We start from the raw sequence: 72,089 nt of genomic DNA, 5'->3' as shown, positions 1-72,089 counted from the left end.
CCCTCCTGCTTACAGTAAAAATAACTGTTGTGGGGATTTTTCTCACAAAAAACGGAAGCTTTTTACATTAAAGTAAAGTTTTCTTGTACATTTCTGATTCCGACTAAAGTAAGCATTAAATTAAAAATTAAAAAAGACGACATTTCTGAAAATCCCCCCAAAATTCTCAACATCAAAAAAGAAAACTCAGAAAATCTAAGAATTCTGACTTTTTTCCCTAAAGTCTTACTAATGGTACAACTGTCACAAATCCTAATTCCCCCCTGGGGTAACTCAAGTATTTTCATTCTGATTTGACTTAAAATCCAAACACTTTAATTATCTGACGGGAAATTTGCAATTCGTAACCACTTTAGAATAAACTAAATAAATATTTATATAAACATACGAAGCTGTAAGTAAACATGTGTTATAAAATCAGCCTATTTAAATGTCTTACCCATTACCTCTTTAAATTCCCCTCAGTTCTCTTTCTTAATCCCCCCCCCCCCCCTGCCTCCCCCCAACACAGAGACGCTGATTGTTTTTTAGACACAAATAACTGTAAATCATCCGCCCGGTAGAAATGGCCTCTGAAGGGGTTTATAACCCCGCGGCATTATGGGAACAGACTTCGAAAAAGACAATGATGGAATTGACAATGGGGCACACAAAAGGGCCACCCTTGGGAGAGCCTGCGTGTCCCTCGGCATGCTGGGAGAAAGAGAGTAACAGGAACAGATGTTGTTGAGTAACAGATGCCTTCTGGCCAGAGTTCAGCTGCGACCAGCCAGACCTTCAAAGGCCCCCGAAAGATCATCTATGAACCTTCAAGAAACGACAGCTTTTACACTGTGTTCATGATACATGTACTGGGAGTTTGATGGCAGGGATAACAGGAACGACTAAGAGGACTTTTGTTTTGTTGACAGGTGAGTTAAGATAAAGAAACTACAGTAAGGCTGCAGGAACTCAGACAGCGTTGAAGCAACAATTGGGGAATAAAAGAAGATATTTTTCTGATATACACCTGAGGATCAGCAGGAGAGGACTCTTTAAAGTAGAGACACTACATACTGATATACACCTGAACATCAGCAGGAGAGGACTCTTTAAAGTAGAGGCACTACATACTGATATACACCTGAACATCAGCAGGAGAGGACTCTTTAAAGTAGAGACACTACATACTGTACTGATATACACCTGAACATCAGCAGGAGAGGACTCTTTAAAGTAGAGACACTACATACTGATATACACCTGAACATCAGCAGGAGAGGACTCTTTAAAGTAGAGACACTACATACTGATATACACCTGAACATCAGCAGGAGAGGACTCTTTAAAGTAGAGGCACTACATACTGATATACACCTGAAGATCAGCAGGAGAGGACTCTTTAAAGTAGAGGCACTACATACTGATATACACCTGAACATCAGCAGGAGAGGACTCTTTAAAGTAGAGACACTACATACTGTACTGATATACACCTGAACATCAGCAGGAGAGGACTCTTTAAAGTAGAGGCACTACATACTGATATACACCTGAACATCAGCAGGAGAGGACTCTTTAAAGTAGAGACAGACTGATATACACCTGAACATCAGCAGGAGAGGACTCTTTAAAGTAGAGACACTACATACTGATATACACCTGAACATCAGCAGGAGAGGACTCTTTAAAGTAGAGGCACTACATACTGATATACACCTGAACATCAGCAGGAGAGGACTCTTTAAAGTAGAGACAGACTGATATACACCTGAACATCAGCAGGAGAGGACTCTTTAAAGTAGAGACACTACATACTGATATACACCTGAACATCAGCAGGAGAGGACTCTTTAAAGTAGAGACACTACATACTGATATACACCTGAACATCAGCAGGAGAGGACTCTTTAAAGTAGAGACACTACATACTGATATACACCTGAACATCAGCAGGAGAGGACTCTTTAAAGTAGAGACACTACATACTGATATACACCTGAACATCAGCAGGAGAGGACTCTTTAAAGTAGAGACACTACATACTGATATACACCTGAGGATCAGCAGGAGAGGACTCTTTAAAGTAGAGACACTACATACTGATATACACCTGAACATCAGCAGGAGAGGACTCTTTAAACTAGAGACACTACATACTGATATACACCTGAACATCAGCAGGAGAGGACTCTTTAAAGTAGAGACACAACATACTGATATACACCTGAACATCAGCAGGAGAGGACTCTTTAAAGTAGAGACACTACATACTGATATACACCTGAACATCAGCAGGAGAGGACTCTTTAAAGTAGAGACACTACATACTGATATACACCTGAACATCAGCAGGAGAGGACTCTTTAAAGTAGAGATACTACATACTGATATACACCTGAACATCAGCAGGAGAGGACTCTTTAAAGTAGAGACACTACGTACTGATATACACCTGAACATCAGCAGGAGAGGACTCTTTAAAGTAGAGACACTACATACTGATATACACCTGAACATCAGCAGGAGAGGACTCTTTAAAGTAGAGACACTACATACTGATATACACCTGAACATCAGCAGGAGAGGACTCTTTAAAGTAGAGACAGACTGATATACACCTGAACATCAGCAGGAGAGGACTCTTTAAAGTAGAGACACTACATACTGATATACACCTGAACATCAGCAGGAGAGGACTCTTTAAAGTAGAGACACTACATACTGATATACACCTGAACATCAGCAGGAGAGGACTCTTTAAAGTAGAGACACTACGTACTGATATACACCTGAACATCAGCAGGAGAGGACTCTTTAAAGTAGAGACACTACATACTGATATACACCTGAACATCAGCAGGAGAGGACTCTTTAAAGTAGAGACACTACATACTGATATACACCTGAGGATCAGCAGGAGAGGACTCTTTAAAGTAGAGACACTACATACTGATATACACCTGAACATCAGCAGGAGAGGACTCTTTAAAGTAGAGACACTACATACTGATATACACCTGAACATCAGCAGGAGAGGACTCTTTAAAGAAGAGACAGACTGATATACACCTGAACATCAGCAGGAGAGGACTCTTTAAAGTAGAGACACTACATACTGATATACACCTGAACATCAGCAGGAGAGGACTCTTTAAAGTAGAGACACTACATACTGATATACACCTGAACATCAGCAGGAGAGGACTCTTTAAAGTAGAGACACTACATACTGATATACACCTGAACATCAGCAGGAGAGGACTCTTTAAAGTAGAGACACTACATACTGATATACACCTGAACATCAGCAGGAGAGGACTCTTTAAAGTAGAGACACTACATACTGATATACACCTGAACATCAGCAGGAGAGGACTCTTTAAAGTAGAGACACTACATACTGATATACACCTGAACATCAGCAGGAGAGGACTCTTTAAAGTAGAGACACTACATACTGATATACACCTGAACATCAGCAGGAGAGGACTCTTTAAAGTAGAGACACTATATACTGGTATACACCTGAAAATGAGCTTATTAGAGCCCCTTTAACAATTAATAGTGATGTTCTTAAACTCTTTAAATGTATATAACTCTGACCGGCCATTCTGTCGCATAACGAGGACTTTTCAGTACAGTTTTTCAGCTTTACCATTAATACATCTGGATTCCTTTTCCACCGAAGCTTAACACAAACAACCACAAGTATAATATAATAAGCATATTGAATTAAAGCTGATCAAATTAGTAAACAAGACACACAAATGAAGCAAACTTGCAGTACACTATATTGATGATTTGAGGCATTTACTCACCTGACCTAGTCACACACACACACACACACACACACACACACACACACACACACACACACACACACACACACACACACACACACACACACACACACACCACACACACACACACACACACACACACACACACACACACACACACACACACACACACACACACACACACACACACACACACACACACACACACACACACACACACACACACACACACACACACGGAAAACAATGTACTCTGACGCGCAGCTGGCCTTGAGCCATAGAAGACTTTTTATTTGGAGAAAGAAATCTTTGAAATCACTCATTTTTAAAATTCAATTAATTCATTGAGTACGACATCTAAGTTCTCAGAAAAAGTTAAAATCATGCCTTTTAGTCTTTTTATACATAAAAGATGTGGTTTTACGATAAGTGATTTTTTTTTTTTTATAAAATGACAGTTTCTTCTTCTTCTTCTTCTTCTTCTGACATATTTAACCTCTGTTAAAGAAATATTAATGTAGAAAAACAATTATCAACCTCCCTCCCAATAAAACAGAAAAAAGGCATAACACCGTACGTTACAATGCGCTGACATGGCTTCAAAGCACACATATTACAGTACTGTTCAAGGGTCCGCCTCAGACGAGATGCACCGAAACCTCTGAAACAGGTCAACACTGCTTATTCACCAAACAGACCACAGCATGGACACTGGCAAATGAGGTAAATATTTCCTAAAAAAGCACCAAAGGTTTGGCGTAAAATGTTACATATAGCTTATAGCCAACAGAGAGTTGGAGGAGTTTCAGTCCAGCTTCTTTTAATTATATATAGAGTGGTGCAGGAATGAGTCCTAATACCCGGAAATAAGTCAGCATTTTATGGTTCTGGCTCCCTCGTCTTGAACATTTTTTATGACCGTTTTTTGGTGGTGAGATGCCTGAAATAAGGTCTGTGGTTGACACTAGTTTACGAGATTTTCCTGTTTGTTCTAGCAAGTTCTCCTAGTGGCCAAACGGTGGTACTACACTATCTGTGTCAGTCCGTGACGTCATTGGGCCCAAAAATACTTTGTCCCATTGACTTACATTGGAAAACAGATGTCTGTAGATCAGCGGATATTATATTTTTAAGTTAAACTACTAAGAACGTATACTTTAATAGCCCTCATTTAAATGTTACCTCGTCCGGTTTAGTTTTTAACGTTTTTGTGGTAAGAGGCCTGAAATAAGGTCTGTGATTAACGCTAGCCAAGTAGATTTTAACGTTCAGTTATGACATAAAATCTCTCACTAAATAGCGCACTGGTGATTGTTAAGGCCCCAGGAAGTGCGCCGCACGTCGAAGCAAATTCCCATAGTGGCCAAACAGCGGTACTTCAACTCCGTGATTTAATTGGGCCCAAAACGTTTTTCCCCATTGACTAACATTGGGAAAGAAACGTCCATTAATCAGCTGATTTTTTTTAACTAAATCAACTACCCAGCACAAACACTTGTATAGCCCTTATTTAAATAATTAGGGTTTAAAGTTGTAAAATGTGCTAAATGAGACGACTAAACGTAATCGAGTTGAACATTAGCCGCCTTTAGCTTAGCGGTGGTGACATGAAGTCATGTGTAGTTCCTTTATAGCCTACAGTTAGCTTTTTTTACGTAAAAATCAAAAGAAGTGTTAAAATGTGTTGAGATTATCCTGCTGAACAAAACATGTAAGTATCATAAACGTGGGTTTGCCACAGAGCTTGAATTCATCAATATGCCGAAATCCAATGGAAAAATCCCATTGTTTTTGTCGAAGGAGCCAGGGAGATGCTATCGTCGTAATACGTCATCACTGCACCACTCTATTATCACCCGCATTGCTGGCGAAACAAATTAACTTGCAGCATTCAGACGCCAATGAACACATGCTGAAAGGCCTGCTCCACGTAAATAAGCAAATGTTTTTTTAAACCACATTTAAAATGGGACATTACATGTCAATATTTATAGTGAAGTCCAGACACAAAGAATTTGAATCAAAGCCTTTGCTGGATTCACTCTTTTTAAAATGAAAATGAAAGTGATATTGTAGTCAAATGATCTCATCACTCGCAAAGCTCACGATGGGGAGGTCCACGTAAGAAATCATTTTAATTAGAAGGCTCTTACAAAGCTTAAGTAAACTACTGAATATCATATAATGCTCCGACTGACAAACATGAAGGGAAATTAGCAAAAAGCAGGGACACTTAAGGTCTTGTTAAGATCAAGCTGTAAAGAAAAGGGAAAAAACAATCTTAAGCCAAATACTTGGGGGGACGACAACATCTAGGTCTAAGTCATATGATGTGCAAACTTAATTGTGCATAGAGATCAAATTGTAATAAATATTAAAGTGATAATTAACATTATCACAAGTTTGACTTTGTCTAAACTTTGTAGGGGTGATTGTACATTTTCATGATTAATTTAGTTTTACTAAAACTTTTAAAAAGGTTGTTTTTTTTTATAGCGCTGCGAGAAAAGCTTTTATAGGTTTTTTTAAGCAACAAACACTTCCCATTCATTATTATTATTATTAACCAGAGCCCAAGAAGACAAACACAACCAAACACTTAATAAAAATCCTGATAAAAATCATTGATTTGTCATAGTCACTTCCTCTGAATGGCTCGTTCACTTTAAACATGTTTTTTATCTTTTTTTGCCCTATTTCTGCCTCAAAGAATCACATGAGCAACAAAGAACAAACTGAGCGTCATAGCGATGTGTACAGGAACTTTACATAGAAGTACTTTAGTACGTCTTTTGAAAAAGTAAACGGATCTGTCGTAGCTTTTCGTTTTCACTGTTTCTTCGTCTGATGTAGCTTAAAAGATGTGAAGCACAATGCCTGTCTTTGGACCACCGAGGTAATTGTAGGTGTGTGTGTGTGTGTGTGTGTAAAACATGCTGAAATGTTTCCCAAACATTTCAAAAGAGATAATAGTGTCCCGTCCTGTTTTTTTTTTCGAGGTATATGATCCTGGGCCGACCAGTGGCGCCTGTGGAAAATGTTACAAAGCTGTCTGATGGATGATGGTGAAATTCATTCACACTGCTGTGCATCACGCCTGCTCTTCCTCCTTCTCCTCTTCCTCCCTGCTGTAGTCTCCCTCTGACTACTCTCCATTGAATCATTCATCACCTCCTTTGTCACCCTGCGTTGAATAGCTCCGGGCTTCATTCACTTTCAATTCAGTTAATTCAGGAATTTCTTTCTCTAATGTATAAAAAAAAAAGGGAACATTTTAAATTAATAAGGCTTTTAAGGTGTTTTTCTATTTGTGTAATGTCTGTGTTTTAGCCACAAACAGACAATAAGTCACTCATTCAACCACAGACGGGTGTGAGCGAGACACAAACCTGTTTTTGTTTCATACTTTTAACTCCTGGAGGAGTGAAACCGTTGTAAAAACATTTTCAAATTCTAGCAAATGCAGGTCTTTGCTTATATTTTCCAGCGTAACCTATAACAACCATATTTATAAGTTCCCTTTTAAACAATTCTTCTAGTTTAACTAAATATATAACCATTTCAAATGTAATATTTAAAAAAGGCGTGTGTGTGTGAGGATTGTAAAAAGTACCAGAAGGAAGCCTCGTCTTTCGGTTTACATGTATGATAATACTGGCTAACAAAAGTAGCAAAAACTAGTGTTAAAAAATATACGACACCTTTTCTAAAAGAAAATCTCTTAAATATAAAAGAGAAATTATGATTTCTTGTGCAAAAAATGTCTTGAATTAAGTTTTTGGGTTGTTTTCCTCAGCCTCTCCTGAGATGTCGGGATAAACAAAGTGCTTCATAACATCAACTCAGTTATATAATCTACGTTTGATTTGATGTAGGGCTGTGCAATTAATCGTATTTTAATCGCAATTACGATTTTGGCCTGCCACAATTACGAAAACAACATAATCGAAAAAAACGATTATTTTGCTTTGCTAGGTTGTGACCGTGCAACATATTTGATCTAATTAATTTGTATTTATCATATTTATATATGTTTAGTAGCTTGTTGAAGTGCGCTCCAAAATATTTGTTGATCTTGTTTATTGGTATTTATTATTTTGATATTATTTATGTATCATTTATTTTAGTATTGGTTTTTTAGTTGAATTATACGTTCAGGGTAATCAACAGATAAAAAGATACTGTTCAAATTATTATTTGTATTTAAAAGTTCAATAAATGGATGTTTTCAAAGTCAATGAATAATCGTATTTAATAATCGTGATATCAATTATTGACCCAAATAATTGTGATTATGATTTTTGCCATAATCGCACAGCCCTAATTTGATGCACTTTACACTGAACTTTACTCCTGAATTAAATGAATTGAGGGTGAATAAATCCCTGCACCCCCCTCCCTAATAACCCTTCCTTACCCTAACTTGCTTCTCTTTGTAAACCCATCCCTCCCATCCCTTACCTCCAAACCCTCTCTGTATTCCTAACCTTTGGTGACTCTCTGGTGTCTTTGAAACAGGGTTCCTACACATTTAAAAAAACATTTTGGCTGGATTTTGGATGGCTGTTCATCAAGGTGTGTGATTGTTAGCGGTGTCGCTCTTTAGCGTATGATAACAGCAACAAATGTCACAACACGAGGGAAGGACTACAAACAACTATTAAAAGACGGGTTCCTGGGGAAGGAACAACATTTATTTTTTTTACAAATGTTTCCAGGATTATGTGCAATTCACCTCAGACATTTTCATTACTTTCCAGCCGTGTGTAAGAACCCTGTTTGAAAGTGTCGTTAAGTTTAAAAGACGGGAACCTGTAAGTGCTTTTCCGACCAGAACTAGGACCCTAAAAATGGTCGGTTTGAGGAATGGGCTCCCTATCTCCCCCTTATTCTCCCCCTATAGTCTATCTGGCAGCTCAGTTTGATTGTGAACCCGTTAAAATGTTGAATACCCCAAAGGTTTATGATAGAAATGTATAGTAAGGGTCCCCAGCACTAAGAAACTATCGGATGCTAACTTGCATTTGTTAGGCGATTTTGCACAATTAGCATATTAAGTAGTGTTAATTAGCAGATGCAGACAATATTAAAAAAAGGGTTAGGGTTAAAGTCTCCATCTATGTACACTCGGTGAACTGATTTTAAGAAGTTTGGGGATTACAGGACTCAAAACTGTCATTTTTTTTACCTAAAAATGTCAGTAGAGATTCAACATCCTCAATATACCACACCAAAATTGTCCAAATCAGCCAATCCATTTTTTAGCTATTGTCTGCGTATGCTAATCAACGCAACTTATGCCAATCATGCCACCATGGCCTTTGACCCCTAACCCATCACAGTTAATTTTTACTTTATTATGCACCCCTTTTGTTTGTTTGTTTGTAAAGCGGCCTTGGGTCCCTTGAAAGGCGCTATAGAAATGTAATCAATTATTATGAATAATCGTGCAAATCGCCCAACATATGAACCTTAGCAACCAGCAGTTTCTACGTCCTGGGGACCCCGTACTAAACATTTCTCATATCAAACTTTCGGGAACTCCTCCACATCTCCGTGTTCCCACTAGCTGCCCACTAGACCTTTAGGTAGATGAGGCTCCGTGGCTGGGCATGTTGGCCATGTTTCCCACCATCCCAGCGGCCGTAGCCATACCTGAGGACCCCCCCAGCGGCGGGGGGCTGTGCTTGGGGGGCGAGGTCATGTCGGCCCCTCTCCCCTGGGGGGGGTGTGGGTGGGCGTGCTGCAGGGCGTGGCGCTCCAGCAGCGTGCGGTGGGTGAAGGCCCGCTGGCACACGTTGCACTGGAAGGTGCGCTCGGCTCGGTGCGTGCGCATGTGCACGTTCAGCGAGCTCTTCTGGGTGAAGCGTTTTCCACACATGGAGCACTGGAAGGCCCGCACGCCTGTGTGCACCACCATGTGTTTCAGGAGGTAGTCGCGCAGAGAGAAGGAGCGCCAGCAGATGGAGCACTGGTGAGGTTTCTGACCTGCAGGACACACACACACATACACACAGAAGAAGTGCCGTCAGAACTTTTGGAATTGATTTGAAGGTTCTGGTTATTACATATAGAGCCCTGCGTGGAAATGCACCGGAATATATATGTGACCTTCTCCATCCTTACATCGCCAGTAGGTCACTTAGGTCTTCAGACCAGGAACTACTGGCTGTCCCACGGTCTCGTTTAAAAACTAAAGGTGACCGTGCCTTTCAGGTGGAGCTCCAACACGGTGGAACTCTCTTCCTATAGACAGTCTCTGTAGAAGCTTTTAAAAAAACTACTGAAGACCCATCTGTTCACATTGGCTTTTGTCTTTACTTGAGATGTGTGTGTTCTGTTCTTATGTTTGTTCCTTTCAGGACTCCACGTGGTCTGTCTTTTGTTTTTATGTTAACCTTAAATGTCTGCCTCATGTGGTTATTGTATTCATGTTTCTGTGGTCTTCATTGTAACTTTTGTTCTTACTTGTGAATTCTATTTCTGTGAAAGGTGCTATACTAAATAAACGTATTATTATAACTTCAGATTAGTTTCTGTTTGAACTCTATAGAAGGGGTAAATGTAATCCCGGTTAAATCATTAAAAAAATATATTTTAATAAAGTTTCTATTCTGATTTAATCACTAAACTGGCCCACTGTTTCTCACACACGACCTTTTATCTGTTGCCTGTCACAGTGCCACTGGATCACAGATTCTTACCGGATTATGTCTTGATCAATTTGATACATTTGATACATAATCGTCTCAACATTAGCCATTTACCATAGCCATATTGCTAAGATAAAGAGCGAAGTAGAACCCTTTTAATAAATCCTATATCTACACATTTCACACAAGTAGTCAATGTTTCAGCTACATGAAAGCACATCGCTTTGAGACCATCAAATGTCTTTAGATCGAGGGTCTCCAACACGTCGGCAGCTTTTGAGTAGCTCGCCGCTCGCGGTTCTCAGACTGTGTAGAAAAAATCCGACGACAATAAATGCACCTGAATCAGTCCGTGTCGCTGCGGCTTTGACACACATGGATTTATGTTTTATAAATACTCGCGTTAGCACCATGTCAGGTTTTTGGTGGATTTAAGCAAGTCTTGGATTGCAGAGTATGAACGTCCTCTTGCTATGTTCAGTTGATAAATACTTGTGTAAAGTTTGTGAAGGCAGGAGGAAAGCTTCCGCGATCACCGTCTCCTCTCCGTTCCTCCAAACCCCGCCCTGAAAATAATGAGTGACAGGCTGATAGTGACCCGATAGAAACTTTATTATTCACTTAATCACTGATTGAGATATGAAGCTAACTTAATCTCATACATTCATGGGATTTATGTAACAGTAAGACAGAGAAGGTAAGTGTGCACCCACATGCACTATTTTTGTTTTTATAATGCTGTTGTAAATACTCCTGTTGTCTGCTGTGTTCAGACTTAAGTCCTGTGTGTGATGATGTGTGTGGGTGATTCAAGACATTCAGTGTCTTTTCTTTAGCTGAAGACCGTTGCTAGAAGCTGCAGCTAGACTGCAGAAGCATTGTTTTTGAGGATGGAACAATTTCACACACAGATATAGGGAGGCTAGACCTATACTATTGATTTATTATGGTTTATAATTTCATGTCAAGACGAAGAAGAAGAAGAAAAAGATGGCTGAACTGTTCAGTGTCAATCCTGTGGAGATGGAGGTGGAGGTTATACATCTTCAAAATAATGTTCAGCTTAAGTCTCAGCAAAACTCACAACATTTCTGGAGCCTTGTAGACCCAGAAAACTATAAGAACATTCACCAAGCAGCACTGAAAATGTCTGCTTTATTTGGCTCTACATACCTTCCTGACATGAATGTCATGAAATCTAAATACAGAACAAGACCGACTGATGACCATTTACATGACTCTATTTGAGTGAACCTAAGTGGGTCCACTTAAGTGGAACCTAAGTGGGTCCACTTAGGTTCCACTTAAGTGGACCCACTTAGGAGTCCAGCAGTCCTCTGGTGGACTCCATGCAGTGCCAGTCTCTCACTAACTGTACAAAAGAGTGAATGCACTTATTTTACACATGTGCCATAAGATGCTTGTGGTGATGAAGGCGATGTATTCTCTATGTGGGCCATAATAAGAAGTGAAAACATTGTCTTTTTCTCTTGGACATGTATGTGAATGTTCAGCTACTATGAGGGCCATAATAATATGTGAGAAATTGTCGTTTTCTTGGACCTTGATGTGAAGTAAAGATTTTTGATAAGCTTTGGGTATTGCAATTTCACACGTGTACAAAAGTAGCTTAATTCAACTGATGAGGGCTATGTGAATAAATGTAAGCGATGTGATGCAAGTAGCTCTTGGCCACTTTCATTTTTTCAAAGTAGCTCTCAGATGAAGAAAGGTTGGAGACCCCTGCTTTAGATAATTCAAAGTACATTTGTTAGCATTGGAGTTACTAGAAAAAAAGATCAGATGTTATAAGAAGTGTTTCACAGGTTTAGGGTTGGTTCTTTCTATACAGTATATGCTGTGAAGCTCGACTTTCAGAGGATCCTCCATGTTATCAATAATGAATGCCACTGTATGGTGCAATATATATATCTGTACAGCATCCAGAGATCTTTGCCTCTGCCTCTTCAGAAGCTCAAGGTTTATCGTCTAGAGAGGAAGTACGAATTCAAGCTGCAGGATTTTCTTTCTTCAACAAGCTGGCAGACGCACAGCCTTGATAAATGCTTTTATAATGAACTTGTTCACGTATTCAAACATCCAGCATTCACAGAGCTTTGTCAATATACATTTAAAATCCACCTGATGAATGTACTCTTATATTAACTCTCCTTTTAGCCTATTTTTGGTCATTTGAGAAAAATATTGCGCTTACGTAGCTAAATGTTCCACTTTCCTCAGCAGAAAACTGTGTCTATGCCGTTTGCATTAGGTCTGTGCATATGTAACAATGTCACGATACAATATGTATGATGATACATGGGTTAAGATTTAATATATCCCAATATATCGTACCACTGTTGGCAGGGCAATATTTTGCGATTTTAGAAAATGTAAGAAACATGACCCAGTATAACGAACACACCCTTATATGCATCAAATTGAGGTAAAAATCACTTTTTTGTGCAAAGAGAACAGTGGATCCTCATTTGCATTTATCACATTCCCTGTTAACATTAAAGCATATTTTATAGCATATTTTGTATGCAATGAAAGGGGGAGAGACGAGGCAGACAAAAACTGGTATGTAAAAATAACGTCCGTTAGTTATTTGGAAGTATTTGCGTTTCAATAAAGATTAAGTTCTACAAACACGGGTTCGATGCAAGTCTTGCCAACCGCCAGAGGTATCATTTACTCAGCTGATAAGTGATATCGTTATCGCAATATTAAACAGTGTTATCGCATGTTTTTCTGATATCGTGCAACCCTTTCTCAAACTCCTAGTTTACTGTACATCCGCGATGAGAACAGCTCGATTACAAGTTTGACAGAAAACAACAGAGAGTAAATGTGTCGTTAAACCAAATTATCGGAGATGTTGACACGACAAACAACCCTTTACACATGGCATCACGTCAATTGATTGATCGTTTATATAAAAGATACTATTATAAATCAAACACAAAGCCAGGTGTAGGATGAGGCGTGCAGAGATGGCAAAGGTACACACATCCTTTACTCAAGTAGAAGTACAGATACTTGTGTTTAAAAATACTCTGGTCAAAGTAGAAGTACTGACTAAACTTCGTTACTCAAGTAAAAGTAAAGAACTTTGAAATGTACTTCAGTAAAAAGTACCCATAACTAGCAGCTGTTTTAAAGAGTACCTGACCTCCCTTTATATTAATAGAACAATAATGTCATTGTTAGCTAATGAATGTTTCCATGCTGAACAACGGCAACATGACAACGTTTTCATTGGTCCCTCTTCTTTAGAGAAGACCAGGAAATGATGGATACACGGATCGTGTTCAAATCAATAGGCACGCAATGACTCTAAATAATAATGATCACGCCACCAAACTAGGGATGCCAGAAACTGACCATGACCAAAATCGAAGTTTGGACAGCCCTGGCGAATATTAATCGATTAATCACCACCCCCCCCCCCCCCCCCTCCCGGGAGGAGGAAAAAAAAAACACTGACAAATGGTATTCCGTTGTTTTCTTTTACTGGAACGTGTACATGGTACAAAAGGGCTCTTCAGGTAGAACAGTATTAATAATAGCATCATTTAAATAAATAGCCTACTTTATGTGTATGTATGTATGGGTGTAGGCGAGAGCGCAGCCGGTTAAGGATTAGTCCTGCCGCCGAAAAAACCCTTTCCGAGGGCACAGAGCACTGCGGAGCCCCTCAGCTAAATTAACCGCACTCTTCATCTCCCATTCACTATCGATATAATGGCAGGTTATGGTAAGATAGGATTCAGTTGTAAGTGCCGTCCACCCGTCGGTGGTTATCGACACCTTTGAGACAGTTGATAAGAGTACGGCCCGGGACCCTGTAATCTGGTTCCACGCTTGCCATAAACTCAAGGAAACCGCCTCCTTCCATGACGGAGGGGGCGGGGCGGGGTCGGCGTGTACCAGGCTGCAGCAGCAGTCTGCACTCTGCGCTGCTGGCTTCCTCCAAGTTTACAGTAAAACAAACTGGTGGTGTGATCAATGGTCATTTACAATTATTAATACTATTACTATTATTAGCATTAGTCTATATTTTGGTTGAAACCAAACCAGGAAAAAAAAGAAAAACATAAATATTAATAAAAAAATATATTAATAAAATCGATTTTTAAAAATAATATTCGATTATGGAGACTGTAACGAATAATCGAATAATCGCTGGCATCCCTACACCAAACACACATTCAAACTAAAGGAACCAGCCTGTTTGGAAAAGCTCAGAAGTAGAAAGTTCAGGTATTTGTGTTCAAAATGTAAGAAGTCAAAGTAAAAAGTCGTCAGAAAAATGAGTAGTGGAGTAAAGTACTGAAAAATGTACTTAAGTACAGTAACAAAGTATCTGTACTCCACTACTTCCCTCCTCTGGAGTCTTACCGGAGTGGATGAACATGTGCTTGCTGTAGTTCTTCCTGGAACGTAAAGATTTGCCACAGTGCGTGCAGTCGAACGAGGTCTCAGATCCCTGGGAGGAAGGGGAGGGGCCTGCCGAGGAGGTGGGAGGGGGCGGGGCCGGGGTCATTGGCGCAGGAGGTGGAGCCTGTTGAGTTGGCGCCGCCCCCGCCATGCTGTCAATCCCACCCATTGGCCCGCCCACATAGAAGGGGGATGGCTGCGATTGGCTCACTGGGTACTGGAAGAGGAGCTGAGGACGAAGAAAACGTCAACTGTTAGCGCCGGAGGAAATCCCTCTACGTTATCAGAATGAAAGTGAAAATGTCCTTTCTTTTGTTTAGATATCTACAATACAATTCTTTGATTTGTGCTGTTCTGTTTTGTTCAAAAGATAGTCACAATCAGAATAAATGTGAAAATTAAATGTGAACATGTTTTTATATTTCCTTGTTTGTATTTATTTTGTTAAGATATTTACAAATATAAGGGGAGGGGGCCGGTATTCTTTGATTTGTGCTGTGCTGTTTTGCTCAAAAGATATCAGAATAAATGTGATAATGAACTGTATACATGTTTGTTTTTTTGTATTTATTTTGTTTAAATATCTACAAATATAAGGAGACGGGGGTCGATGTTCTCTCTCTCTGCTGTGCTGTTTTGTTTAAAAGATAATCTGAAATTGCATTGTATTTCTATTCCATATCTACACAACAAATGGTGTTTGAGAACTAAAATAAACCTAGAAGTTGACAACGTTTTTTCAATGATTTAATTAAGTAATGTGTTATTATAATGCATTCCTTCATAATCATTATCATGTATTTTTTGGGTTGTATTTAAAGTATAATAACGGTGTGTGGTAAACGTGTATGCATAGACAGCTGCTTATGTGTGTGTGTGTATGTGGGTGTACTTGCAGGTGGGTATCTGTTTATACATATATATTATGGGTAAATAAGGAAAGAGGCTCCATTGGTTGACACACCTGTCAATCAAAATGAGTAGGCAGAGGTCTGCATCTAAAAAAACTCACCCCGTTTCATTGTTCTGAGTTTCCCTAGAGCTTCTATGTGTTACATTCTGCTTGGATTCTGTAATATTTGTAGTGATAAAGTGATCTGTCTTGTACATCTTGAGCTTGATTTTTCTCCATATTTAATAATTAATGTTAATATTAAGATACTGGAGAATGATCTGATATCAGACTTCCATAAAATGTAGATATTTAATTAAAAAGAGTTCCTAATTAATTAAATGTCCTTGAAAGTCATCAAAAAACGTTTGCAATTTACAAACGTTTATTATTATTAAGTGTTTCTGTAATTGCAGTACAGTATGAGCGGCTGAGCACACTGACCTGGTTGTTGATGGACTGAGAGGTAGGAGGGGGAGTCAGGGGCTTGTTGACCCTTCCTCTAGGGTTGAAAGCCATGGCCTGAGGAGGCTCACTCTGGGGCCAGAAACTCTCCGAAAACACCCCCTGCTCATCGTAAAAATTCTGAAAATACACACAAAAACACACAGGATAAATAATTAAAGAACCCAACTCATATCTCAGGAAAACTGACAACAACAGCTTCTATAGATTTCATGTTTTCGGCTTCAGATCAAGGATTTTTCTGTTAAAGTTGATAAAAAAAATACTGTATCTTTAAGTACTGAACGATTACCTGCTCCATAGATTCACAACTGCCTCGTCTCCCTTGATGAATGTGTGCATAAAGAAACAAACCCTAACGACATATTGTTGGTCCTTCACTGCGTCTCCTCTCTTGTACAAATACCTACAGACCACATCCCTCAGTATTTGCATGTACAACCTATGTTTTACCCCTATCGTCCACATGCATGAGTGACGTTGGTAAGATCAACATGTACAGAGCGGTCCGACCAGTCGAGCTGCATTTCTGTCAAAACAGCAGGGATCAAAGGTACACTTTAATGTGTGGCTGCCGGGGAGATAATGTGTGAAGAAATACCAGAATGGGTGAAGCTCGTCTGAGGTGAAGGGAGCAGGGTCCCAACATGACTCTCTGTTTGTCAGGGTGATAAGAGTTTAACTGACAGATTGCTGGCATTGTAATTCACATGGACCATATAGGGTAGATGTAATGTGTTTGTGCAGTAGAAGAATGCATAATTATTTAGTTATTTGGAAAATCCACTCCCAAATAGAACAAGAAAGTGAAATGTAAGTTTTTAGTTAAAGGTGGGGTAGGTAAGTTTGAGAAACCGGCTCGAGATACACTTTTTGTTATATTCCATGGAATGCTCTTAACATCCCGATAGCAATGAATATCTTAAGTGCTTTGACAAAAAATCCATAAGAAAAAGTCATCTGTGGAAGCTGTGGCGCTGTAAAAAGCACGACCAATCATCTGAGCCGGCCCGGCTAAAATAACTGGATGGCCTACCTGCCTGTCAGCCTTCCATCTGTGCACAAACTTATCTAGTGTCCTCATTGGTCATGTGCGCGTTCGTGTGTGTTGGAGGAGGGGCTCTGTAAGGAAGTGGGAGATTTTTTCCGGCTGTGTATTTTCAAATTCTAGCGATCTCGAGCTGGTTTCTCCAAACTCACCTACCCCACCTTTAAAAGGCGGCGGTTGCTAAAGAGTGAGTAAAGGAAACTACTAAACGTCATCACGCTCAAGTGTCGCTGTCTCGCAGACCCCACGCAGCAACCAGGAAACGACACCAGTAACCCAGCTCACACTGTCCGCTCCAGCAGCGAGCCGCCCATTGTAACACATAATCACTGATGTTCCGCTGTAACGGTGGTGGACTCATCAGAACAGAGTGGGCGAGCTGACCAATCAGAGCACAGTGGGCTCACAGGGAGGAGGGGGGGGGCAGGAGCTCCAACAAGCCGTTTAGGCCAGAGAGTGAATACACATACTATACAGAGATGCTGTATGAGAAACCAATGTGAGTTTGGAACATGGAACAATGTTAATCTATTCTAGTAGACCTCAACAATGGAATTATGATCAGTAGAAATGACCTTTAAATGTCTCACAGTTTATTTTATCATACCTCTAACTCTTTTCATAATAAGTTATTTTGAGATTAAACCATCTCTCAATATTGGGCATGAATAGTCTTGCCATTTGAAAAGGATCAAATTAGTAGAAAGATACGCTCAAAACATGATTTGTAAAATAGCTAATGTACCACAATCGGAGGCTCGTTTTTGTCTTTGTCTTAAACTTCCAAAATTAAAAGCAATGCTCTAAGATAAATCAGATTTCAAAGGTTTGTGATGAGATGTCTTTTCACACTGTGTCAAATGATCTAAAGAGCAGAACAGTGAGACTGCTCATGTTCAGAAGATTAGATTATTTCAAGCAGTGCTGGGTAAATGGATGATCACATGCTTTCCTTCACATGAAAAACACAACGCCCTAACCTCCTCCCAAATTGCTCCATTTCATGTCTTGAGTGACTGCAGCACTTCAGAGGAACATACTGACAGGCCTGTAGCTGAGTCCTGTGTGGCAGATGTTCCTTGTGTTGTCTGCAGCAGGCTGCGGCATAAATCTGCTCCGCTGTGTTTTCTCTCTCTTACTTACTTCAAGAGTTGTGACAGAAATAGTGAGAATAATGTTTTCTTCCCCTTCGATTTGATGTTTCTCATTGTAATGACGCCACACCTCAGGACATTATGATTATAATTTATAATTCTTATTAATCTTCTCTCTGTGCTCGTATTTAAAGGGGACCTATCATGCCAAATGCACTTTTGTACATCTTTTCTACATGAATATGTGTCCCCGGTGTTCCAGGGAACTCACCAAGTGTCAGAAAACACAACCCTCTCTATTTTCCTCCATACCCAAATCTCTAAAAAAGGGGCTGCAACGGATCTGATAAAAACTGATCCAGATTTGAACACTGTCCTGACGTCAGGACGGTGGCGCTACGGCTATTGGGCCAACTCCACCAATCAGGAGGAGACAGCCCCGGCCATTGCCGTTCGAAAGCGCTGGAGACGCTGTAGTACATATGCCAGGCCTGTAGGTGGTGCTGTTCTCACAGAATCTGCCCTTGCAAAAACAGAGCTAACATTTTTCAAATTGAGCAAAATGAGGCATGGCTAAAATGCATGATCTGTTTGTTATTTTGAAAAAAAAAAAGTATAAATATGCCTTATATAGGTATGGTCCTACACTATATTATTCAAATATAGCATGATAGGTCCACTTTAAGTAATTGGTATGTAAGCTGAGATATACATAGATATCTTGCTACATGCAATCCCATTTTATTTATACAGCACATTTAAAAACAACAGAGTTTCTGTACATCAATAAATATATAAAAAAGCAGCATAAATACATTTAGACAAAACCGATAGGACAAAACAAAACGAATGTAAAAGCACGAGACAATAAAACCATCCTTACAGCCACAGACTGAAAACCCTCATACATGATTAAGGTGAGATTATTGTCACCCATGGAAACATGTATGTTATGTGTGCAGTAACTATTCTGCACACATTTGAGTACGTATGCGGGTGTATGTTGTATGCGGGTGTATGTTGTATGCGGGTGTATGTTGTATGCGGGTGTATGTTGTATGTATGTATGTATGCGGGTGTATGTTGTATGTAGGTATGCGGGTGTATGTTGTATGTACGTATGCGAGTGTATGTTGTATGTATGTATGCAGGTGTATGTTGTATGTATGTATGCAGGTGTATGTTGTATGTATGTATGCGGGTGTATGTTGTATGTAGGTATGCGAGTGTATGTTGTATGTATGTATGCGGGTGTATGTTGTATGTAGGTATGCGGGTGTATGTTATATGTATGTATGCGGGTGTATGTTGTATGTATGCGGGTGTATGTTGTATGTAGGTATGCAGGTGTATGTTGTATGTATGTATGCGGGTGTATGTTGTATGTAGGTATGCGAGTGTATGTTGTATGTATGTATGCGGGTGTATGTTGTATGTAGGTATGCGGGTGTATGTTATATGTATGCGGGTGTATGTTGTATGTAGGTATGCAGGTGTATGTTGTATGTATGTATGCGGGTGTATGTTGTATGTAGGTATGCGAGTGTATGTTGTATGTATGTATGCGGGTGTATGTTGTATGTAGGTATGCGGGTGTATGTTATATGTATGTATGCAGGTGTATGTTATATGTATGTATGCGGGTGTATGTTGTATGTAGGTATGCGGGTGTATGTTATATGTATGTATGCGGGTGTATGTTGTATGTATGCGGGTGTATGTTGTATGTAGGTATGAGAGTGTATGTTGTATGTATGTATGCGGGTGTATGTTGTATGTATGCGGGTGTATGTTGTATGTAGGTATGCAGGTGTATGTTGTATGTATGTATGCGGGTGTATGTTGTATGTACGTATGCGGGTGTATGTTGTATGTATGTTATATCTGAATGTTTAAAAAATGACAATAAAAAGAGTATAAAAAAAACACATCTTACACATCAAGGTATTTCTGAAAAGTTTCCTTCTTTGGCCAAATGTAGGAGTTTTCAGCACAACGTAGAAATGAAGGTTTAAAATCTGCATAATCTGGTTTATTTATTTATTTGTATTATATATACTATTTTGTATGTTCTTTCCAACTATGACTATGTATGTCATTAAAGGTGGGGTAGGTAATTCACTTCAGAAACACTGTCAGCCTTACATCTGTGCACAAACTTATCTCGTGCCCTCATTGGTCATGTGCGCGTTCGTGTGTGTTGGAGGAGGGGCTCTGTAAGGAAGTCTGAAGGAAAGGACAGATTCTTTTCGGCTGCCTACTTTCAAATTCTAGCGCACTCGAGCTGGTTTCTCCATTCTTACCTACCCTACCTTTAATGTAATGCATAGAGTAATGCTTTTTCTCAATAAAAATATTTGAAACAATCTGCGTAATCTGTACATTTTCAGTTGGCGTTTTTCATAGGCACCTCTGAGTTAAACCCACCTGTCCAAATCCTGCCATGGGTTCCTGGGAGCCTTCCTGCTGTCCATCTCTTCTCCCGTCCTGCATGGAATAGACGGTCCCATCCTGAACGCCTTCATCTTTCACCACCACGCCTTCTCCTCCCAGCACCTGACCAGGAGAAAGAAAAACACCCCATTTAATGCAAAGTAGAAGATCACAGCATATGGAGTTAGTTAGAGCTCCTTTTTAAAAGCCGGTGAACTGATAAGTTTAACGACCTACAGTGAATAAGCAGAAGTCCATAGAACATCAACAAGGCAATGACTGCAGAAGTTGAGGCGAGAGCTCCTCTTCAACTGTGCAAAGTGCAGGAACATCTCAGCGATATACGCCAATGCAGTCAGTGTGTGGTGTGAGAGAAGAGGGAAAAAAGCAGCGAAAGGAAAAAGAAGCGAAAAAGCAAAGCAGCTCTGCGTGCCTGAAAGCTGTAACCATGGCAACCCTTCCCCTTATTCCCCTTACCTAAACTGTTACAGCAGCTCCTACTCACCTTAATATATTTACTTTAACGTGTTCTTTCATATTTTTTTATGCATGCTTCTTCATTAACATTAATCTGTCTTTTATTTATTTGTATTACTGCACATATTTTATTCCATTCTATTTCAATGTAAATACTGCTATATTTTATTTTACCATATTTTTTTTAATGTTATTATAGTTTTCTTAAAATAGTTACTTACTTACTTTTATGTATGCACCATGACATCAAGTCAAATTCCTCGTACGTGTCAACCTACCTGGTAATAAACATGTTTCTGATTCCCCTCTGTGGGACTAAAAAAGGTATTCTGATTTTAAGGAATTGTAATTATTGTAAATCTAACTGTATTTGTGTCATTGTGTTTTGTACCCATTCGTTGGTATTTTCACATTTATCCTGTCATTTTTACTATATTCTCAGATATGTTTGTTGTTTTTACATAATCATTCATGTTTGTTGATTTGTGAAGCCCTCAGAGACTAATGTGTTTTGTGATATTGGGCTATATAAATACATTTTAATTGAATTGATTCTGATACCTGGTGCCTGAGCGGTTGCCTCTGTTTCCGGCTGTGACTCGGCCCTCTGTCTCGGTCTCCCTCTCTCCCCCGATCCCTGCCGTCGTGCTCCTCCTCCTCGCTGTACCGCTCCATCGCCACCAGCTCGTCCGATAGATCGCCGGCGTTTCCTCGGAGACTGTCCCTGCCGATGCTGTCGACGCTGCCCACGCCGGAGCTGCACCCGGCCGACAGGTTCCCCGTGCTGCCCGCTCCGTTTGCCGTCTGCGCCAAAAGGTCCCGCAGCTTGTACCGGACGTCCTGAGTGCAGCTGGAGTTCTGCTTCATGAGGATTGCTCCGTCGTTTCCACCACACATGGATCCTGGTCCCAAGTCGCCCAAAGACATCAAACTCACCGTGTTAGCTTGCTCCATTTGACCCGAATCGTTAACATTGGCGACCCCTAACCCGCCGCCCATGTTACTAGCTGCACATTCTGCCATGAAGTTGGGGAAGTTTGCGTACCCTCCACCTCCGCTTGCACCCACAGAGCAGCTCCCACCGCCCCCGCTTTCTCTCCCTTTCCCCCCGCCTCGCTCTTCTTGTTTAGGGAGAACTCCTCCGAGCATCCCTCCTCCTCCTCCTCCGCCTCCACCTCCACCTCCGCCTCCTCCTCCTCCTGCTGCCGCTGCTGCCGCCGCCGCCGCCGCTGTAGCCGCCGCTTTCCTCTGAGAGATAATCTGAGTACACTCGTCAATAACCGTCTTAATCTGCAGGATGCTGGCGGCAGTGAGGATGCAGAGCGCCTGGGATTGCAGCACCACCAGGGATCCGCTGTACATGAAATCCACCAGCTGCTTGACGGTTTCCGCGGGCACCAGAGGGGGCACGGAGATCTCAGAGTGACCCAGGAGGAGTTTGTCCTGGAAGAAGGGGCTTCCGGCGGCCAGGACGCAGGCGTGTGCTCGTAGCGAGGCGTCGTGTATCCTTACCGTGACGTCGCAGAAAAGGCCTTCGCGCCGCTGCGTTCTCAGGGCCTCCAGCACCGACTGGCTGGAGTTGTGGAGGTGGATGTAGTGCACGGTCTCTGTGCCGGACACCATGGCGGGAGGCGGCGAGTCGCTGGGGATCGGATGGGAGTGGGAGTGGGGGTGAGGGAGAGGGGGCAGGTGTCTGGGGTTCTGCGACAGCTTGAGGGATAAGGAGGACAGGGAGGGAAACGGGTACAGTGCATGGGCCACAGTGGGTCCGTTTTCCCTCAAACAGTCATGAGTCTCTGAGAGAGTGAGGAGATAAGTGTGTTGTCCTGAGAGAGAGGGGGGTTTCCACCAGCGTCCCTTTCTTTTTCAAAACCCTGTTGAGATAAATCAGAAAGAGAACGATTAATTTTGTATTCGGGATTGTGGGAAACGGCATTTCGATCTCTCTGACTGTACACACAAACTGAAAGATAGACAATAAAGTTGACTTTGATTAAACACTAAGCATCTGTTAAACATTCAGAAATAAAGGATCTATCAATATAATCAAAACATCTCAAAGAATGTCGTCCTTTTAAGTGATTTATGAAGCAAAAATGCAAAACCAGTTCCTGATTCCAGTTTCTAAAATGTTAGAATTTGGTTTCTTTTGCTTTTAATTATAGGTGTCCTCGACTTCAGAATTTCTTAGATGACTTCAAGGTTTCAAGGCTTTTTGTGTGCATAGCTAAAGTGTAGTTATGACAATGAAAATCTTAGGTCACAGGCAACACAATAACACAGATAAAATAGTACAAGTAAATAAAATTAAATATAACAGAAACAAAATATAATAGAAACAGTGCAGAATAGTCTACAGTCATTGGAATATTGATATATGAGTTGCAAACAGATGAATGTTCTTTGACACTCATGATTAGTTGATACGAAAGACAGATCTGAAAACCTGAGTTTCTCCACAAAGGATCATGGTAAAGCAACACTTTGACACTCCTTAGAAATACAAAATAACGTATTCACTTAAGAAATCTTAGTTGACTAAGACCAGATAGAAACCATCTAATTTAGAAGTGGAGGACCTACATTGAGTGACAGTAAAATGAACATATTTGGGTTTTTAAATGCTTATCAGACCAACTAGAACACTCATAATCATATTTATTTGATCATATTATAATTATAAAGCTAACAATCATCATTGGATACATTATGTATTTTTAGAGCCCAGTCACACGGTTGTGTTTAAAGGGGACAACAAATTAGATGTGCTCATAGAATCCTTAGAAATCAGTCAATCAGCATGAAAAAAGCATCACAAAACTACAAATCGAAAGATCATCTAATTGAGATGTGGCAGCCCTACTTTGAATGACAACTACAATGCATATAATAATACAAGAAAAGATTACAATACTAAAAGCTAACAATCATCATGTCATGCTTTTTGTACACCGATTTGTGCCATGTTAGAGCTAAGGCACACAGCTGTATTTGAAGCAGACAACTAAATGAGATGCTAATTAATTCCTCAATCAAGTCTCGTGCATCCTCTGGTACACCTGCCCTGGACAAATGACAACACGTGCAGTGCGCGAGCCCAACAGTTCCCTCAGGTCAGTTTATTTGGCCATTCTTCACAGCGGGTGGCCAGTAACGCAACACCAAAGATACATTTGTCTGTTAGATGCACAAAGGTGAGGTAGTAGAATCTGGACAATCATAACCCTTTGTTTATTAAGTGTAAACTGTCAGCTCCAGTAAATATGTTTCCGAGCAACGACGTTAGCTCCAGGTTAACGGTGACAAGCTAACCAGAACTAACCTGAGCTAGCCGTTAGCTTAGCGTTAGCTGTTGACATTAGCCACTTGACACCCGTACGGAAATCCGCACGAAATGTACACATTTTCTTTATGCAAAATGAGCCTCGCCATCGTGCCTATCGTGAAACATAAAAGCAGCTATCGGAGCTAGCTCCATTACAATGCTAACTTAGCTCGGTTTACTAGCTAGCTAGCTCAAATTGACACAACTAGTTACGTTAGCATGGCATGCTAACGGGCTACCACCACCACCACCCTTTTTTTCGGCACAAAGTGCGTTAACGTGACACTCGTGTTAGTTGAACGGTGTCCCAGGTTGTTTAATCGTGATCACCTACCCGCAATGTGCAGTGACAGCTCGGCGCTGTTGAGTTTGAGGCAGATGGATGCAGCAGGAAGCTCTCAGTGTTAACGCACCCAACCTGGTGAGAGCTGGAAACAAACACACACATGCACGCAAACACACACTCTCATACTCACACGGACTGTCTTGCACACAGACAAGGGATGTGGAGTTTCTCGTGCTTTAACGCCAGCTAGGCAATCCACACATATAATATATGCTGTGTGCTCCTCTCTCATTCACACCCTTTTATAAAGTAGGACACATTCCTGCACACAGATTTTCTCACATCAGACTGATCAGAGACGTGGATGCACATAAATGCATGTGATGTGAGCACACCTGTACACCCACACACTGCAGGAAACACTAACAAAAGAATGATGCACACTAAAGCATATAGATGTGTAATATGCACCTTAGTTTACATGCATCTAATGAATAATTAGTCAATATTAAATCACTACAATATTGAAAAAAATAAAGAAACACCACTTACAGCCCATAAAGAGCAACGCCAGCTTGTCAAGCCATTATATATGCTGTGTTTGTCTCACATTAATACGTGATCACACCTTTTCATTAAGTAGAACAAATTCCTTCACACAGATTTTCTCAGCAGAGAAATGCATGTGAGCACACCTGTACACACCCACACACTGCAGGAAACACACTGTAACAAAAGAATGATGCACACTAACACAGAAGGCTTTTGTTTAAACTGTATCTATACATTTGATTAAAATCGGTATGTTACATATGGGGGAATTGGTCCATGGCATTAGCACAAATTATTGAAATGCTCACACAATAGTATAACAAGCAATAATGTAAAATAAAGATGAATACTAAACCAGAATGAAGCCATTGTGTATATAAAGATATTTATACAAACATAGGTACTTGAAGTAAAATAAAATATATTACATTACATTGCATTTAGCTGACACTTTTATCCAAAGCGACTTACAATAAGTGCATTCGACCAAGAAGATACAAACTTGAAGAAAACAGAATCATATAAGTACATCCGGAAGTTTTTCCTTGTACGATGTGAGGGTCTAAAGGACAGAGGGTGTCGTTTTCTCATACTGATATTCTGCACAAACTGCTGTTGTATTTGCTGTAAAGTGTCTTTACTGTAGGGTATTTTATTATATGTACAGCACTTTGGCTCGACCAAAAATCGTTTTAAAAATGTGCTATATAAATAAAACTTGATTTGATTTGATTTTGATTTGATCAGGTTTCATAGAGCCCAACCATTTCAAGTGTTACTCAACTGGCTTTAGATAAGCCAGTCCTTTATTAGTATATAAGTGCTTTGTTAGTAATTCTTTGTTAGTAATTGTATCGCTCGAACTGGAGTCGAAGGAGGTGAGTTTTCAGTCTGCGCCGGAAGATGTGTAAGCATCTGCTGTCCTGATGTCAATGGGGAGCTCATTCCACCATTTTGGAGCCAGGATAGCAAACCCACGTGTTAATACAAATATGTATCTACACATAAGAAGATAAAGACAAAGGCAACATAATTTATATAACCTAAGAATCTAAAGTAGCATGTAACAAAGATAAAATACAATTAAAATATTTATATAAAAATAGGAAGTTAAAGTAAAATGTCAAAACAAATTGAATAAAAAAAGGTGTGTGTGTGTGTGTGTGTGTGTGTGTGTGTGTGTGTGTGTGTGTGTGTGTGTGTGTGTGTGTGTGTGTGTGTGTGTGTGTGTGTGTGTGTGTGTGTGTGTGTGTGTGTGTGTGTGTGTGTGTGTGTGTGTGTGTGTGTGTGTGTGTGTGTGTGTGTGTGTGTGTGTGTGTGTGTGTGTGTACTTACCAGACCTGTTTGACTAGTCTTCACTCACTAGTCATATCCGGTGCTGTTACTGGAGCCGTGCTGTGCTTAAGTTTATGGGAAGAGTGCCGCAGTAATTACGTGGGGGGCCCAGAGACGGGTGTGTGTGGGTATAGGGAGGGGCTGGGGGGGTGTGTGTGCATATTTCTGTACTTACCAGACCTGTTGGACTTGTCTTCACTCACTAGTCATATCCAATAGGGCTGCACCATTCATAAAACAGTTATTTAAATCTCAATAAGGACTCTAGAGCAATACTGAAATTACAGGAAGCACAGTATTTTGATAAAGGCTAAATAAATGTTAAAAGTAATCAATCCCTCTTATATTGAATTCAAAGTATGGGTCAAAATAATCAATATTTGTTATTGTTTCCAAATCACGAAGCCCTAATATCCATATTACTGATACTATTTATCAGAAATGTGTAAATATTTTTTGTTTAAAAGCATTTATCGTCAAAAAATATCGTAGTGAAATCAAGGTTTTTGGTAAAAAAAAAATATTTCTGATTTTGATATCCCTAACCCTAGTTTAAGATGTCGTTAAATGCAAAAAGAATAGCAGTGATAAAGTGAGTCAAAGCGCCTTGGCCTGATGATAAAATTAAGCCTGGTACATTTAGGACTTAAATAGTGTATAATATGCACCTTAAAGTGGACCTATCATGCTATATTTGAATAATATAGTGTAGGACCATACCTATATAAGGCATATTTATACTTTTTTTTTTTCAAAATACCAAACAGATCATGCATTTTAGCCATGCCTCATTTTGCTCAATTTGAAAAAAAATGTAGCTGTTTTTGCAAGGGCTGATTCAGTGAGAACAGCACCACCTACAGGCCTGGTATATGTACTACAGCGTCTCCAGCGCTTTCGAACGGCAATGGCCGTGGCTGTCTCCTCCTGATTGGTGGAGTTGGCCCAATAGCCGTAGCGCCACCGTCCTGACGTCAGGACAGTGTTCAAATCTGGATCAGTTTTTATCAGATCCGTTGCAGCCCCTTTTTTAGAGATTTGGGTATGGAGGAAAATAGAGAGGGTTGTGTTTTCTGACACTTGGTGAGTTCCCTGGAACACCGGGGACACATATTCATGTATCAAAGACGTACAAAAGTGCATTTTGCATGATAGGTCCCCTTTAATTTACATAAAACACCGCAAAATGCATATACAAAAATAATTAGCCCACTTATGACTACCTAAAGATAATATCATAAAATACTCTATTCTTAAAATATGCTTTTAAAGAGACACCACCTACAGTTTATAAAGAGCAACCAAACCCAGAATGAAAACTAGTGTGATATTGGCCAAGTTACGACATCATGTTGTCCTCAGGTTTATTTCTAGATCAGAGTGGATCGGCAATAGTTTTATTCATAACTGCATTTACAAAAGGCCTGTAGATCCAGTGCTGGACAGAAGAACATGCAACAGATTCAGCAGAGAGTCTGCACATTTCGGTAACACTTTATATTAAGTCACACAAATTCACCATCAACTATTTGTTAATTAGCATGCATATTAGCAGTTGGCTCTTTATTAGTCATTATAAAACACTTATTAATGCCTTATTCTACAAGTACTAGGCCATTAGTTAAGAGTTTTTCCTTAATAACCCTCTTGTGGGGGAAACTTCTGTGTAGCAATGCAGGAGGAGTCACCGACTTATGAAGGAGACACGGGGTGCGTTTCACTTCGCACAGCTGTTCGTCTGACAGCAGCCAGATCAGTGCATGCGCTGCATCGTCCAATCATTGAGCGATACACAGTAAGGGGGCGGGGCGAGTGTATGAGGATTTCACCGGAGGATGGTCTGGTAGTTCCTCGGTTATCGCTCCTCCGTTATCGCTCCTCGATCCTCGATCCTCGGTCCTCTGGCACAAATAAGGCCACTGGGACGCTACTCAAGATGGCTTAGACAAATCAACTTCCGGTGATACCGAGGAGCGAGGAAATGAAAAATAAGAGAAGTGAAACGCACCCACGGGGAGAGCTGGAGCTTTGATGGCAAACACTGATGGGTTTATTTGGAGCCTCGGCCGGAGAATTCACAAAACAAGTCAAAGAGTCAGAGGTTCTGACTTCACGGTAGAGTTGCCACGTCAATTCTGAAGAACTCTACCCCAGACCCGTGTATTTAGCTAGTTCAGAGACAATAATCAACATTGTGCATAACAAGATAGAATCATAACACCTCTATCAGCTGACGCCAACAGGCAGGAACAGGGAGACAAAACACGGAGGGCACAGCAGCCAAGGCTACAGGTGCCTGTGCTCAGTCAGGACAGCATGAACTGATCAACTGGGTCAAAGTTATGGGCCTTGGGAAATATATTTCCCCAACACCTCTAATTAGTGCTTATTTATTGCAAGTAAGTTGCTGTACATGAGTGGGTCTTAATATGCTCAATATGCAGTAGCAGTACCACAAGAATAGTAATTCCCCCATAATGACACCTAACAAATATGATCTATTCTTATGTAACAAGACATGAAACTACAAGTGTTAATTGTGTCAAAATAACGAAACGTGGTATTTCTAACTCAGAATATGTTCCCTATTTGAAAGTGAAGTCTTGTTCATAACAAATAAGCTAGTAGTTTGACTCTAATATGTTAATTAACAACTAGTTGATGGTGAATACCTTAATATAAAGTGTTACCCACATTTCATAATGCTCCCATGAACATTAATTAAAAACCACCAGCGACCTTCTGTTCTCTCAGACTGAAGAAGAGCTTGAAAACTCACTGGTGGTATTTTTAAATGGAGCATTTTCTAGTTTCTCATGTTGAATTGCACCCATGCATTTAACCACTTCATAAAGAAGATAGCTTGTATTGATGGAAAAATACCCTACATGAAAGACTTCTCAATTCTCTAATTTCCCCTCCTCGACTCCTCGACTCCTCGGTCCTCCGGTAGTGACCCGAGGATACACTGATGGGTCCTCCACGGATGTATTTCCGGCAACAGTGGTGTTTCAAAGAGTTGTGACGCGCGGCCGGACTGATCTCAGCCAATGAAAGCTCTGCATGCATCCCCTGGATATTATTTTATATATATCCAGTCTCTGATTGCGTCACGTTATTATGAGAGTGCTCTCATACTTGTTTCATTCTGAAATTGTATATATTTATATAAATGTCCGCATCTGTAGCCTGTTGTCTCATTATACCGCACTGTGAATGAATTAAAAGTAAATATATAAGTGGTCATGAACACATCTGTCCATCAGACAGAGGGCTGCTGTGCCTCCTGTCATCATTAATGGACGTCTCTTTAAAATGACCGCTCAGAGGAGAGGAGTTCTCATTTCTCTAACCGCCTGCTGCTTCCTCTCCTCTCTCCTCGGTTCCCCTCCTCGACTCCTTCGCTCGCATCTCCTGTGGGCGGGACTAAGTCTCGAGGATAGGAGTCGAGGAGGGGACATTTAAGAATTGAGAAGCCTTTATTGTGTCCTTTAAAACATACAAAATCAGGATCTTGTTAATTAGGATGTGTTGTGCAATTTAATGAGAAACTATTAAATGGAAATTAGTTTTATTATAAGTACAGATCTCTATCTTAACTACTCCATCTTTAAACAGTTCTAGCTGCTCGATTTTTAGCTCATATTGGTATTAAGTCCTCTTGTTCCTCACATATTCTTATATATGTGCCCTGTAATTTAATTTCAAGTTAAGGCATACCTCTGCCGCTGCTTGATAGTTTAAGAAAGAGACGCCAGGATTTGGTCCACAACAAAATATAATTTAATGAATTCACTTTCACTGTGTCGATCACAAATCTCTATTGATGTACAAAAGAAAAACAGAAGAAAAGAAAACTGATCCAGAACTCTCCTTTGTCTTAATGTAAGGCATGCAGTCTCCACAGAGCTTTGGACATTGAAAGCTACAGCTCACTACAGTAAGACACACCGACACTCGCCACAAACACACACAGAAGCACTCATAGTATCCACTCTTTTCACGGGGCCCAATAAACATTTATTCGTTTGCACATACAATGAGAAAAAGTGGGGATTCATCACAACACCAAAAGTATAGTAGTTCACAAATAGCAACAGGATACGCTAACACCTCCACTTTCTGCCTTTCTAGGAGAAAATGGTGCGGTGCCGTTGGATTACTTTAATATGTGAGTTACACTGACAGTTACACAAAAAGTGGTTAGTAGCCAAGCACATTGTGTGGGCATGTTGCACAGACATGAGGATGATTTGAACAGCCGTGACTCTTGCGTTCAACCCTTTTTGCAACGACTTTCCTCATTCAGTGAGAAAGACGTCCTTCATTGGGAAGTTACCTGCTTGTTCGTAACCCTCATATAAAAAGACATGCTGACATTTTCTTGTGTCTATGATGCAAAAATCCTAATGACCTCTGGGATTCAAAGTGGCCTCAGCTATATAAATACATTTATATATTTGCCTCCATACATAGAAAAATAAAATTAGCAATACACATATTGCACACCTATGGATTTGTTTTAGGTTTATCAGTTTACTGATGAGTTATAGAGGAAAATGTACAAACATGGAAATAATAAACCCTCTGGTGCAGTATAAATAAATTAGATATTTAATTTCCTATTCATGCAGCATGACTCTCTGGCTGTGTGTGGAGGGGGGGAGTCACGGCTGCCAAAAGGGGGGGAAATGAAAGGTGGGTGCAGTTTAGGGTGGAGCAGCAGGTAGTCTTTCCTCCAGGAGAAGCAGGTGGAGCAGCAGGTAGTCTTTCCTCCAGGAGAAGCAGGTGGAGCAGCATGTCGTTTTCCCTCCAGGAGAACCAGGTTTCCTCACTGCTGCTGGGCGTCCAGCTCTCTCTGCCGGCAGCCGACTGCAGTGATGAGAGCGGCTCCCTTCCCGCTGCCGTCCTCCGACAGCAGGAAGTTGACGTCACATTTCGGGGCGAGATCCTTCACCGTCTGATGGAAAATCCGTGAGAAGCTGAGAGGAGGAGAGAGACAGGAAACTGTGGTTAGGAGGGAGGGCGCTGCTGAAGGGAAAGACATTAGGGATGCTTTCGAGTACAATCAGAATACTGGGAAATTCGTTTTTTTGCATTTGCTCTATTTTAGAATGAAATCTATGAAAAAAATTGTATGTATATATATAAACTTAGGAAGTGAAAGAAAGAATGTGCAATACAATAAAGATATGAATATAAACATAAGAGGTTTAAGTACATTTTCAATAAAAAATAAATGAATAAATGTTTATAAAATATGTATCTAAGTAACATGTAAAAGAAGATAACATTGAATATTAATGTTTTAAAAAAAAGTAAAACTATGTCTGCAAAAAGCTTTGGTTATAGAGTGTGTGTGTGTGTGTGTGTGTGTGTGTGTGTGTGTGTGTGTGTGTGTGTGTGTGTGTGTGTGTGTGTGTGTGTGTGTGTGTGTGTGTGTGTGTGTGTGTGTGTGTGTGTGTGTGTGTGTGTGTGTGTGTGTGTATGTATAAACTTGAAAGTAAGGTGTGCAATAAGAAGTTAAAATAAAAAAAGGATATTGATATATACATAGGAAGTTCAAGGACATTTTCAATAAAAGAGAAATTAATAAATGTTTATATACATATAAGAAACATTTTAAAAAGATCAAAAATAAATATTAATATTTATTTAAACTTAAATTAAAGTAAAAATAAAATAGGATTAAAATATGCATATATATATATAAGAAGTTAAAATAGAGAGTTAGAAAAGATAAAATACAATAAAGAATATTTATATAAACATTGAAAGTTTAGCAAACATTTGTCTTTTTCTTGTTGAATTCCTTTGAGATCCTAGAGGCTACCTTTGTGTAGACTAACATGTTAAAAGGGTTAGTGTCAAAATGTCATAAATAAATAATTGATACAAGAAAGAAAGACGCTACAACCTTTTTAAAAAGCCTGAAATTCAATATGTAGTATTTTTTACAATGAATGACCTCCTTTCCCCTCCCCTTATGTCCCTCTCCTTACTGTGGGTGCAGCTTGTAGAGCGTGCCGTCCACTCCCACTGTGATGTCGAGGTGCTCGAGGCTTCTGTTCTCACGGATCTTGTCGACCACGGCCGCCATCCCGGCTCCGCAGATCTGAGCGGCGCGACGGGACACCGTGCCACACACCTCCTTCACGATTATACTGTCATCACAGGTGCTGTCCAGACCCAGCTGCTGCAGGATGGCTCTGACCTGAAGGAGCGCCAGACGATCACTGTGGAGAGAGAGAGGGGTCAGAGGTCAGCCAACAGCAGGAGAGACACCGGATACTTCTCAGCTGCTCCCAGGGGCTAAGGTAGGCTTAAACAGTGTATAAACTCAAGTCCTCACATTAGACACCCTCCCTACTCTTCTTCCTCCCCCTCCTCCTCTCATACCTGTTAGCCCACTAGATGCTACTCCTCCAAGAACAATGCTGCTTAAGCATGCACTCTTATGTGCTTACCCTCTCAATCTTACTACTGTGTTTGTACGTTTAAGCCTCAAACAGTGTATAAAAGCAGTGGTGGAAGACGCATTAAATTCCTTTACTAGAGTAAAAGCAGTAAACGTCCTGCAAGGAATTTCTTTTTATATTATCAAACAGTCACACATTTTAGCTATGGTCCTTATAAAGGAAAATCCACCCATTAGCATTCACAGTTAGTATTTGGTGTGAATTGCCTTTACCTGTCTACATCTACTATCTACAGAACTATGGTTACATGTTCTACATTTCACACATTATCATCACTGCTGCTATCAGAGTTGGAATTCTAAGGATTTCTTACTGTGTGATGTTGGAAAGTAATCCAGCTGGCATTGATCTAGATCACAGCATGCTATGTTCTGCCATGAAATACTTCATTTAAGTTGCATTTAAATCTGATGATAGCAACACAAGTTTTTTGCTTATCTGCTGAAATAGGAACATTTTACCACAAAAAGGACAACAAATATATAAAGAATAAGTATAGAGTAGTTGTCTGCCTTAGTAATAATGCATGTTAGGTGTTTGACTCGCCTCTCTATCTGTGACAGGAACTTGGTCTCGAAGATGCCTCGGGTCTTCAACGCCTCAGAGATTTGTCCCCGGAAGAGGAAGCCACGCTTGGTCAGATCGAGCAAAATCTGCCTGACGATTTCTCCGAGGTACATCCCACTGCACATCTTCTCGAATCTGACACAGATAACAAAGAGACACATATTAAATAGCCTTAAGATGAGAAAACACATACCTTCTATATTTAATATCTAAAATACAGTTGATATATCCTTTATTTAAGTCTCAATAGGCGCTTTCACACCGGAGTACTTTTACCAGGAATAGTTCCGATAGTTCCTGGGATTTTGCGTTCACACCAAAAAGACCTGGAACTAGAACTTTTTTTTGAGAACCTTTTCACCCCTTTTTAGTCCCTGCTAGAGAGCAGGTACTTTCCTGGGAGAAAAAGGTTCCAATTTCTGATTGGCTGGGCGGATTGCAAACCACGGCCCGTAAAACTCTGAAAAGTTTTTGTGAAGCCGCCATTTTATTTGCTCGCATTAGCATTATTAGCATTAGCCCAGCGCACCAACAGAGAGAGACTAACTTATGGCAACATTAAAAAAAACATGGGAGCGGTGGAGATGAGGAGGTGTCGGCGTTCTGGCGATTTACTCGGAAGGCTTCAGTAGAAGCTGCAGGGAGTCCCAGCAGCTTCTACTGAAGCCAGTCCCCAACTTCGGGGACTTCCGGCCGGGGACTTCGGGTGGCAGTATACGCCGTGAAGTTGTTTGCGGCCTGCCAGTAAACCCAAAGCAGAAGAAGAAGGAGTGAGCGGCTCCCTCAGGGACTTATTCCGGTGTGAACGTGATTTACTAGATAGTTCCAGGAAATAAAAGTTCCGGGAACTATTCCTGGGAAAAGTACTTGGTGTCAAAGCGCCTATTGAGATTGAAATCTCTTTTTCAAGAGTGACCTGGCCAAGAGGGCAGCTTGAACAAAGTTACAACAAATGAACACAAAACAATACAGGCAGAGGAATACAGCTGTAAAACCCAAATGAAAAGGCACATTAACCAGTCAATATGCAAATAAAAGAAACCATTATAAAACATTACACATTTTAAAACGACTTCAAGTATGGGATATAAGAGCAATCACATCGACCAATGGATTCTTGTTCTCTGTCCTTTAAGATGGACTTGAATTCCCCCATAGAGATCAAATCTGAGAGTTTCAGCTCCTTCTGTAAATTAATTCATGATAGAGCGGTGCAGGGAGGACGTATTTACCCGGAAGGAAGCTGCGCATGGGTTCCCTCGACAAAAGCAATGGGATTTCTCCATAGGATTTTGGAAAATAGCTGAAAATAAGGTCTGTGGAAAACGAAGCTGTTTGATAAATGCACCTTTTGTTCAGCCGGATAATCTCCACATGTCTACTCTACTTTTACAATTTTCGAACCATAAATCTAATCGCCAGAACCAAAATGCTAACGTTATGCTATAAACGAACCACAGCAGGGTCGCACGACTTCAACGTCACGCCAACTTAAGATCCATATTCAAAAATACAGATTAAAAATTGTACAAGTTGAAGCGTTTGTTTGAACAGTTTGCAGGAGGCAGGTACTTGCTTTCAAACCGAACAGGGGCAAACAAACTTAGCGGGAGTGTTTACGTGTTCGGCGTAATGACGTACAACGACCTCGACAACTTCTGTAGTCCTATTCAGCCACTTGTTAACAACCATCGTTTTTCAGACACGTAAACTCTTCAAAGAATCACCAGTGGGGTCACTGCTGATGGATTTAATGTTGAGAACAAAACGTGATCTGTCTCTTCAATTTGTCTCAACCACAGACCTTATTTACAGATATTTGGAGAAATCCCATTGGCTCTGAGACGAGGGAACAGGAAGTGGTAAAATGCTAACTTACTTCCGGGTTTTAGGACTCGTCACTGCACCACTCTATAGGTGACCTTTAATATCTAATGTATAGTTTGATAGTGGCGGTGTCTTCACCTCTGTTTCCCTTCGTTGAGCGAGTTCTCGTCCACCGACTGGTCGTACGTTGTCCTGATATCATCCAGACAGCCGTTGTCTCCGAACGCTCCCCACTCCATGTTCACACACATGCGGCCCTCGTTTCCCTCCACGATCTCGATGTTCTTCGCCTCCTCCATGTAGCAGGCGTTACTTCCGGTCCCTGAGAGGACACACAGGCAGTACATTTATTAAAAACCCTGAAGCCTTTCTGTTTTTTGAGACCTTTCTGAGAGTATTAGTGTCTCCTATTGGTGCTGTACGGAGTGGTTAATATAACAAAGTCTGATTCTACAAGTTCACCATCTACTTATCTCCAAAATACTGTCACGTGAAGTTTTTATAAACCATTTCTAGGGCTGTATGAATAGTTTGAAGCTTTATTCATAAAACTTTTCAAATTCCGCACAGATTCTTTTCTGTATTGTTATTCATTCCCTGAGAGGACAAAAAGGCAGTACATATATTCAAAACCTAGAAGCCTTTCTGTTCTTAAATGTACAAATCTCTGACCCTTCATACGTTTATTATTGTCTTCTGTTGGTGAAGTAAGAGTACACAAGTTCACTATCTAATTCATTACCAAATACTGTCACCTTTAACTTTTTTAAAACACATTTCTCGGGCTGTATGAACATTTTGAAGATGTTATAAGTTAGATACTAGTGGTGGATGCCTATCATCATTGTTTCGGACTTGTGTAATCTGAACATTTCCAATTAAACCAGAGCATTGGTTAGTCAAATAAATCTGCATTTATTATAAAATGATAGATCTTGTAATGCTTTTATCTTACAAATAATTATTCTTCCATCCATGCATTGCATTTCGATCCATATTTGTTGCCGTTTAGCTTTTTAAAAAACTGCATTTCCAAATTCCTCTACGCTTGCTGCACACAAATAGACACACACCTGTATTACGATAATGTCTAGCAGCAAACTAACGAAACTGCGGAGTTATATGTATGTAAGAAACACTAACTGATTCACCCCGGTAAATCACTTTAGTGGAATTAAGTATTTTGTTCAAACATTTTATTTTGGCGGGGACTGATGTGGAAATAAAACGAATGAAATTCTCAAAAACAACAAATTACTTTATTAAAAAAACTCCAAGGTGAAAAATCCGTAAAACGCTACAAGACCGTGATTTAAGATGAACTTGTTGGTACAATGACTAACCTGCGATCAGTCCCACTTCACAGTTTGGCTCCTCGTATGCGCAGGTCATCATCGTGCCCACCGTGTCGTTCACTATCGCAACAACATCCAGCTCAAACTCCTGAGAAAACAAACACCATGTTTTGTTTTAAATCACATAAAACTGCACACCTGTCACTATCATTACATTAAAAAAAACTCACAATTCAATATATTGGCTGTTATGATCAAATAAATAGTGTAAAAAAAATGATGTTATATTTGATTATTAGAATGGTAAAGCAAGATTCCCTTTCTTCACATGGTATAAATGTAAGACGATAACTAACCAAAACAAATTGAAAATATGTTAATTCATAATATTTAATCACAGCTACGTCCTCATTTAATTAGTAGCATCGGTAGCTGTATTGGTGTGTAGAAAGAAGGATTAATATCAACTTTTCAAACAGCACACTGAGCACAATGCAGTTCACTCAAACAATGAAAAACACAAGCTGATCCAGAGCGCTGCAAATCCCAGGAGCTTCGCCAAACACACAAAAGACCCGAGGATCATCCACTCCCATAATTATGAGCTTTAGAAAGAACCCCACACACTCCGCCCCCACACACTCCGCCCCCACACACTCCGCCCCCACACACTCCGCCCCCACACACTCCGCCCCCACACACTCCGCCACAGTATCTGAACGTTGGTTTTCCAGGTGTTATTATGACATGCCATTTCAACAATAACACACTGCTCCAGCCCTGCACTGCTTTACCTGTCAGTTAATGATTTACAGTCACTTAATACTTACTGGATCCTCCACCTGAAAGAGTGAAATCGATACAAGAAACTCAAACGTGAGGATTGGTGAAGAAAACTTTCTGAAGACAAAACGGATGCAACAATCAAAACTAAAATCGGGCCCTTTTTAATGATGTTTTATTTCTATTTTGTGATGATTTGAGAATGGTTTATTTTTACTCTTTTATTTATGTGCAATGCCTTGTTTTTTTATGCTGCTGCAATGCAAACATTTCCCAATTCTGGATTAATGAAGTACATCTTATTTTGGGTGGATGGATAGACAGGTAGGTAGACAGGTAGGTAGGTAGGTAGGTAGGTAGGTAGGTAGACAGGTAGGTAGATAGACAGGTAGACAGGTAGGTAGATAGATAGATAGATAGATAGATGGATGGATAGATGGATAGATAGGTAGGTAGATAGATAGATAGATAGATAGATAGATAGATAGATAGATAGATAGATAGATAGATAGATAGATAGATAGGTAGGCAGGTAATGTTTGCGTAAAAAAACAAGGCAATGTACACAATTAAGACACAAGAAATAAACAGTCCAAAATTATTCTGAAAATGAAATAAAAAATACACATTTCCAGTAACAAATATAATGCAGGATATTATTGTGCAAGAAATGGATTATTCAATATTATATATTATGACTATCTTTGCCCATTACATTTGATCAATGAGTTTATTACAGGGCTCCTTTTTGCCCCGCAGCGTTCAGTACAGGAAGAATTTCTATTTGTATTCTTTGGCAAGATAACAAACAGTAGTTCTGTAGAGCAGGAACAGACAAGTAGGTAGACAAACACACGCATCCTGCCAAAGGATTGTTGATCTAATGTCAACAACAACAACAACAATGCTACAGAGGCTGCATGTCAGTCAGACTTGTAATATGCAGGCTTTAAAGCAACATGAGACAACAGTCTAAGCTTCAAAGAGACAGATGATACAAGGTGCATTTAAACAAAAACAAAGCGTTGATAAAGTCTTTAAGTTCTCATAAACACATTCAAACCAAACTGCCTCGATGCTTCAGCAAAGCAGCAGTCAGAAGTTCATTACAAATGTCATTTAATAAGAGTAATCTAAATCTTGAATCTAAATGAAATATTGCCCACACTTTCCTTTCATTGCTACGTTAATTGCGTTAAAGCTCAAATCTGTACCTTACTTTGAGCAAACCCTCACTAAAATGATACTATTTCACTTCCTAATTTTCTCTTAATGACAGATTTGTCACAAGAAAAATGAACATGTTGGAAACGCTGGACATGCTCTGTGTTGCTGCAGTGACATAATAGCCTTCTTAATGATGATGGCATGTACTTCCTGTTTGCAATTACCTCTTTCCTCTTGATGGCGTCCCGAAGAAGCTCCACCACATTTTCACCCTCACAGTCTGTAGCCTTGAAGCCTTTGGTCCAGGTTACGAGAATACCCTGCAGAGCACATAACACTTACTGGAAGATATCTGACAGAGAGTAGCACACTTTAATGCCAACACAGCAGACTTTAATGTTCACTTTCATCTTGAACACAAGGGAGAAATATGGACGAATATAACAGATTAGATATGCAAATATATATTTAGTAGTTAGGTGCACTTGCAGAATAAAGCCATAGACAGAAGATTGCTTGTACTGAACTGTAAACTAAATGCTTTCTTTAAATTACTTGCCACCCTTTGCATAGATGTTTGTGGTAAACTCCACCTCTTTTACATTGAAGTGACCCAGATGTTTTCCACCTAAACCTTGGACACATGGGAGAAATATAGACGGAGACAAATATTATGTATGCTAATATATCTTTGGTAGTTAAGTGTAGTTGCACACTTAAAGGTGGGGTAGGGAATTCACTTCAGAAACACTTGTTGTTATATTCCATGGAATGCTCTTAACATCCAGATAGCAATGAATACATTAAATGCTTTGACAATAAATACATAAAAAAATGTCATCTGTGGAAGCCGTAATACTGTAAAAAGCACGACCAATCATCTGAGCCGGCCCGGCTAAAGTAACTGGATGGCCTACCTGCCTGTCAGCCTTCCATCTCGTGCACAAACTTATCTCGTGCCCTCATTGGTCATGTGCGCGTTCGTGTGTGTTGGAGGAGGGGCTCTGGAAGGAAGTCTGAAGGAAGGGGCAGATTCTTTTCGGCTGCGTACTTTCAAATTCTAGCGCACTGGAGCTGGTTTCTCCATTCTTACCTACCCTACCTTTAAGCCACATACAGAAGACGGCTGTTTGAACATTACTGTACACTTAATACTCCCTTTAAGTACTTTAACGTTGTGTACATTTGCATAGATATGTGTGGTAATCTCCACTATGATTTCATCAAAGGGACCCAGATATGTCTTCTTATTTTACAAAAACGGTGTGCTAATTTTAAGACGATTGATGGAAAACTTACTGCGTCGAGGCTGGTCTGATGGCAGGGGAAGGAGAAAGTGAAACCCAGCGGCAGGCGAGCGCTTTTCATTCCCATGTAGTCCAGGAAATCAGAGATGCAGTGCACGATGTGGTCAAAGAGCTGCAAAGAGACATGCTTTTAGTGTTTTCTATACCGAGAGATATGGTCAGTTATTGATCTATGGTGAGACGAAAACGTTTGTATCTACTCGATATCAAAACAACTGAACATTCATAAACACACCTCCGCCCCTCAAAGACTGCAACCACTACTATTTAGAAATATGTATGGCTATGTTACTTGCATCCTTTGGTCACTAAAACCCTTTGTGAACACAGTTAGAAATACAGTTTGGTACATTTAACGTTTTTAGACTGTAAGTGTAAATATGCACATTGACATTGAATGTTATCTCGTTGCACTGTCATCGCTACTACCTCTGCTTTTACCACTCTTATTTATTTATTTGTGTCTATTGTTTACTGCAGTGAGAGTTGCCAAAGACATTTCGTTGTACTTTGTATGATGACAATAAATATATATTCTATTCTATCCTATATCAAGCAGAAAATGGAATACAAGTGAGGACAGTTTAGGAGCTTGAAGGAGTTTTGTTTGAAGAAAGACCAAATGATGACCTCTTCTCCGGTGCCCTGCATGACCTCTATGGGAATGGCGTAGATCTTGTTGTGCATTTCCACCGATCGCTTCTTCCCGCTGCGAATCTTCACCAGAAGCACACGGAAGTTTGTTCCTCCGAGGTCCAGAGCGAGGAAATCTCCGTTCTCTGCGTCACAAGAAAGACTTTGTCAGGTTGAGAACAAACATAACTTCATCTGTAAACACTAAATACGTTTACTTCTATCTCTTACTTCTTATTTATCTTATTTTCAGAAGAAATAATGCTCCCTGAGGCTTAAATAATACTGTTTAAAGGTCCCCTATTATACTGTTTTTCATCAATATATTACAGGCCTCAGATATATACAGAACATGTCTCTGAAGTGTTTGGCTCCAAACACCAAACAGATCATTGCAGCATCCCATAACCCCCTCTGTTTCAGCCCTGTTTCCAAAGTGCTGATTCTCTGTCTGTTAGTTTAGATGAAAATAAGGAGCCACTCCCCACGCCCCTCTGAGAGAGATTTGGTTAAAAAGAACACAATAGGCGCGTTCACACCGCAGTACTTTTCCCACTTAAGTTACGATATAGTTCCGAAATGTTGCGTTCACACCAAAAAAATCCGGAACTAAAATGAGTTCATCAGAACCTTTTCACCCCCTCCCTTTTCCGTCCCTGCTAGAGAGGTGGTACTTTCGTGGGAGAAAAAGGTTCCTATGTCTGATTGGCTGGGCGGATTGCAAACCACGCCCCGTAAAACTCCCAAAAAGTTTTGTGAAGCCGCCATTTTATTATCCTCGCATTAGCATTATTAGCATTAGCATTAGCCTAGCGCACAAACGCAGAGAGACTAACTTATGGCAACACAAAAGAAAACATGGGAGCGGTGGAGATGAGGAGGTGTCGGTGTTCTGGCGATTTACTCGGAACGCTGCTGGGAGTGCCAGCAGCTTCTACTGAAGCCAGTCCCCATCTCCAGGCACTTCCGGCCGGGGACTTCAGGTGGCAGTATACGCCGTGAAGTTGTTTGCGGCCTGCCAGTAAACCCAAAGGAGAAGAAGAAGAAGTGACGTCAGCGGCTTTATTTGCCTAATCCTCCCTCAGGGAATTATTCCTTATTCCGGTGTGAATGCGATCTGTACTTAGTTCATGAGAACTAAAGAGTTCTGATGAACTAAGTACAGATGAACCATTACATTACATTACATTACATTACATGTTAGACGCTTTTATCCAAAGCGACTTACATACTCAATACTGTGGGCAATCCCCACAGGAGCAATTTGGGGTGAAGTGTCTTGCCCAGGGACACAACGACATGCTGACTGCAGTGGGGTTTGAACCTGTGACCCTCTGATCCGAACACATACGCACAACCCACTGCGCCACACAAACCTTTGTGAGAAAAGTACTGCGGTGTGAAAGCGCCTAATGGTGCTCTAGGAGGAGATTCAGGTGATAAGGCGGGGGGGGGGGTTACCTTGGTTGCTGATTGGCTAATGGTTACACAAGCTATAAAATCGTTATGACATCATGAAGTGGCCAAAATCTGATCAGCTCATTTTCAGACAGGTTTTTATATAAATGGATCAGGACAAAAAGAGAGAGAATCTTTGTTCCTGAAACTTTCAGAGTCTCTTTCCACAGAGGGGACAAATGGTGATGTAGAAGAGACATGAAGAAGAGAGGACACATGTTGATGTAGAAGAGACATGAGGAAGAGGGGACACATGTTGATGTAGAGGAGACGTGAAGAAGAGGGGACACATGTTGATGTAGAAGAGACATGAAGAAGAGGGGACACATGTTGATGTAGAGGAGACGTGAAGAAGAGGGGACACATGTTGATGTAGAAGAGACATGAAGAAGAGGGGACACATGTCGATGTAGAAGAGACATGAAGAAGAGGGGACACATGTTGATGTAGAAGAGACATGAAGAAGAGGGGACACATGTCGATGTAGAAGAGACATGGAGAAGAGGGGACACATGTTGATGTAGAAGAGACATGAAGAAGTGGATTTTGCATAATAGGTGACCTTTAAAGAATAGGTGGTCTACTTCCACTCCCACATTAGAACAGATTAAAGGTTTTATTCCCTTAAGAATAACTAGAAGTACTCGTAGGTCGATTTTCCTCTTAGCTTTTGAAATGTTTATCTACTAGTCTGAACTTGTCTGCCAAGGTTAGGTACAGTAAGAGATATACAATGACGGTTCAACGTAATAATTCAAAATCCAATAATCCTCTTAATACAACGTATCAGAGCCTGTTGTTCTCATTACTTCTGAGGGCTAAGAATTAGAAAAACTGCCAAGTAAGACACATTTTAGATTTGAAATATAAACCAGGGAGCCTCATCTGATCTTTTGAACATCGTAGGACCATGTTGGAAATAAGGGATTTCACATTTTTCCTTTGGACACTTTTGTGGTCTTATACAGACATTTGATTATTGCTCACCTGTTCCATCTGGTGTTCTTCGGACGAAAGTGGGCAGCATTTTGACGGTGGCCTCCTCGTGGCTGCTCTTCTTCAGGCCTCTCTCGATCTCCACCCTCATGCGTTTCTTCACCTCCAGCAGCTGCTCTTTGCTCAGCCTGAACTCCTCCATCGTCTGCTGGATCTGACGCGCCTGCTCCGTCAGACGATAAGCGACGGCCGTCACCATGGCGGCTCCTTTGGCGCTCCCACTCTCCGACAGCAGGAAGCGCACGTCTGAGTCCGGCACCAGGCGGCGCACCGTCTTGTGCAGACGGCGAGCGTATCTGTTCACAGAGCAGGAGATATTCTTATAAGAGAGAGGCTTGATCATAGAAACAAAATGTATATTTGTATTTACTGATCATTTTTTAAATCCTTTTGGGATTTGGACGTTTGAAAAGATGCTCCATTTTGTTCGTATTTCACACATTCACACCTTTTTTTGGCTGTGAACTGAAACCATTTCAGAATATTGGACTGCTATTAAAAATGTTTTAACATAATGTTATTATATATTGTAATTAGCAACGCATGAATAAATAAGGCAGGGTAAAATGATCCATCACCACATCAATCTGGATCATGGATAATGACATGTATCAAAATATGGGAAATAATCTGAGAGGAAATACGATTTTGTTTTAAAGTTGAATTCACCAAATTTAATTACAAGATATTTATCATCATATAAAAATGCAAAAATAAAATCAAAATTATCTAAAAAGATTGTACGTTTTTTTAAATTATATATAAATAATAAGCTTGTTTTTCAAAAGGTACCCAATACAACACATTTCATGTTTGTTGGGACTCAAAGAGATCAGAGTATCATAAACAGATATAGCTGGAATACACAGTTATATTGAATTATTGTCCGTGACTCAATCCCCCCTCTAATAACATATGTATTTATTAAATAAGGAAACATCCACAGTTATTTTGGGATTTGTGTGGGAGTTTTATTTCTTTTAAGTCGTTTTTTAGAGTGGGAAATCATTAAGAAAGGACTGGTGTGCGTCCTCCTTATTCCTCAAAGGATCTTATTTGCCTGTATCTCTTTTCTAGTATATATTTTTTTCCAGGAAGCGGGTATTTATGCAAACATGAGGGCGAATGCAGAGACATGAAATCCCTGTATTTAATATTCAGCGTGACTGTACTGCTCCTCTGTTTGAAGGACACTCACTGAGGGTGCATCTTGTAGAGCGAGCCGTCGATGCCCACGGTCGTGCGGAGGCGTGCGACTCCTTTGTTTTCCTTCAGACGGGAGAGGATGCCTCCCAGTGTGGCAGAAATCAGATTGGCAGAGCGGAAAGATACGATGGCGCACACGTGCTGAACAGCGAGACAATCTTCATCTGACGGCTCCACCCCGAGCCTCGTCAGGATCTCCATACACTTCTTCAGCCCTTCTTTAGTCCTGAAACCACAAGGAGCTTTCGTTATTAACAGAGAGGGCAAAAGTACACACATCCTTTACTCAAGTAGAAGTACAGATACTCGTGTTTAAAAGTACTCTGGTGAAAGTAGAAGTACTGACTAAACTTCTTTGCTCAAGTAAAAGTAAAGAGGGCTTTGAAATGTACTTCAGTAAAAAGTACCCATACCTAGCAGCTGTTTTAAAGAGTACCTGACCTCCCTTTATATTAATAGAACAATAATGTCATTGTTAGCTAATGAATGTTTCCATGCTGAACAACGGCAACATGACAACGTTTTCATTGGTCCCTCTTCTTTAGAGAAGACCAGGAAATGATGGATACACGGATCGTGTTCAAATCAATAGGCACGCAATGACTCTAAATAATAATGATCACGCCACCAAACACACATTCAAACTAAAGGAACCAGCCTGTTTGGGAAATGTAAGAAGTAGAAAGTACAGGTATTTGGGTTCAACATGTAAGAAGTAGAAAGTACAGGTATTTGGGTTCAACATGTAAGAAGTAGAAAGTACAGGTATTTGTGTTCAACATGTAAGAAGTAGAAAGTACAGGTATTTGTGTTCAAAATGTAAGAAGTAGAAAGTACAGGTATTTGTGTTCAAAATGTAAGAAGTAGAAGTAAAAAGTCATCAGAAAAACAAGTAGTGAAGTAAAGTACTGATGCCAGAAACATGTACTTAAGTACAGTAACGAAGTACTTGTACTCCACTACTTCCCACCTCTGGTTATTAAACATCTCATCCCTGCTGTTAAGATAATAAGTACTCTATTGATCCAAATTTGGGCATAAAAAGACAAGGCATTGTATACATACAAAATTAAAAGACTATAAATAAACATTCCAAAATGTAAACATCTCAATAGCAATAAAATAGCATTAAAATAAAAGTTAAAAATATACATGTTGAATTACACATTTACAGTTGAAGAGATACAATGAACCAGCAAATCCTAATTATCATTTTCATGCTTTTCATATTACTAAAATAACTGGATGGCCTACCTGCCAATCTGTGCCTATCTGTGCTCAAACTTATCTCGTGCCCTCATTGGTCATGTGTGCGTTCGTGTGTGTTGGAGGAGGGGCTCTGTAAGGAAGTCTGAAGGAAGGGGCAGATTTTTTTCGGTTGTGTATTTTCAAATTCTAGCGCACTCAAGCTGGTTTCTCCATTCTTACCTACCCTACCTTTAAGTGTGCACGAGAGGATGTGTCTTAATGTAATTGTAATCTCAGTAACAATAGGAAGTAGTTTGATGTCTTGTAAATGTTAGAAAGTGTTGCCGTGGTTTCAATAGCAATGGAGAGACATGTCGGACTTAATCAAGCTTAATTTTCTAAGAACATTTATGCATGTTTCCTCTTGTGTATTATTCTGCAAGTTCCATTCTCACTTTTCGATGGCAGACACGTGTTTCGTCTCGATCTTTCCTTTAGTCAGCAGCTCGGGGGTTATCCTCCCCTCGAAAATAAGCCCCTCTTTGGCCATCTTCACCAGGATGATTCGCACCAGCTCCCCCATGTACATCCCACTCGCCATCTTCTCGAACCTGAGAGCAAAGAGAAACACGGCAGCGTTTTTTGTTAGAAGTCGTGCCATGGATGCAGTTATTCATTCATTCCTTCTTCTCTTCAGTAGAGTCGACATGCTGCTGTTGCCGGGCCAGATTCAGATTCAGAAGATCTGCATCCTCATTTTCTATTCCTACGATGAATGTTGTAGTTTCACAAGGAAAAATAAACAGATCTTTAAATAGTGTTTATGTAAAAACACGGAACAAAAGGGGGTCGGCTCTTCAGGAAATCAAGTTAATGCTTTGTTGTAGATATAACTTTCATTCCACTCAAAAAAGACCTCAAAACGTACCTTTTCAGCTAATCATCTACCAGCTGAGGCTAATCTATGGGGGTTCAATATTCTGCAACAATGCACTTATAAATGATGGCTGTTTGTTGCATGTTAAAGTTAAAATATTAGTCCTATTTGACATGCTTTTGTAAAATTCTTCTTTCCAATTGTATTTATACAGCGCTATATGAGTAATTACCCATTTGTCTCAGGTGGTTTGTACAGTCCACACACACACACACACACACACACACACACACACACACACACACACACACACACACACACACACACACACACACACACACACACACACACACACACACACACACACACACACACACACACACACACACACACACACACACACACACACACACACACACACACACACACACACACACACACACACACCTTGTTTTCCTATGTGTACATAAATATTTGTATTATTTTATTTTACTCTAAGTACCTATGTTTATATAAATATATTTATATTCACAATGGCTTCATTCTGGTTTAGTATTAATCTTTGTTTTACATTATTTGCGATATTGGGCTATATAAATTCGTTTTTGATTTGGAACAAATATTACAATAATACATACTGTAGTGTAGACGATGCAAATGACAAGAATGATAATGTGAACGAACACGAATATATATTGAGGAAGTTCATTGCAAGCCTGACCCAGCTATTCATGTTTTGTTAATATAAATAAAGCTTTAAAGGAGACTCTTACAGCTGTTTCCCGGGGTTGATGGACCCCCTGTCGATCTCGCGGTCGAACTCTGAGCGGATGTCCTCCAGCGAGCCGTCGTCTCCGAACGCCCCCCACTCCGTGTTGATGCACATCCTGCCCTCGTCCCCCTCCACCAGGTCGATGTGGCGCAGCTCCTCCATGTAGCACGCGTTCGTTCCTGTTCCTGCAGAGGATGCACAGCTCAGGGTTAGAAATGTAATACCTTTGCCCCCCCCCCCATGTAGAGCTGAGCTTCTGGTGCTGTTAGCTGCTTTGGATATTTAGCTTTTGATTGAAACGGATCAATACAGACTGCCCCTAATTTACACGGTCATTTATTCCCACAGAAGATGCAGCACTGTTTATTTACCTAAATGAACCCTTAAAAAGTTATTTAAAGAAATGAAGCACAGCGCAAGTTCAACCAGGAAGACCGTCTTTACTCATTCATTTACTTTTTCCATGTTACTACTCTCTCTCCTCTCAATAAGTGATCAGGGGCGTCACTCCCCAGCTTAACCAATCACTTCGCTCTATTCTCACAAGCCTATCATAGCGCTCTGCTAAACCTTTTCAATCTGCTCTCCCCCCTCTGACAGCTGTCATTTCAGGTGACTCAACGCAACCCTCCTCCACCCCTTTCCACCTCCTGTCCCTCTGAATCCAGGGTCAAGCTAAGCCCCTCCCCTTCAGACCTACCCCAACTATCCATTCACCACCACCAGGGTCAAGCTAAGCCCCTCCCCTTCAGACCAACCCCAACTATCCATTCACCACCACCAGGGTCAAGCTAAGCCCCTCCCCTTCAGACCGAACCCAACTATCCATTCACCACCACCAGGATCAAGTTAAGCCACTCCCCTTCAGACCGACCCCAACTATCCATTCACCACCACCAGGGTCAAGCTAAGCCACTCCCCTTCAGACCGAACCCAACTATCCATTCACCACCACCAGGGTCAAGCTAAGCCACTCCCCTTCAGACCGAACCCAACTATCCATTCACCACCACCAGGGTCAAGCTAAGCCCCTCCCCTTCAGACCGAACCCAACTATCCATTCACCACCACCAGGGTCAAGCTAAGCCACTCCCCTTCAGACCGAACCCAACTATCCATTCACCACCACCAGGGTCAAGCTAAGCCACTCCCCTTCAGACCGAACCCAACTATCCATTCACCACCACCAGGGTCAAGCTAAGCCACTCCCCTTCAGACCGAACCCAACTATCCATTCACCAGCCCCCGGGGGCTAATAAATAAGAAATGACATATGATGATAGGTTAAAACATCCAGCAGCAGTATATAAAGTCATTACAATTAGCTCCACCTTTACCAGCTGTGATAAAAACACATTAATGCATCAATAATCATAACCCAGACCTTTAACATGTATGATTCTGAAATGGACAAATGCTTTTACTTTTGGTACTTAAAGTATATTTTGATGCTAATACTTTTAAGTAAGATTTTGAATGCAGCACTTTTACGTGAGTATTATGTACTCTTTACTACTGAGTACTTCTTCCCCCTCTGCTGTGTTTACCTATGATGATGCCGACTTCACAGCGCTGATCGTCAAATCCACACGTCATCATGGTGCCGGTCGTGTCATTAACCACCGCCATGATGTCCGCCTCATAGTCCTGGAAAACAACATCATCTTTAACTCAAAACCACATTTAAATATTAAAGTCATCGCTAAGCTTGTTCTAGGAAGCCATTTTAAAAAGTATCATTGTTTAAAAAAGCTTATTTACAACAAAAAATAAAGGTTTGGTTGGTGTATTTTGGAATTACATTAAGCTCCAAGATGTTTTGTTTTGTAAACCAATTGTTTAATTTAAAGGTCCCCTATTATCCTGTTCTTCATCAATATATCACAGGTCTCAGATATATACAGAACCTGTCTCTGATTGGCTGAAACACCAAACAGATCATTGCAGCATCCCATAATCCCCTCTGTTTCAGCCCTGTTTCCAAAGTGCTGATTCTCTGTCTGTTACTTTAGATGAAAATAAGGAGCCCCTCCCCACGCCCCTCTGAGAGACATTTGGTTACAAAGAACTCAATGGTGCTCTAGGAGGAGATTCAGGTGATAAGGTGGGGGGGGGGGGGGGGGGGGGGGGTTACCTTGGTTGCTGATTGGCTAATGGTTACACAAGCCAACACATCGTTATGACATCATGAAGTGGCCAAAATCTGATCAGCTCATTTTCAGACAGGTTTTTATAGAAATGGATCAGGACAAAAAGAGAGAGAATCTTTGTTCCTGAAACTTTCAGAGTCTCTTTCCACAGAGGGGACACATGTTGATGTAGAAGAGACATGAAGAAGAGGGGACACATGTTGATGTAGAAGAGACATGAAGAAGAGGGGACACATGTTGATGTAGAAGAGACATGAAGAAGAGGGGACACATGTTGATGTAGAAGAGACATGAAGAAGAGGGGACACATGTTGATGAAGAAGAGACATGAAGAAGAGGGGACACATGTTGATGTAGAAGAGACATGAAGAAGAGGGGACACATGCTGATGTAGAAGAGACATGAAGAAGAGGGGACACATGTTGATGTAGAAGAGACATGAAGAAGAGGGGACACATGCTGATGTAGAAGAGACATGAAGAAGAGGGGACACATGTTGATGTAGAAGAGACATGGAGAAGAGGGGACACATGTTGATGTAGAATAGACATGAAGAAGAGGGGACACATGTTGATGTAGAAGAGACATGAAGAAGAGGGGACACATGGTGATGTAGAAGAGACATGGAGAAGAGGGGACACATGTTGATGTAGAAGAGACATGAAGAAGAGGGGACACATGTTGATGTAGAAGAGACATGAAGAAGAGGGGACACATGTTGATGTAGAAGAGACATGAAGAAGAGGGGACACATGGTGATGTAGAAGAGACATGGAGAAGAGGGGACACATGTTGATGTAGAAGAGACATGAAGAAGAGGGGACACATGTTGATGTAGAAGAGACATGAAGAAGAGGGGACACATGGTGATGTAGAAGAGACATGGAGAAGAGGGGACACATGGTGATGTAGAAGAGACATGGAGAAGAGGGGACACATGTTGATGTAGAAGAGACATGAAGAAGAGGGGACACATGTTGATGTAGAAGAGACATGGAGAAGAGGGGACACGTGTTGATGTAGAAGAGACATGAAGAAGAGGGGACACGTGTTGATGTAGAAGAGACATGAAGAAGAGGGGACACGTGTTGATGTAGAAGAGACATGAAGAAGAGGGGACACATGTTGATGTAGAAGAGACATGAAGAAGAGGGGACACATGTTGATGTAGAAGAGACATGAAGAAGAGGGGACACATGTTGATGTAGAAGAGACATGAAGAAGAGGGGACACATGTTGATGTAGAAGAGACATGAAGAAGAGGGGACACATGTTGATGTAGAAGAGACATGAAGAAGAGGGGACACATGAAGAAGTGGATTTTGCATAATAGGTGACCTTTAAAGCAGAATGAGTTCTCACCCCTCGTTTCTTGATGGCCTTGTTCAGAAGCTGCACGACGTCCATGCCTTCTACTCCGCTGGCTTTAAACTTCTTTGTCCATGTCACTAAGACCGCCTATAAAACAAGAACAAGAGCAAACTTTAGTTACAGTCAGACGGGCTTGGCAAGTCCGAAAAGTCTCTCCATTGCTATTCAAACCACGACAACACTTTGCAACACATAAAACAACTTCCTAACGTTACTGAGATTACGATTCATTTAACATTTAGCTTTTCTGATAAAGCAAAAGTATTCAGAACACACTTTTTTCTTTAATATCCTATTTGTTTAATGTGCTATTTATTAATTGTGTTTGGCACTTTGGAAGCTTCATTGAAACCCTTAACAGTGAGGTTTGTCTACAGGCAATATTAAGGGCCTTCCGCGCTAACTTCTCTCAGTAAGCGTACTCATTGCTTATAAACTTCGTCTCCACAAGATCAAAGACACATCCTCCTGTGCACATTTCATCTTGGAACCTCAAGACTTGAAAGTCATATTCAATTATAAAACAAAAGAAAGTTTTATTGGTGTGTTTACCTCGTCTAGTTTGGTCTGGGCGCAGGGGAAGGAGAACGTAAATCCTACTGGGAGCTTTTTATCCTTGATGTTTTGCTTCTCCATGAAGTCGCCCAGGCAATCTGCGACATGGCCGAACAGCTGCGGACACAAAAGAGACGTTTAGGCTACAGAATAACAAGATAACAGACCAAAATATCTGACAAACAATGCATCAAACATTTTATAATTGCCCCATATGCAATCTCTGCTTCCTAGTAAGCCGGTTCGATTGCCAATTTATCTTGCTAATATCTCATCTACCACACAATCACTGTAATACATGCAAAACATAAATATGTTTATTGATCAGGATCTTTTTAAATTAGCTTCTGACCCTTTTTTATTCACATTCATTCAACCAGAACTAATGCAAACAGACATACATTCAACTTTCATATATGTTATAATAGTTTAATTTAAACCAGTTTAGGGAGGTGCTTAACACCATGACACTGAGATCTTTTAAATATTTGATGAGTCCCATTTAAATAAATCACGTTAGTTACCAAAAGCACTGTAAATGACAGTCTCTAATACTCATGAATAACACCAAAACTGATCTAAAATAACTATATTAGGGCGTGAGCATTTGACTGCATTGTTCTTCATAAGTGTAAAGTATATTGTGTCCCATTTGAGATCAGGACAAATCTTCAAAGTACACGTGGAGCCATAAAAGCCTTATTATAAAAGTTCAGATTCAACAAATAAAGCTGATTTTGAAAGCCTAACATTCTCCGGCAGTTTAATGTGTAAACACTTAACACTCACATTACTGTATTAATAACTTGACACTAGTATTGAGAAAACAACTACACTTCTTTTGCGAGTTTCACTGCATTGAAGTCGACTTTCGGTTCATATTTTTAATGTATATATATTCCACCAGATCCCTCTCAAACCTCCTTGTTAACAAACGTGTTCATAAAGCACATAACATGTTTTGGCAGCTGTCCTCCTGACATTATATCAAACAGCATCTGTCCCTCTCTCCCTGTGTGTTTGAGTCTGGCTCTGAAACAGTCTCTGGTGTTTTAGTGATCGAGTTACTTCACGACTGCCAGCTGTTCTCCTCAGTTTCAGTGTGGGTCAGCAGTGTGTGTGTGTGTGTGTGTGTGTGTGTGTGTGTGTGTGTGTGTGTGTGTGTGTGTGTGTGTGTGTGTGTGTGTGTGTGTGTGTGTGTGTGTGTGTGTGTGTGTGTGTGTGTGTGTGTGTGTGTGTGTGTGTGTGTGTGTGTGTGTGTGTGTGTGTGTGAGGATCAATTACACACATTGTTCCTCAACCTGACCTTGAATACCGCTGGGCTCTGTATGACGGCAAACTAAAACAGTGCATACTTTGAGGTGACCTCAGTCTGACCTCCGTGTGTTTGTGGCTGATGAGGATTAACACATGTGGACTGATTACAGATTCTAGTCTAGTTTGTGTAAAACCATGAGTAAAAAGAAGTAACTCAGACTGCTGAACCCCTATGTTTCAAGTATATTCAAGGTATAATTAGATCAAACTTTATTAATCCTGACAGAAATCCCTTTGCAGCATTAAGGAGAGAAACACACACACTTAGACAGTTTTAGGGTTAAACATTGTATTTAACTGAGTTCTGTTTTTGCGAATATGAACTTTTTATTGCTAGTAGAAATTATGTATTGCTAATTTTGTTATTTTGTGCGTTTAATGTGATAAATGTATTTCGGATAATATTTCATGCTATAAAGCCTTTGACTTTAGAGAAGGAGGGAAAACAGAGAAGGAGAGAGAGGAAGGGTGAGAGAAAAAGAGGTAAAGAGACAGTGTGAGGGGAGAGAAAGAGGTTGAAAGACAGATGGGGAGAGAGATAATACCTCATTCACACCAACGCAACTCCGGTTCAAGCTCCCTGCTAGAGCTTTTCAGGTTCAGAACCGGTTCTTCGGTTCAGCTCCGGCTCTTTTCACACCGCCCAGAGTCCGACTGGTGCTGCGTCATCGTTTGCGTCATGACGTTGCGTGCCTGCTTCATAAAGCCAAACCGCGCGGAAACCCCTCACAGCTCACACCGACAACAACAACAATGGCCGATTGTGCTCCAGCTTCCTCTGTACCTCTTCGGAAGACCAGATTCCCAGTAGGTAGCTGGTCTCTTCAGTGGACCACTGCTGCTTGTTAAGTTTCTCCATCGTTGTGTACAAACTGGATAAAACGCGGGCTTTCTGTTGTAGTTCAGGAGTTGATCCCGCCCCTGCCCCTTCCCCCGCCTCGACGTAAGCGTGACGTATGCGGTGCTTTTGCTCTAGCCGGAAAACATTTTGGTGCTTGAAACGAACCGGATTCCGGAGCTAAGAGGCTGCTCCGCTGCGGTGTGAACAGGAAAACCCGGTGCTTTTCAAGCTCCAGCTCCGAACCGGCCCTGAAACACCGTTGGTGTGAATGAGGTATTAAGGGAGCAGGAGGGGGAGAGAGAGGAGAGTAAGAAGGCAAAGAGGGAGAGAAAGACTGGGGAAGAGATGAGGGTGGGGGGAGGGAGAGAAAGGAAAGGAGAGAGAGCTGGGGGAGGAAGATATAATATGTATAGTGTTTACCCGCGTCCCGTTGCCGTGGATGATGTCATCAGGAGTCTCGTACACCTGGCTCTCCATCTGCACCGGCTGCTTCTTGTCCTGAGTCACTTTGACCCTCAGGATCCGGAAGTTAGAGCCTCCGAGATCCAGAGCGATGAAGTCCCCCTTCTCTGTGGAAATAAAAACACAGATGAACGTTATATTTATATTTATATATATATAATATTTATACCGGCAACACATATATATATATTTGTTGTATTTATCTCCTTAAAAGTAATCTCTAAACCCAAGGCACACACTGTATATGATGTGTTAGCAGGTTAGATAACACATCATGTCATTTTGCTGGACATTTATTTAGAAAGGCATGACAGAACGTGCGCCTCGTGTGGCTGAAACTAAAACTACAACAACAAACACAAAGAGGACAGCATGCACCGCTGGGCATTTGTTGCATTACACTGCAAGAAGGAAGTCAGTCGAAGCAGAACATGTGTCCTTTGTGCTTTAAACTGCACTCCCAGCACATAGAAAGATGTTATCAAGCATTCTTTTATTAACAATGGCATGACACTCAATGTTTTGTTTGGTTCATTTGTCATTTGTGACTCTTTACATGCCACTAGAGCAGGGATGGGCAACGTGGATGGTGGTGGGGGCCACGTAATGTATGTACTGGCCACCAGGGGGCCGCAGATTCACTTGGAACACACACACACACAGATTCCATATATTGTATGTAATTATTAACAAATATACTAAGTCTGACATCTTCATTGACATGTTACAATCTTTCAGGGAACATCCTCTAATAAGCTCACGAAACAAATATCAGTTCACAGAAATGTTATTTAATTTTTACAAGTGGCATGTTTGTATTGAACAGGTTATTTAACAGAGGAATAAAACTATTTTAAACTATTGGAAAGCACGGAAAATGTGTGTGCATCAAGATTAACCATTAAGATGACCTAAACATGAAGTCATGAACACTACCCAGACATTAGTTGTCTCACTTGAACCTAAGACACTTGTAGCCTCTGCTGACGCACAATAAGGGGAATGTCCACACAGACTGTCAACTCTCTGCTGTTCCTCAGCGCCGCTCCCCCTCTCTCCCGCTGAAATTATGAATGTAAGGCGTATAGTAATCATAGATAACACGGCAGGGTCCGTGACAGTTTGTTTTCACTTGTGACATATTTTCATTACCATTATTTTCAAACTACTGATCTACAGGCTCTTAAATGTTATTTATTTGTAAGTAAAAATAACAAGATTATCATATCCGTATATATATATATTGCAGAAACTCTTTTATACAGTTTTGATGGAATTACAATGATTAATTTAGCTTTCAGGCACTTATCTGACACTGATCTACAGAGGGGTTGAGTTTCTTGCAAAAGGACACTGCAGCACAACACGTGATAGAAGGTGTGTGTGTGTGTGTGTGTGTGTGTGTGTGTGTGTGTGTGTGTGTGTGTGTGTGTGTGTGTGTGTGTGTGTGTGTGTGTGTGTGTGTGTGTGTGTGTGTGTGTGTGTGTGTGTGTGTGTGTGTGTGTGTGTGTGTGTGTGTGTGTGTGTGTGTGTGTGTGTGTGTTGCAGGGATCAGACCTTACTAGCAAACATCCAGGACATCCTGCCTCTCAACCAAACAATGTTCTCATGACTGTAGTGTTCGCTGCATTGTTGCTATTTATGACCCTGACCTGAGGGGAATGAGATGTGAGCGCCTGACATATAGAAGTGTTCCTGATTATCTGCAGAGCGTGTGCATAACCTCTGTCCTGCTGTAACCTCCGTGCTAAGTATATATATATATATATATATATATATACAAGTTGGCTCTCAGTGTGTATCCAGCTAGTTTCATAATGAAGCCCATAAAGCCTGGTGTTAACACAGAGAGGAGAAGGCGGTGTCTTGTTAGTCATTAACTACAACTGGAGCCATGGGTAAATGTTTATTTATGATGTGTATATCTAACAGATATATTTCAGAATAACAGTATGACTAATGAAATATATTTAAAACTATTCAAATACTTATATAATCTAGTATTTATTTAATTATGTTTTGATAACGGACCCCTTTTTGTGAATGGGTGTCTGACAGAGGTGGGAAGTAACTAAGTACTGTTCTTAAGTACAATTTAGAGGTACTTGTACTTTACTTGAGCATTCCCATTTTATGTATACTATAACTATAGCATAAACTAAGTATAAACATACAAAATGCATAGAGAAGTGTTGCATATATATATATATAGCATGTATTGTTATTTTACTGATAATAATAATAATGGGGATGTCACTGTTTTGCAAAGTTGTAAAAATAAGAGGACAAATCCAATCACATAAAAGAATAATAAATACTAAAACTACTTAAACTGTTGCTGTTTGTGTGTCTCTGTTGCAGAGGTCTAAAGTAACTAAGTACATTTACTCAAGTACTGAACTTAAGTACAATGTTGAGGTACTTGTACTTTACTTGACTATTTCCATTTTATGCTACTTCATACTTCTACTCCACTACAGTTCAGAGGTAAATGGTGTACTTTTCCTCCACTACATGTATTTAATACCTTTAGTTACTTCACAGATCTGGATGAATGATGTGAAATATAATCAAGTGTTAAATCAGACTTTAGTTCCACCTGGAGTAAATTCACAAGCTACCCTGCAGTATACAAAGTCATTCAAACTAGCTGCACCTTTACCAGCTTTGAGAACACTTTAATGATCAATCATTATAAAACATATCATATATATTATTCTGAAATGGACCAATCTGCACAATGACTACTTTTACTGTCACTACTTTAACTATATTTTGATGAGAATACTTTTCTACTTTTTGAATGCAGGACTTTTACTGTAACAGAGTATTCCTACACTCTGGTACTTCTACTTTTACTCAAGTACAAGATCTGAGTACTTCTACTTTTACTCAAGAACAAGATCTGAGTACTTCTACTTTTACTCAAGTACAAGATCTGAGTACTTCTACTTTTACTCAAGTACAAGATCTGAGTACTTCTACTTTTACTCAAGAACAAGATCTGAGTACTTCTACTTTTACTCAAGTACAAGATCTGAGTACTTCTACTTTTACTCAAGTACAAGATCCGAGTACTTCTACTTTTACTCAAGTACAATATCTGAGTACTTCTCCCACCTCTGGTGCGTGAGATAGATGGCGAAAGGCCTACATCTTTCCAAACTCATTATTAGGTGTATTATTTTATAGTAAATCAAATAATTAGGCCCGTTGTTTTAGGTATTTTGGGTGCCATAGTTTTGACGGTTGCCTGATCACAATATATGTCAATTTTGGATTTACTAGTTCTCTGAAAAGTCTACTACAGTATGAAAGACGATGCACAAGCACAGATAAAGTTATTTAAGGATATATTATAATAAGCCTGCAGAAAGTCAGAAGTGTAGTGGTGGATTTATTGAGGTAGTTTCATAATTAAGCTAATGGTGTTGAACTAACAGACACTGGAGAAAGCGGTTGTCAAAGTATTTGTATTATATATTTTGTATTTAGTCTCGTCAGTCAGAAGCTACGGTATGAAAAACTCAGGATCCACAAGAAAAGCTTAAGATGTTTGGGGATCTAATATAGAAATGCTGTCAGAAATGTAATCCTGGACTTAAATCTGCCAGCAAACACGGGTTTACTCAAGAGACATGATTACAAGACATCTTAGCGGGAGCAGCTGAAGATGGACGCACACTAAGATCCAAAAAGGCGTCTTTGTTTTTGAAGATTTATCTCCTCGCACTCGGCACAAAATCCAAACAATGGAAACACACACTGGACTACAAAGCCTCGTCTGTTGTCCCGTGATGAGCCTGCCCTTTAGTATTGATTCTCTCTGGCTTAATATTGAACTTTAAGAGCAGTCTCTTCTGTAGAGTGGCTGACGTTACTGCCTCTTAGCCCATATACTCTGTGGGTGAAGTTAGTTGCAGCTCGTAATAGAACCAGGCTATGCCGAATGTTGAAGTTTGATTATAACACTGAATTGTTGCGTTCTAAGCCAAGAAATATCAGTTGACTTGCTCTTGCAGAGTATGTGCTCGGGTCAGATATCACCAATGGATGTAAACCAATATTACTTTGCAGCCTGACACCAATCAACAGATGATGACAGAAGGAATCCCTCAGTTTAAATATAAGGTGGTGCAGGAATGAGTCTCAGAACATGGTAATGAGTTGGCATGTTAGTCCTTCAGGTTCACTTGTCTTCAGGTCGATGGATTTCTTTCGTGTTTTTTTCTGTAAGAAGCGTGCTATTAATGCCTGAAGAAAGATCTGTTGTTAATTCAAGCTGAAGAGACTTTAATGATTTGTTCTACACGATGAAATGCGTTAGTAAATAAATACCCAACTTTAACGTGTCTTAAAAGGCGGCGGTTGCTAAAGAGTGAGTAAATGAAACGACTAAACGCCATCACGCTCAACATTAGGCGCGTTCACACCGGAGTACTTTTACCCGTACTTTTCGCGTTTAGTTCCGTTAGTGCCTGGAATTTTGCGTTCACACCAAAAAGAGAACTTAGTTCAGAGAACTTTTACCCCCATTTTTAGTGCCTGCTAGAGAGGTGGTACTATCCTGGGGAGAAAAAAGTACCAATTTCGATTGGCTGGGCGAATTGCAAACCACGCCCCGTAAAACTCTGAAAAGTTTTGTGAAGCCACCATTGTATTTGCTGGCATTAGCATTATTAGCATTAGCATTAGCCCCGCGCACCAACGGAGAGAGAATAACTTATGGCAACACAAAAGAAAACATGGGAGCGGTGGAGAGATGAGGAGGTGTCGGCGTTCTGGCGATTTACTCGGAAGGCTTCAGTAGAAGCTGCTGGGAGTCCCAGCAGCTTCTACTGAAGCCAGTCCCCAACTCCGGGGACTTCCGGCCGGGGACTTCGGGTGGCAGTATACGCCGTGAAGTGGTTTGCGGCCTGCCAGTAAACCCAAAGCAGAAGAAGAAGAAGTGACGTCAGCGGCTTCATTTGCGTAATCTTCCCTCAGGGAACATATTACGGTGTGAACGCGATCTGTACTTAGTTCCATGGGGGTACTAAGTGCTGGGCACTAAGTGCTGGGCACTAAGTGCGGCAAAGTACTTGGTGTGAAAGCGGCTAAGAGCTCCCTTTAGCTTAGCGGTGGTGATGTGAAGTCTTTTGTGAAGTCTTTTTGATTCTGAAAAGTTGCATTTGCGCTTAAAAAGAAAAAAAATAACAAATCTGAAGGTGACTCTTCTGTCACCTATGGCAGAGGTAAAAAACAATATTTAGACCAATAAAAAAGCTATTTAGTGTTTGACAGTTCTCCATGATACTGAGTAAACTCCATCCTCTGAAACCCCCTGTGGTTGAAAGCTAGTAAGCCAGCTTTTTAAAGTTCTTTTTTATTGTGTCAAACCCCCTTGTTGATACTGTTTATGATGCGATTCTTCAGTATCATCCATCAGTTTTTGATTGCCTTGTTTTTACCTTGTTTTTCACCTATTCTGCTCATGAAAACATCAGATCATAGCCTCTTCTTACAGACTTTTCACCATAAAACATGAACTCGGTAACATTAAAGCAAGATTTATCCCACAAAAAAGTGCCTTTTCTACATTTGCATCGCTATAACTGATCCTTTTACTGAATAGAAGAGAATCCTGTATTGTCATTATACAGCTACAATGAGATGAGTAGAGCTACTCCGTTTTTTAAGGTGCCATCAAAAAAACAAGTCCAACATTCAGGAGAAGACAACATACATCAGGAATATATCGGTTTAAGTAAAATGTTTAATTCGATTGTGAAATGACATCTTCAGAGATAAGCCATGACTTAATCGACTAATTCTCCTCTCAGACACGTAGAAAGTCTTTCCAGAAGGATCAGATTAACTTTTACAAAAAAGTATCTTGTTCTTTTTGCTACGTCATTCCCTATCATGTCTGCTATAATCACGCTTTGTAATATGTATTAATTTGAACAGTTTGCATGGCTTCAACTCTGCCCTTTGCCTGATCGCTCTGACCTCATGTAGTTGTTGAATCCTGAGGCTATTTACACCGTGAGAGCAGGCACTCGATGTTATTTCTGTGTACAGGCGTTGTTTACCTTCAGGGACAAACCATGCATGGCAGTAAACAGATGAGGACTTTGAAGAGCGAGATACTTGACTTTGACCAATGTGAATTTTTAAGAGCTGTGCTGACGGGCTGGTTTCATGGAGGACATTTAGTACATCTAGTAGAGTTCATTTTGTATTTCTTGTTGGTTTTCCTCATACATAACATTATAGTCTCCTATTGGGGGTTGTTCTTCAAATGATACTGACATTAAATTAAGCATTTGTTTCCCTTAAACTTTATTGCACTATTAAAATATAATGGCATGACCATTTTCAGGCTAACATACGCATGTTTTTGTCTTTCCATTTGTATTATTCATGATGAATATGAAGTATATATGAACAAATATGAGGTTCATTGTAATGGAGAAGGGGTAGTAGTTCACATAATTGTGTACCTTCTTTCTATAACTTTTTGGACATGTATTTTGATTTTATTTTGCTTTTTTTATACTTATTCGTTGTTTGAAAACATACAAATAATCTCAATTTAATTAGTCAATAACTATATTAACTCAAAAATGTTATCATAGCTATTCATACCATCTTTAAGGCAGATTTGACTTTGAAGGGCATCACCCCAAACCCTTATATCTTATCCTTTTCATAAATTGACTATGTACGTTGCCACATTTTTACTTTAATAAATATGTATATCTTTCATCGACAGGCTTTGTTGGCAATATGATAGACTCCCCATCTCATACTGATAACAGTCATATTTTAATTATAACCTCTGCTTCTAATTATATTAAAGTTATATTAAATAACACTGCCACTTTATTTTACTGTGAGCTTTAATCAGGATATCCCCTACAGGTAAAGCTAATTTCTTACACGTTCAAGTTGCCATCCTTAATTTAACAGAATAAACTAAGCATAAAACTAATGTAATACAATTAGTTTTAATACCTGTCTGGCAGAAGCATTAGCAGAGAACAGGCTGACGCTGTGAATGAATCATATTTGATGGGTTACAGACGCTCTCGGATAAATAAAACGCTCTGCCTCTGTGAGTGTTCGCTGCTGGTTATGAGTTGAATACAGAGTGAGTTCAGGCTGTTTGAGCGGTTTTACCACGAGGCCTAAAACTATAGTGATGTAGTTCAGATCCAGAGACACAAAGAGGCTGCAGACACACAACAGAGCGACCATTTCCCCACATCAGCACATTGTTTATAGGCTTCAACACGCGTACAGTACAGAGAGACTGAACATAACACAACAGAGCAGAGGTGGGAGAAGTACTCTGATCCTGTACCTGAGTAAAAGTAGAAGTACTCAGATCTTGTACTTGAGTAAAAGTAGAAGTACCAGAGTGTAGGAATACTCTGTTACAGTAAAAGTCCTGCATTCAAAATGTTCCTCAAGTAAAAGTAGAAAAGTATTAGCATCAAAATATAGTTAAAGTAGTGACAGTAAAAGTAGTCATTGAGCAGATTGGTCCGTTTCAGAATAATATATATGATATGTTTTATAATGATTGATCATGAAAGTGTTCTCAAAGCTGGTAAAGGAGCAGCTAGTTGTAATGACTTTGTATACTGCAGGGTAGCTTGTGGATTTACTCCAGGTGGAACTAAAGTCTGATTTAACACTTGATTATAATTCACATCATTCATCCACATCTGTAAAGTAACTAAAGGTATTAAATACACGTAGTGGAGTAGAAGTATGAAGTAGCATTAAATGGAAATACTCAATACCTCAAAATTGTACTTAAGTTCAGTACTTGAGTAAATGTACTTAGTTACTTTAGACCTCTGCAACAGACACACAAACAGCAACAGTTTATGTAGTATTACTGTAGTATTAATTATGCTTTAATGTGAATTGTTTTCTCCTCTTAATGTTTACAACTTGTGTGCAAAATAGTGACATCCCCATTATTATTATTATTATCAGTAAAATAGCCATAAATACTATGAATATGCAACACTTCTCTAATGCATGTTTATCCTTTGTTTATAGTCATTTGGTTAATTAAAGTATTTTCTAACTTATTTTTTGTTTTTTAAATAGTGTATTATTAAGATACTAGAAATAAACCAGTATCTATTTGCAAATAGTACAATTTGAATTCAAGACTTTAATATCTTCTTAAAACAATACAGTATTACTTTAATACTTGTGTTTCTTACTACACGTATATGAAACTTGTATTGTTCCCTTGTCATCTTGGTGTATTCAATTTCAACACTATTTGCTCACGTTAAATATTGAAACACAATAGTTTTTTTTTTACTTCGTACACGTTGTTTGCTGAATCAACAGAGCGATCCTGCCAAGAAACACATCAGAGTTTCCTTCAGCTGCAGGACACCAGGAAGTGATGTTCAATATTTAACTAACGTTTAACTTCTAGTTTAATATTACAAAGAGAACATGACCTAGAATAGTTAGCGGCCTCAGATCAAGTTCTTTTTACTCTAATTTGTCAACGTTTCTTCTTTGAGATGCACAATTTAGTACAACTTATTATCCTACATTTTCCCCTCAGGTCATTATTTTAAATACATTGCAACCAGAACAAATATGGAACTGATCTTGGCCCTTTTTCCACCAAAGCATTTTAAGGATTAAACCATTTTAGTCCCGTTGTTTTTGAGATAATCCATCTTTGTCTTTAGATTATTTTGAGCATCATACGAGAATTATTTTTCTGTATGTGTGCGTGTTATTCATTCAAAGATGTTATTGTCATATGCACATAAGCTACAGTGTAGAAATGGCAATGAAATTCTTCTGACCTGAGCTCCTCCAACAATGCAACATATATAATAAAATACATTGAATTAAAAAAATGAAATGAATAAAATGAATTAATAAAATAAATATGTGATGTGTTTGTGTACCTGATCCGTCAGGGATGGAGCGTACGAAGGTGGGCAGCATCTTCACGGTGGCGGTGGGGCTGGTGTCCCGGCCGAGCCCGTTCTCCATCTCCCTCCTGAACCGGTTCATGATGTCCTTCACCGTGTCATCGGAGAACCGCATGGAGTACAGGTACTTATCAATCTGAGGAACAAACACAGGGGGTCAGGGAGGACTCAGATTACCGTATTGACCCGATTATAAAACGACCCTGATTATAAGACGACCCCTCTTTTTCAGATTTTTTTTCTAGGAACAAAAACCTGTGTTATTTTCGGGTCAGTACGGTACTTTCTTAATTTTTTATCCTTCCTTCTGTCCTTAATTTTGCTATCTTTCTAAATGTTTTTATGTCTGAGTAAGGGGTTATTTCATCTAATTGTCAAAAATCATATGGATGGTTCTGTGCTTTGTTCTTCGCAAGAAAAAAATAAAATAATAATCACTTCTTGTTTAAATTTATAGCAAAAGTTTATCTGCTTAAAATTGTTTTTTTAAAAGATATTTTTGGGCTACCACCAGTGCCTTTATTGAAGTAAAAGATCGATAACACGCGGCCCAAACAGGATTCGAACCGGCTCCTGCGCACAGGGACCCAAACATTTGGGCTGCTTGCTCTACAAAGGCAGCCTATTTGTAAAAAGTTGATACCTCCTGGGGTCCTTTTATAATATAGAAATATGCCTCAAATACAACATATACACAATCCACGTAACACCCCCAAGCTGCCATACACACACAGAAATCTCTCAACAACAACAATGATGAAGTGACTTTACTTTAGCTTCCCCTAAAGATGTTAACTACAGCTGACCATTTAAACACTACCTTTTTTACATTCGTCATCATGATATAAACAATAGCGCACAGCGAGGTGACCTGACGTAGAAAACAGTGGACCTACCACATCATACATTATCTCCCGGGTATAGGAACATCTCATACTGTGTTGCATCTTACTTAACTAATTGCATGAGAGATATGTTGGGTTGAGTGGTAGAAAAAAAAACAATAGATTGATTCACTTTAAACAAATTAGCACACGAGGAAAACCAGGACACTGATGTAGAAACATGTTAACATGAGACAAAAGAGGCTAAATTAAATAAAACACAAGATGTTCGGTATGTCTTAAAGTGGACCTATCATGCTATATTATAATAATGTAGTGTAGGACCATACCTATATAAGGCATATTTATACTTTTTTTTCCTTCAAAATACCAAACAGATCATGCATTTTAGCCATGCCTCATTTCGCTCAATTTGCACTTTTTTACCCCTGTTTTAGCAAGGGCAGATTCAGTGAGAACAGCACCATCTACAGGCCTGGCATATGTACTACAGCGTCTCCAGCGCTTTCGAACGGCAATGGCCGTGGCTGTCTCCTCCTGATTGGTGGAGTTGGCCCAATAGCCGTAGCGCCACCGTCCTGACGTCAGGACAGTGTTCAAATCTGGATCAGTTTTTATCAGATCCGTTGCAGCCCCTTTTTTAGAGATTTGGGTATGGAGGAAAATAGAGAGGGTTGTGTTTTCTGACACTTGGTGGGTTCCCTGGAACACCGGGGACACATATTCATGTATAAAAGATGTACAAAAGTGCATTTTGCATGATAGGTCCCCTTTAAGGTGTAATAAAGACACATACTTTGTTTAAAATAGCAGCATTGCATGTGGTTAAATTGCAGTTTACCGTAAGCATCTAATTAATGAAAGGTTTCTTAGGGGGGGATTTGCCCTGCACAACCACTGCTGTTGTTCTATAATCACACACTGCATGCCATCAGGCAGAGATCCGTTCTGTGCCAAAACCACGCTCCACACATTCTCTTCTCATCAGGCTCCTCATGGTGGCATTGCTTTCATTAAGCCTCTGAAAACAACCAATGCAATGTGACGTTTGAAGACTTGTGAAGACAGTATTTGCAGGAGCTTGTGGGAGACAAATCCTGTCGCTGTCAAGCTTGTGAGGCTGTATCTCAAGACAGATATTTGGACAGATACCATCGTTTGGTAGAGGATTGTGTAGACATGGGAGAAAGAGGAGGATATGGGGGTTTGACATACCCAGGATGTTGCGGTTTAATGGCATGTCACTGTGACTTCCCTAAAGGAGCTCCATTTTCTCATCCATGTCTATGTTTTCCCCTTCTTTGACTGCTAATTTTCTTTCATTGAAAAGACAGTATCACATCAATCCTGCATCTGCTTCTTCCAACATGTAATCAGAGCTGTATGATTCCCATAGCGTGAGTGCCATGTTATTAAAGCAGCAGTATTACATCAAGTGTAATTGTTTCATTGCACCCTACATTTAGCCTGGGGTATGTATGTTCTCGTGATACTTTGGAACAGTGCTTGGCGGCTCAACATGACTTTGTAAAGAAGAGTAGCATGGGTTAAAATATAAGTATATTTAAATAAGATGACCATTACCTCAGACAGGGAGGTTATGTTTTGGCTCAGTTTTTCTCTCATCAGCTACTGGCCCAGTTCTTATAAAGTTCTTATAAGGGAGAAGCATTAAGGAAAGGCCAAGGATGAACTGATTACATTTTGGAGCAAATCCAAATCATATTTTCTTTAATATATGTTTTATGGTCGTCTGTCGTCCGTCTGTCCATCCCATTCTGAATTCACAATATCTCATAACGACCTCTTTTCACCCTCTGTCTGAAACCAGAGCCCAGTCTGCTCTGATTGGTTAGCTGGCCGGCTCTGTTGTGATTGGTCAACCACTTAGAGATGTCCCGCCCCTTAGCCTATCATGTACAATGTGTTGGAGCGCTAGCCAATAGAAGGGCGAGTTTTACATAGTGATGTCATTATGTTAGGGAAGTAAACAAAGGAGTCCGATGGAGGTGTTTCAGGCAGGGGGGAGGAAACACAGGGATTTTAGCCTTTGCAGACCATTTACATGCACTAAAACCTATATAACACACTACAGGAAAGAGAAAACTACACAAGCATAATGGGCCCCTTTGAGGATAAACTGATTAGATATTGGGGGGGGGGTCAAAGATCTCTGTGACCTCAGGAACGCTCCTTTGTGGTGAAAGTGAAATGTCAGGAACAAATGAAGGGAATTTTTTCATAATTGGTTTAAAAACATCCAATTTATCTCGACATGACCTGATAAGGATCTGGTGTTCATGGTCAAGGTCACTGTGACCCGGTCACTCATGAAAAATGTTCTTGATCAAGAAGTAGTTCAATGAATTATGACAGTTTCAGTGTTTAAAAGGTGATGACATTTTGTTACGGCATGGTTGTAAATTGAGACGTTATTGGTTGGCAGCGGCCCGAAACAGTTATTCTAATTTTCTGTACTTTTTCCACACTATAGCGGACAGAAAGCCAATCAAGCTTCTGCTAAACTACTTCTTTATATGCAGCGTACCACATATTCATCGTTAGCTTTTATCCTTTGAAGCATCTGTTGTGGAGATCCAGCACTCACACAACAGGAAAGAATGAAACAGAGAGGAATCAATAAAACACAAACACAGATATAGCTGATAAGTAATTATTATTTAGTTGTTGCAACAAACAAACAATAATGGGAAGTACATCACCTGCTGCCACAGCAGCCAATTGTGGAAATGCCCCCAAGAACAGAAGAAATACAGGGCTAGATATACTTTTCTAAATGACACACGAACATGTTCCCCAAACATGTTTAACGCACACACATTTTATCATGCAGCCTACCACACAAATGTCACCTACTTCTGCAGAGGATCGTGCGTCTACTGCACTGTGACATCACGCATTATAGATCTCCCACTCAGCCTCCTTTTCATCCCCACCATCCCCCACTCCCTGAGAACATGTCACCCGTCTGTCATCCAATGCATGTCACTTTCTGTAAATGAGGCGTTATTTCAGCTCAGATTTCACGAGCCGATGAGTTTGTCGTCTTTGCCAAAGGTAATAAGAGAGTGTGTGAGATAACAGACAAAAGAGGGGTTGAGAAAGGGAGTGAAATAGTAAAGGCTCAGGCCCCTCGAACCGCATACCTCATGCTTACGTCGGAGGGGGGCGAGATTAACCTGAGCTAACAGTTTATGGCGTGTACGGCAAATACAAGTTGTAAGTAGCGCTAAGCAAAGTGACTAGAACGCAACCACACACTTATAGAAAAAACACACTTTATAAAGTCAGGCAACACTAACCAGGCTTCGTGTGATTCTGTTTATTTGTAGCCTACCTTACTTTGACCATCCGTTTGCTGTTATTGATCATTGTGGAGAGTAGACGTTTTGTTTTGTATTATAGCAGCTATCGGATGGAATCAATAATACATGGGCTGCACAGGTTGCCATGTCCGACTATCACAAGTAGAATCATAATGAAAAATACGCCGGTAAAATGTGCCTGTAGAAAACGGCTCATGCCACAATAGGATAGCAACAAGTAGTCAAGATAGTCAGTTTAGCTTCGGTTGCTATGCTAACATCAACCATTTTATACCAGAGAAACTTTCATAACAGCGTTGTGTGATGCCAAACAGCGTCAATTCAGACTGAAACACATTCACTTATGGGGTGGGGGGGGATATGTATCAGCTGCTTGTGTGACAGTCAGACAGTGCAGACTGAAGACTTTACAGCGGTCGGTAAATGTCGCTGAAACACATTAATAAACAATGAACCACGGCACTCTGGAGAAAAGTACAAGGTTGGAGAAGTAGTTATTTAATTTAGTCTGGCTTCGTATGATTAAAAGTAACACGAATCACGATCATCGACCCGACGCAGTCCCCCATTATTATTGTTGTTGTTGTTGTAAGCGCCGTTGGGGAGAAAATCAGCTACGTAAACGGTGACGTCATGACGCAGCAGCGGCAGCACCAGTCGGGCTCTGGGCGTTGTGAACAACGGGGGCTGAAAAGAAAAACCGGTTCTGAACCAGAAGAGCGCAAGCACGGAGCTAGAACGGGATCTGCGTTGGCATGAAAGGGGCATGAGAGGATACATGAGCCAAAAAGGGAGGAGGAGATCTTCGAGCTCACGCCTTTTTTTCTTCCTCAAAGACACCTGTCTGCTTCCCCCAGCAACTGACGCTCCGGAAACAATTACTGGAGGGTCTGTGAGCAGCCTCATCAATACGGACACTCACTACAGCCCTTTTCTCAAGGACATTCATGTCAAACACAGCTAGAGCAAATTCAAATTACACTTCTTCACAATCTTAGGTCACGGGCTCCTCCAACAGTGCAACACAATAAAACAGATAGAATAGTTAAAATAATGCAAGTAAATACAAATAAAATAGGATAACAGCTCTGCACTCCAACACACACACAACAGAAGCCTTACACACAGTTTACACACCTTTTTGAGTTGATCATCCTTCAACTCGGTGAAGTAGTAGGCCAGAAGCTGAGCGGCTATCATCCTGCCTGGAGCTGTCACACACACTACGAGGTGTTTTCAGAGTAAAAGGGTTTCTGTTTCCCCCCCTCGCTGATCCCTCTGTATCCTGAACAGAGGAAGAAGAAGCAGGCCTGAAGCTGAGCTGGCAAGGTTAAAGAGAAAAAGTCTGGTGAAACAGCACTGTGGCCGTGCCTGCTAGTCTGCGACGGGCACACACACTCACACACAAACACACATAAAACCCCACAAACACACAAGGCTGGTCTGAGCGTGTCTCCTCCCTCTGATCTGCTAGCTCCCTGTTAGCTCTGGGGAGATGCAGCAGAAACACAGGAATGGTGCTTTTGCTTTGCCCTGCCCCCACCGACACGCCTGATTGGCCGAGCTGAGGGAGAGGAAAGAGGGGAGGGATGGGTGAGAGAGGAGGGGGCTTCTCCTACACAGCAATGTGGGAAAGAGAGGAGGGGGTGGGCAGAAAGCAGAAAGCTGCATGATTCTTCCTCTCTCTCTCCTCCTCCCTGCTGCTCCCAGTCAGTTTTTTCGTCGTGCACGTTGCCACGGCACCCAGAGGTGTACGTGCAGAGGAGCGAGGCGACCACACGATGATGTCATCATCCCGCTCCCTGCATCAGATGAAGGGCATCAGATAGAGCTGCAGCAGCATCTCTTAACAGCTCCACACACTCTCTCAGGATGACCGTTTGTTATCTGCTGCAACACTCAGCTCCCCCTCTGCAGCCAAACACATGTTCCCTTCAACGATTGCTGACATTACATTACATTCATCTGATGCTTTTGTCCAAAGCAACTTACAATAATGCAATCAACCATGAAGAGAATATCTCAGAAAGTGAGAATCCTGCAGGTGCATTTGCTCTCCATAAGCTGAACTACAGTCAGTGCTACACACAGAACAGAGGCGTTTTTTATTGTTGTATTTTTCGCCAAAGTTCGGTTGAAACAGGTGGATTTTCAAGATATCGATTAATAAAATGTTATTATATTGAAATGATCTATAGTGTTTTGTATTGTGTCTTTAGTTTCGACGTGTATTAAACTGTCTTTACCTCTACAACCACTGTATTCAGAAAATCTAAATAAACTACGTTATAGTTTTTATTCCTATTAAAACTGTTCATGCTATATACACTTTGGCTTTTCCTATCTGTCCTATATACTTATATTACACCTAAACATTACACTGAACTTCATGGCTTCTCTTACAATTTTGGTCAGATGCTAACTGCATTTCGGTTAGACAACTCACGTGTTTCTTTAACATGTGTATTAGAAGCAGCATATAGTTGAGTTTGGTGTCTAGGCTCGGGCCTCATCACTCCACAGATATACATAGCACCATGAGTGATGATTAAATAACTAACCCCGAGCCTACAGGTGGAAGCTGGGGTGGAAGCTGGGCTGGAAGCTGGGGTGGTGGTGGGGCAGGCAAGCAGCAGCGACGTGGAAGTAGCTGCAGCAATAGCAGCAGCAAGCAATGCATGGAGAGATATCTGGCAGGTTAAATAGAGCGGCACATTAAGGAGACTCTGTTTGGTTGGTTGTAGAGTGGCAAGGGGCGTTATGTATGAATGCAGCATAAGTGCTCGAGTTGACTGCCTGAACTAGCTCGCTCCCATTTCGTTGTCACAGTAATAAAAATGAACTAGAATCTAATCTGACGAGGCACCAAAAGACGCTCCATGCTCCATGTAACTGCTTAAAACTTTGCTCGATACTTCAATATCCAAACCCTTTAATGTACAGAAGATGATTTGGCATCACGTCTGGATCCTGAAAAGATTCTTAATGTTCAGTTCAATTAAGTAATTCTTGAGAAGCTTTCTAAAGTTTACACATTTAATTGTTTGTATACACGGACTACTTCATATGTGTGTCTGTCTTTCTGTTCTGCCAGGTAGTTTCTACATTCAGTTGCAGCTCCAGGTGTTAGTCAGTGACCGATTGAAATGGAAATGACCGACAGACTGTATTTCACGCTTTCATTTTTACTCTTTTTTTAAATGTCATCTATGGCAAAGTATTCATAATAACCATCACTTTATCTCCAAACAATTGCACCTTGTATCAGCAGACTTAACTTCCTAAATCTGTGAAAATACTTAAATCAGCCCAGAATTTGGTGGATGTTTTTATGAAACCAACATTTTTACATTGAGTTGTATTTGTGTTGCCTTTTTGTGCATCACATAACTGAATAGGTTAAAACCAGTAATCCTTTAATCTGCGTTATTGGAACCGATGTTGGGTCAATGGATTATATTATGCATCACTGTTAGTCTGCATGTAATAGCTGTATAATAATAGCTAGAAATAAATAACACAATATGCATCCCTCCATTATTTCATCTCGGAAAATATCTTATCTGTTTTTAATAACTGTGACTCACTTAAAACTAAGTTTCCCCTTCTAATGAACACATGGTTTGAAGTCCGTCTTTTGATTTGCTGATAATGCCTGATGCAACAAATCCCAGCATTGCTATACATAGTCAGAAACCCCCTGCTCTACCCCCCCCCCCTGCAGCTCAGTTACGTCACCACGCTCTCCTCAAAATGACCCTCGTCTGCTGACTCAATGACGTGCAAAGCCTCTGACGTGCCACTTTTTTTCCGCCTTTAATCGCCGTGATTTAGGACTTCCCTGCTTGATTCTGCTATATCATGCCCACAAATCCCCCTCCTCCTCCTCCCCCTCCTCCTCCTCCTCCTCCTCCTCCTCCTCTGTCCCATCGACTGCCGGCTGAAACCACGGGTCAATGAGTGCATGAAGGACAGAAATTGATTCCCTGGACCATCTTTCCCCTCTCTTTGGTCAGCAGCAGAGATACTTGCACTATTTTATCTGTCTTATTGTGTTGCTCTGTTGGAGGAGCCTGTGACCTAAGATTTTCATTGTCATAACTACACTGTAGCTTTGCACACATGACAATAAAAGCCTTGAACCCTTGAATCCTTGAGAGGAAGGAGGGTTCAGCCTTCATTAGGGTTGCAAAATACCGGGAATTTTCAAAGATGGAAACTTTCCATGGGAATAAACTGGGAATCTTCAAAATGTAAGGTTGGCTCTTCATAGGGAACTTAAATATAGTTGGGGAAAGTATATTTTAGCATAATCTTGACTAAAACAAACAGATGCCATTCAAGTACACTTGAATATCCATGCCATAGCACACTGCTTACTGCATGGCTATTGAGACAAAGGTTCGAAACAGGCTCACAAATGTGAGAGTGGAAAAAGTGGTTGGCATTCGGGCAAACCTAAGGCTCTTTGAGCCTGACACAGAGCCATCCTCAACAAGGCTGGACAGTGACACTGAAGAGGAAGACTCAGAGTGTGATGTTGATGAGGCCCAGGAAGAGCCCGTTGACTGAAAGGGTTTAGCAAACATGCAGAGGATCGCTTGAAGGAAGATTTGCATGTTTAATGGAACTTTGTGGAGGGAGAGGGGCTCTTTTCATTTAACATGTCTAATGGAACTTTGTGGAGGGAGAGGGGCTCTTTTCATTTAACATGTTGAATGGGACTTTGTGGGGATCTTTGGATGGGGGTGCATTTTTGTTCATTTTTTAATGAGTGGGGTTGGGGGGGATGAGTAACATTTAACTCAACATTCCTGTTTTCGTTCTTCAATGAAACAAATAATTGTTCAATCAAATAATTAAAACTTGTTCTGTTCTACTTAAAAAAAAAT

At 40.5% G+C, this 72,089-nt stretch overlaps 2 protein-coding genes across 3 annotated transcripts; both read right to left on the bottom strand.

Moving 5' to 3' along the window:
• Positions 1-7,913: 7,913 nt before the first annotated feature.
• On the bottom strand, positions 7,914-25,182 carry zbtb45 (zinc finger and BTB domain containing 45). The gene is made up of 6 exons (XM_034130479.1): positions 24,947-25,182; positions 21,849-23,161; positions 20,805-20,933; positions 16,215-16,355; positions 14,840-15,107; positions 7,914-9,770 (listed from the first exon to the last, which is right to left on the bottom strand). Exons 2-6 carry the CDS (start codon positions 22,908-22,910, stop codon positions 9,367-9,369), a joined length of 2,004 nt encoding a protein of 667 aa, XP_033986370.1. The 5' UTR covers positions 22,911-23,161; positions 24,947-25,182; the 3' UTR covers positions 7,914-9,366.
• A 5,363-nt stretch (positions 25,183-30,545) lies between these two features.
• On the bottom strand, positions 30,546-68,705 carry LOC117481641 (hexokinase-1-like). Of its 2 annotated transcripts, XM_034129416.1 has the most exons (19): positions 68,335-68,705; positions 62,979-63,141; positions 53,995-54,143; positions 51,414-51,533; positions 50,853-50,948; positions 48,888-48,987; positions 47,342-47,525; positions 46,147-46,302; positions 44,496-44,729; positions 43,289-43,593; positions 40,841-40,989; positions 40,203-40,322; positions 39,128-39,223; positions 37,784-37,795; positions 37,002-37,101; positions 35,797-35,980; positions 33,811-33,966; positions 32,788-33,021; positions 30,546-31,767 (listed from the first exon to the last, which is right to left on the bottom strand). In XM_034129416.1, the coding sequence occupies exons 1-19, from the start codon at positions 68,395-68,397 to the stop codon at positions 31,617-31,619; spliced, it is 2,772 nt and encodes a 923-aa protein (XP_033985307.1). In that variant the 5' UTR covers positions 68,398-68,705; the 3' UTR covers positions 30,546-31,616. The 2 variants fall into 2 exon arrangements, with proteins under 2 accessions (XP_033985307.1, XP_033985309.1); XM_034129418.1 differs by lacking the exon at positions 37,784-37,795 and having other exon boundaries at positions 68,335-68,703.
• Positions 68,706-72,089: the final 3,384 nt, after the last annotated feature.

The sequence above is a fragment of the Trematomus bernacchii genome, unplaced genomic scaffold, assembly GCF_902827165.1.
Source record: "Trematomus bernacchii unplaced genomic scaffold, fTreBer1.1, whole genome shotgun sequence".
Taxonomy (NCBI): domain Eukaryota; kingdom Metazoa; phylum Chordata; class Actinopteri; order Perciformes; family Nototheniidae; genus Trematomus; species Trematomus bernacchii.
The sequence above is the reverse complement of the archived record's forward strand: the minus strand, read 5'-3'. Positions and strand labels throughout refer to the sequence as shown.

Excerpts from the sequence above, each read along its gene's own strand:
- LOC117481641 (XM_034129416.1), bottom strand. The coding sequence starts at position 68,397 with ATGATAGCCGCTCAGCTTCTGGCCTACTACTTCACCGAGTTGAAGGAT. Across the intron at positions 51,534-53,994 it reads TCCACGGCAACGGGACGCGG|CTGTTCGGCCATGTCGCAGA; the intron begins GTAAACACTATA and ends TTGTGTCCGCAG. Across the intron at positions 40,990-43,288 it reads AAGAACACCAGATGGAACAG|AGAACGGAGATTTCCTCGCT; the intron begins GTGAGCAATAAT and ends CTTGTGACGCAG.
- zbtb45 (XM_034130479.1), bottom strand. The coding sequence starts at position 22,910 with ATGGTGTCCGGCACAGAGACCGTGCACTACATCCACCTCCACAACTCC. Across the intron at positions 20,934-21,848 it reads GGCAACCGCTCAGGCACCAG|GTGCTGGGAGGAGAAGGCGT; the intron begins GTATCAGAATCA and ends TCTCCTGGTCAG. Across the intron at positions 16,356-20,804 it reads CCATGGCAGGATTTGGACAG|AATTTTTACGATGAGCAGGG; the intron begins GTGGGTTTAACT and ends GTGTATTTTCAG.